This window comes from Pyrus communis, chromosome 13 (genome assembly GCF_963583255.1).
Source record: "Pyrus communis chromosome 13, drPyrComm1.1, whole genome shotgun sequence".
NCBI lineage: Eukaryota > Viridiplantae > Streptophyta > Magnoliopsida > Rosales > Rosaceae > Pyrus > Pyrus communis.
Genome location: NC_084815.1, coordinates 3019736 through 3091824, shown reverse-complemented (window position 1 = coordinate 3091824; position 72089 = coordinate 3019736). Strand labels below are relative to the sequence as shown.

General features: G+C 36.1%; 4 protein-coding genes and 1 pseudogene across 5 annotated transcripts in view; 2 read left to right on the top strand and 3 right to left on the bottom strand.

Annotated features, from left to right (window-relative positions):
- LOC137712992 (uncharacterized) overlaps positions 1-2659 on the bottom strand; it is a 5251-nt gene extending 2592 nt beyond the window's left edge. Inside the window, exons 1-3 of the mRNA XM_068452216.1 lie at positions 2523-2659; positions 574-903; positions 1-98 (exon numbers count right to left, since the gene is read on the bottom strand). The exon at positions 1-98 is cut by the window's left edge and continues 554 nt beyond it. Of these exons, the coding sequence (XP_068308317.1) occupies positions 1-98; positions 574-842 (367 nt within the window). The 5' untranslated portion in view covers positions 843-903; positions 2523-2659. The remainder of the gene's footprint in view (positions 99-573; positions 904-2522) is intronic.
- Positions 2660-3322: 663 nt separating this feature from the next.
- Positions 3323-16259, bottom strand: LOC137712978 (uncharacterized). 2 transcript variants are annotated; one of them, XM_068452196.1, is made up of 28 exons: positions 15899-16259; positions 15663-15757; positions 14929-15028; positions 14593-14697; positions 14249-14411; positions 12726-12843; positions 12542-12604; positions 12338-12418; positions 12098-12192; positions 11844-11994; positions 11596-11682; positions 10535-10654; positions 10221-10349; positions 10042-10139; positions 9812-9935; positions 9134-9241; positions 8218-8359; positions 7917-8027; positions 7765-7837; positions 6989-7064; positions 6204-6389; positions 5996-6106; positions 5475-5636; positions 5205-5363; positions 4853-5086; positions 4574-4747; positions 4239-4345; positions 3323-4128 (listed from the first exon to the last, which is right to left on the bottom strand). In XM_068452196.1, exons 1-28 carry the CDS (start codon positions 16059-16061, stop codon positions 3585-3587), a joined length of 3879 nt encoding a protein of 1292 aa, XP_068308297.1. In that variant the 5' UTR covers positions 16062-16259; the 3' UTR covers positions 3323-3584. The 2 variants fall into 2 exon arrangements, with proteins under 2 accessions (XP_068308297.1, XP_068308298.1); XM_068452197.1 differs by having other exon boundaries at positions 7765-7822.
- Positions 16260-35353: 19094 nt separating this feature from the next.
- LOC137712524 (protein virilizer homolog) lies at positions 35354-52389 on the top strand. Its single transcript, XM_068451600.1, has 28 exons — positions 35354-35604; positions 35848-35936; positions 37953-38076; positions 38561-39184; positions 39337-39705; positions 39803-39907; positions 40038-40220; positions 40946-41087; positions 41181-41362; positions 41444-41529; positions 41606-41654; positions 42163-42229; positions 42328-42806; positions 42883-42982; positions 43889-44016; positions 44771-44838; positions 44921-45137; positions 45723-45938; positions 46091-46246; positions 46343-46396; positions 46487-46701; positions 46805-46874; positions 47384-47652; positions 48400-48580; positions 48680-50053; positions 50148-50885; positions 51141-51212; positions 52122-52389. Exons 1-28 carry the CDS (start codon positions 35530-35532, stop codon positions 52140-52142), a joined length of 6453 nt encoding a protein of 2150 aa, XP_068307701.1. The 5' UTR covers positions 35354-35529; the 3' UTR covers positions 52143-52389.
- Positions 52390-55296: 2907 nt separating this feature from the next.
- LOC137711968 (dof zinc finger protein DOF3.5-like) lies at positions 55297-58064 on the top strand (annotated as a pseudogene).
- A 10390-nt stretch (positions 58065-68454) lies between these two features.
- On the bottom strand, positions 68455-69976 carry LOC137713755 (E3 ubiquitin-protein ligase PUB23-like). The gene has a single exon (XM_068453106.1). The coding sequence runs from the start codon at positions 69829-69831 to the stop codon at positions 68611-68613; it is 1221 nt and encodes a 406-aa protein (XP_068309207.1). The 5' UTR covers positions 69832-69976; the 3' UTR covers positions 68455-68610.
- Between the last annotated feature and the right edge of the window lie 2113 nt (positions 69977-72089).

Below are 72089 nucleotides of genomic sequence, written 5' to 3'. Positions count from 1 at the left end.
GTCTAGCTGCACGGTTGCGGGTGTTGAGTCGATATTTTCTGCTAGGCAAAATACCCCCTCCTTCCCCATAATTTTCAGGACCGAAAGAACACCAATACCTTCAACAAGAAAGAATGAACAATTAACAACTGTAGTGCCTAAAATAAGAAAATAGCGGTGAATATAAAATAGAGAGAGATTTTTTTTTTTTTTTTTTTGGGGGGTTGGTCCATCCAAAAATTTGCTGCTCATATGACCCACAACATTAAAATTGGTAATCTCAAAGTCACCTGAGCAGAAAACTCTCAATGTTGTCCTCATACACCTGATTTATGTTGGTTAAATCAAGACAGATCAAAATTAAAAGTAAAAGAACATGCACATGCAGATTAATTCTTTCAGAATGCATTAATAACGAATTAGAACCAGATATTAGATAAGCTGGAAACTCAAAGTGTTGAACTCACTAAAGCAGACTTTACCAGAACAACACTATCTTTTGAATGATTCGTGGAAAAGTAAGCTTTTTGGTCCTCCAGAAGAAGATAATAGAAGAACAATGAGGTGGTATGGTTTAAGAATTTCTTTACTCACAGCTTATATTCCAAATACTCATCATCCTTGTATTCCGTAAAGATGCCCATCTTTCTTCTTCTTCCCCTTTCAATATGAAATCTTGTTGGGCACTCTAAATTTGAGCCTTCTCCAATTATAAAGTCATCCACTCGGTCATAAGGAATGAGGGCTGCATCATCATGGTTCTCGGTAGTGCCAAATTTGGTCCAAGTCAAATCAGCAGAGGAGAAATCCTCCTCCGGTGGATCTTGAACTGGAAGATCGTTTATAGATTCAACAATAGCCATAGGGTTGTAGATCCGTAACGCAATATTTAGCACCAAACCAGCTCAACAATTAGCAGCACATCTGCAAATACAGTAAACACAATCCCTTTAATTAGCAACAAAATATCGTAAACACGTCAAATCAAGAAGTTGCATATATAGTTTCATGGTTGTTAAACTTGGAACTCTACTTCGGACATGTAGCTAGTTAAATCAGTGTCACAATAATAATATTCTTATAATCTACATAGAAGAAAGTACAAAATATAAGTATACAATAAATACTCTAAAGTATATGTATGGAGTCTAATGCATAATTTAATAGTCACACAATCCGAATATTTATAAACTAAAATAGAAAAACAGAACAACTAGGCTTTTGGACTAGTGGACCAAGAGAGCAAAAGTATTAGCATATGAAACAGAGAAAAACCCAAAAGAATATTTACAGTTAAAGAAAAGGCCAAAAGATAGAAGTCAGAGAGAGTTATCACATAGACAGAAAAGGCAGGACATGATTTCAGCATGTGTACAACTTTCTACAACCCTAGAGGTTTCACTTGTTTTGTGAAAACGAAATCAGTGCTCGGAATCCAGAAAAGTAAAATGATATCCATTATTGCTTCACCTACTAAAATTTTTAAAACCTCATTTACTCACTAATACAAAAGATGGTGTTTCCAAAGATGGAACTGCGAAAATCATTGATGCTAATGATCTCAGCTACACTAACTATATTCCTATCAAATAAGCATTTCCTACAAATTACAAATCCAAATTTCGGGCTGGCCTTAGCTGGAACTTCCCACTAAACCCTACTAACAAACCACCAACAAAATTCAATGCTTCTCTCAGTAAGTCAGATTATTACACACCCCAAGCAACCATTTTCTCCCATCTCTATTAGACTACACAGTCGGACCAATAAACCCCTATAACACCATGTTCAAGCAACAAAAATTTACAAAAAACACCATAGTAACCTTAAACCGAAAGAAAAACAAAAAGAAAACCGCGATGACCCAAAAAAATGAAAATAAAATAAATAAACTTAAATTGGAAGACAATTCAGTTGCGTTCCTTTGGTGCTTCACATGGAACAACAATGCCCGCTGGCCGAAAAGAGCAGATTTCATACAAAAATACTAATAAATTTGAAGGAACCCAGAAACAAAAAATTGCAGGAAGAACTTAACTATTTAGCTTTACTCCTTAGGTCAGTTCATAAAACCCTAAATGGTCGAAAGCCAATTTCTTTCCACTTGTAATCTCAGCCCAGAACAAAACTTCATTCAGTCAAGAACATTCCTTTACATGTATTCCTGGTGTTCAACTTCAATTTATATTTTGATGAAAACCCAGAAACCCTTTTACGTATATTACTACTGATTACCCTAACTATGTATCACAGCACCCAGAAACTCTGATTACACAGAAACCCATAAACCCTGATTACCCAGAAACCAATAAACCTTGATTACCCTATACTATTTATCACCCCAGCACCAATTCAAAGAAGCCTTTGAAGAATTGGTGCCCCATTTTCGCTAACCAATTAATAAAACTTAAACCCAAAAAGCTATTGAGACTACGAAGATCAAAGAAACCCAAATCTTCCAATTATCCAGTTCAATATTTCAATTTCCCAACTAAAAAAATGTTGAAATAAGCAGATAGAGGTTGACAGAGAAGGAAATTTACCTTCTTGTTGGTGAAGAGTGCTCGAACCAGATGAGAGGGAGAGTTCTCGAACGGACTGGACTGGAGGGGAGCGGCGACAGAGATATGGAGAGGGCGCTGTGGAAATGAACGGCTAAACAGACGGGGCAGGATTGTCAAGTTCCATTAATTGTTATTTTTCATCTTTTATTTATGAAATTAAAAAAAAATGTTTTTGGAGAAACATTTGCTTTCCGTTGTTTTTGACTTATAATTTTAAAAAAATTAAATTGTTAAATAATTTTCGTAATCACGAACCGCACTTAGTGGTTTGAGTTGCGACTGTTAAGAATAAAATATTTAAAGTTTGTTAAAAGCGAGAGTTGTTAGAGATAAAAAGTAAAACTGAATAGCTTGCTAATTTAACAAAAGATTTAGCGTTAGTCTTGGAAATGTTCTAATTGCGTTATTGGCTTATGAAATCGCAAATATCATACCCGGCATAAGCACTTCATCGGCTTTATACACCCATATGGCAACATTTCTCCTCACAAAGAAAAATACACGTTACACAAATATTTTTACAACTCCTAATGTTACAAAAAGGAAGAGTTTACGGAGATTACCAATGGAAAATAAATAATTTCCGCCCGCTACCTTTTTCTTTCTGCACATGTGTGTTTTTTCTTATCTTTTGATTCTCTTTTGATGGCCAGGACAATTATCGTGCAGAAGAGAAAATGAGCAGAATGCACAATTCACGGTGCTCGTCCATCGCTTAATATCTCGTTCGGGAAATCTCAAGTACATAATCGAAACATAAAGAGACGAATTGTTTCTACTCAAAAAATGAACAATCATTCATGTATATTAATTTCTGAATACACCCCTAAAAATTCACTGCTCTTATTATTCAGAGAGCAAAAAACAATTTGATATCATCTTTGTAAATCTCCTAACCCTTTCATAATTCCTACTGTGCTAACACAAAAACAAAAATGAAAATACAAGAGATACATCGCGATCGTATAATAATTTACGGGCCAAAGATACAAAACACAGTACACTCGTCGTTATGGAGGACGTAGAAACGAAAGGAAATAATTAATCAGACTGGAGTACAGTAAGGTAATACGGATATCCCTGGCACGTCCCAGAGGACGACCTATCCCGATTTTCTTGATCATTAGAAAGTAAAAGATTCCAATGCAAAACATAGCTCGACAGATCATATGTCCCGGGAGAGAATACACAAACTTGAAGAGGAATTTCAGTTCTTGACATGGGATCAAGATGGACTCTAGTAGAGCTTGACCCGGACCAAATAAATGGGGAGACGCTCTCCACGGGAATTGACTTACTGGCCCGGGATCCAAGGACATCGGAAGTCACTTTGATGTCAGTCACTGGTGAGAGGTCATGCCATCCATCTTGGTCGCCAGAAGACGTGGCAGGTTGAACTGGAGTTGCATCACTTAAATGATCACTAGTACTGGAGTCCGAGGTGTTTATGCGTACAGATGCAACTACATCCGATGTGTTGCATATAGTCATGCTAAGATTTATTTCACAAAAAGAAGCAGAGAAGTTATGGTATAAGGTTCGAGGTCCGTCCACTAGCCATGATAAAGGACTTGTGGTCGCAGTACTGTAAATTAAACGCCAAAATAGATGTCAGCGTAACATAATATTAAAACAAGAAACTACAAAGTTAAAGTAAAGAAAGCGAGAAAAGATTCATCTTGAAACAAAACTTACCTGCAGTGACATGCATGATGAGAAAAAAGACGCGGTGGCTCAGAAACCTCAGGATTAATGTCATTCTGCCGGGAAATCAATATGAAGTCAACCGGATTCGTGTCTCCCTAATCCATCCAAAAAGAAACGGGTCAATATGAAAATAATGCTGAGAAGCATCAACAGTGCACAAAAGCATAAGCTACTGGGCCATGACTTGTATATGTTCCGATGCATAAAATTTAGTTTCCCCTTCAAGACATGGTGATTTACAAGTCAAAACAACCAAATGAAAGCAATGCGATGAGTAATAGTGAACCAAAAAAGATGGTTATATAGAGCAAGAATATATCAACCTTATTTAAAACTTCCTGGTACAGTCTTTCAGAGAGGTGGAAATCTGCCAGAGGAGAGCTAGCTATATCAAAACGTGGTCCATTATTGCCCTGAGTACCCAATCTCAAATGAGTTCCCTGAAGTCGGGGATGGGAAGATTTCTCGTCTTCAGAAGTTGATGACTTGCCACGACTCTGAATCCAAAATTTCATTCATTAGAAGGAGAGAGGGGTGGGGTAGGGTAGGGGTGGAGAAATTCTGTAAAAAGATAGGACCACAGTTTTAGCTTCTTCACAAACCTTGAGCCTGAAGAAGCATGACAATGCTTGATGAGGTGTTAAAGATTGTGAAGGAAAGATGGCATCAACGGGTTGAAGTAGTGAGATTTCCCATTGGTTCCCAACAGATGACAACTGATGAATTTGGAAACTTTCAGAGCTTGTCTTGTTGACAACATCCATGCGCACAAGAAACTCTTGCAATCTTGATGGACAAGGACTGATAAGGAATGACACGTCCAATGACGGCAATACCTGTGAAAATGAATGTTAATATTGATCATTGATATATTCAAATCAATATATTTGAAGGTACTTCTTAGAAAAGTGAGTCAAATCAAGAAACTTTCACAATTGACAATGATCCACACACCTGCAAATTGTAATGCATGCGTAAAGTGCGAAATCTCATGGTGCTTGAAATATCACTCATCTCATAATATATTGTTATGTACAAGGAAATGTTCCCAGGAACAGCTGCCCGAAACCAAAGAGGCCACGATAATGGTGTTTCCCCTTGAATAATAGTGTCCTGAAGTACAGAAAAACATAAACATTAAACACTATAAGACCAGAAACTGGAAAATTACAGCTTCATAACAAACCATATAAAGATACAAATCGGGAGAATTTGGATGCTGACCTCAGGAAATAGAAACAGGGCATGAGAAACATCATTAAGGTTAGCATGTTCAGCAGACTGATCAGAACTTTTCTTTTCTAAGCAAGCAGGAAACTCCAAGTTCAAACTTTCTCGCTTTCCAAGATTCAAGAATCTAGGATGACTAATCTTCATTTTCAAATTCTGCAAGAATATCAGGCCATAACATATAAGCACATTAAACATATTGTATGCATCAATTTACATGGTTAGTCCCTGCCTGACATAAAGGAAAGCTTGGGCTATATCTACTGTTCAAGACCATGAATTAACAGTGCATAAGCATTAGCTCATGCAATGGCATTGAGTACATGACAATCCTGTATGGCAAAGTGATCAGGCAAAGTTCAAGCCAACTACCTATACTACATCCTTAACAATAAATAGCAAATAAACATTTCATAAAAGTTAATACAATGCAAGATACATTCACAAAAACATACACGAGTAAACCAACTACCTGATTATACAGTGAGACCATAAGTAAGTGCAAATGACCATACCTTCACAGCAAATTCAGATTTGTTCTTCAACTCCAACACAAGATGCCGTAAATCTCCTGTATATGCCCTTTTAGGTAGTGGATGAATGACACCCTCAAGCTTTGGTACACTCTGACACAGGAAAGAAGATAGTTAGAAGAAATGGATGCCCAAAGATGGTCATTGCAGAATTCTGAAAGTGGAAAGAATAGGAGATGGGAGCAAGCACCTTAACAACTACAAACTTTAAATTATCACAATGAGGATGCTTCGCCTTCTGTATTCGGTTTCTGCTTATCTTCTTCATGGGGTTAGTGTCAAATTTATGGAAGCCAACAACAGAGCCTGACAATTTCCACTTTACACCAACAATCTGTAAAATGCCTTCTACTCTAGGAGTAACCGTTAGTTGCACCTGAAAGGAACAGAAACTGACAATAAGCAGAATTCAAGAAGTATAATAATGAATTTGTGAACAAGATATGTTTATAAAATGTGGCATGGGAAATAAGTTTGACTATACTTTTCAAACAGAAAGGATAACCACAGACATGTAAAATAGATCTCAAATAAGAAATAATGTCTTTGAAAAAATAAACAACTGAAGTTGGCACAATGCACACAGGAAGTACACAGGAAAAAAAAAAAAAAAAAGAAAGGAAGAAAAGACATTTAACGACATATATTAACAATTCAGCTCTATTTTTCTATCAGTACAAAGTTTCATATCAAGTTAGGAATGAGAAGTATAAAAACATTTATTAAATTTTAGTAGCATAACCACCTAGTTTTGTCAGTTTCAATCACAAGCGACTTTCTATCATAAGCATGGATCAAGCAGATGCAAATTAATTCATACTCCAATGACTCCATAGACTAAGAAACATCAAAATATTTCTAGTACTCTGTGATTCTAAAATTTTGCAAAAGGAAAGTCATAATTACTTCAAATTTATGGATGATCTTATTACACTTCATTCTGCAATACTTTAACAACTCAAATGAAGTACTCACCACAATTGTTTCACCTCCTGCTAATGAAAAGTCCACATCAGACAAAGAAAATAAAGAACTCTCAAAGTTCACATCCCTGCAAAAATTAAGTATGCAAACATGATAAGAACCGAGATAGGGATATTGATATAGACAAGTACAGAATGTTTTCAAGGCCAAAGCGTAATTATCAAAGCATTTAAGAGTAAGCATTACGGACACAAAGTTCTACAACAAGAATTATACACTGGTTATGGTTAAGCCCCAAATAGGCTGGCTTATTAAGCCTAAAATCCAGTAAAATCATGCAATAGTGAAGCCCACAAGCACCACTATAAGGCCCAAACTTAGAAAAGCAAAAACTCATTTTACAAACACAACAAACTGGTCCATATTAAAAACTAATAAAAAATAAAAATCAACTAGTTGTGTAGTATAAAGGCATGCAGGCAGCCATATGAATGATAATATTACTACAGGTTGATACAAGTCTTGCCAAAAAGAGAAGAGGAATGGAAACATGAGATTTCTCTCCAAAGGAACTCCTCAAACTTTCAGTGATTGTCTTGATTGAGACCTTACAGAGTCATTAAAAGATAACTTTGGCTAGTAAGTATTCCAAGAAAAAAGAAAAACTATCAATCCATCAACAAAACAGCTCATGCCCAGTAATGCAAGAGAAGTCATTGATAAGATGCTAGTAGTGGCCCAAAGGCATTTTAGAGTCGCATTGCACTGAGTACCTCACCAATGCCTTTGACAATACTCAAAGCAATTCTAAACAGCCATGTACACACCTATGAATTAAACTAGCAGATTCTCCATCCTGAATCTCCACTAACGAGCTACTTGCATCTGCATCATCACAAACTGATCAGCCAATGATTGTGACATGTTCTTGCCAATAATCAACTTGAAGAGTTAAATTGTGTTTCTGTGGGGTAGTTACCGGATTTCATTTCATCAGAGACAGCAGAAAGCTCGCATAATAGGGAAACACTAGACAAAGGGAGGGGGATTTGCAACGGATTTTTTAATTCAATATCAACCCTGACAGCTTCTGCATATGGTAATGAAGAACAAAATTTCAAGAAATGTATATCAAGTTATCAACTGAGCGTATAATAACCCTACAACATACTCTGTCTTCAATATCAATGAAAAGAAGGATGTGCATTAATCCTTAGAAGGATGCAATTTAATATATAAAGTACTAATCATGCAACTTCATATATTGTTCGTGTTCATACCTCCTGCAACACAAACATTTGACTCTTTGTACTTCTTTGGGATAAGCTTTGATTGTAACTCCAACCAATTAGTTCTGGCGGTGGACAAATTTGGAATCATTTCCTCCTCTAAGGAGACCCATATTCTTTCCTTGACACTTGCCTGGAATGTTTAGAAACACAACAATGCCAATTACAAGCCAGTCTAAACCACCTTAAAGAAACATTCAAGAAAGTCCATGAGAAAGAAAAGCTTCTCATCAGCATCACACATAAGTTAAAAGGAATACAATAGGTATGATCGCATTATCGGCGGCTGTGATCAAAACACAAATTACGTGAGTTTTCATGAGTAATTCATGCTCATTAATACATCATACTATGTTTACCACATTGAATTTTCTACACAGCACTCTCAAAATTCTTTTCTTGAAGTTCCCAAAATATCAGTACACAATTTGGTAAGGCTACAAAACAGAATATGTCCATAAAGAATAAACAGTTAATTTGTAAATCATTAATTTACCCAATCATATTGTGCTGTACATAGTGGCAATCTCTACACTTAACAATTTGTAACCTCATTCAAAAACTTTATGCACCCTGGGAATGTATGCATTAACATGGAAAGCCCCTCGAGGTTTACAAGAGCAGGCATATTTCTAACTACTTCTGTTCCACTGAAATGTTGTAACAAAATTACTGAAACAGCAACATCCATATATTTTTTTCATAAGGGAGTGCAACCCTTATTTCCAATAAGAACACCATCCTCATATTCTACAACTAAACTTACCAGCCTACTAATAGCTCCATCAAATGAGAGAAAGAAATAATAAAATTAGGAGGAAGTCGTCATTGAAAAAACAAGGAAACAGAGAGAAAAGGAGGAGGATTGAATAGAACATTTATAACATAGAAAGGGAATACAACTTACAGCTGCAGATGATGCATAGGTCCGATGATCCTCAAAAATTACCCTAAGAGATGAAATATTGATCTCCGGCAATTGAAGCTTTGATACTTCAAATGTTTTCCCTGTTTTCTATATAATCCAAGAGAAACCTCAGTTAGTTTGCAGCAAAACCTAGCTGAAGTCATGTAGATTGCTTAAAAGCTTTTTAAGAAATTTTAATTGTTTAATCTAAAAAATATAATGTAAGCAAAAAGTGCAAAAAATAAAAGGGTGCCTTAACAGTCTACTAATTTTTGCTCCAGAAGTTGCTAAAACTTCCATAGCAATTTGAATATGTCAGTGGATGCCCAGAGGGCCTGAGAAGTTATTATGTTTCCTGTCAGGATCATATTTAACTTTACAGACTCTGTGGGTGGAGAGAATCACCTAACATTGTAGCCCACCCTAGGTGGGGATAAGAAAAAAAGTCGTACACATGCTTTCAAAGAACTAAAAATATGACATTAAAGTTAAACTCATTTTGAATGCAGGGTGATGAAAGTAAAATGTCAAAGCCAAACCAGATTATACCTTGAGATCTGAAATGAAAGTTAATATTTCCTTCTTTTTTTTTCGAGCAAATGCAAATTACTTTTAAGGACCTTGCACTTTTTCCTTCTCCTCAATCAAGCATAGAATACAAAGGGTACTAGTGCTGACCTGAACAATTTGAAGGAAGTCTCTCAGGAATAACTCCTGCGTTTTCTTGGACTGATGACCACAAGCCAGGACCTCCATCACATGATTTGCAGCCAAATCATATAGCCCAAGAAGAGCATACCACCTAAATCACAGAAATTGTATGAAAAAACGCTACAGATTGTAAGAAAAGAAGCTGGCATACAAAACTACATACAAATTAAAGCCGCATCTAAGTCCATATAACTTACTGTCCAATATGGAAATGAACATGGTCTTTGATATGGCTCCACGTAGTTCCTGTATACACAGACATGGCACCTCTATATGTGCGAATTGCATGTTTGACCTGGATGGCTCAAGGCAAGAAATCTTTTTCAAAAGATGCAGCATTTATTAAGTTAAGTTGAACAACCTAAAGAATAGCTACCTGATCAGATTTCTTGTAACGGTCACCAGAAAGAACAAGATGAAATCCATATTTGTGCAACATAGGTGGTCTAGACAGCAAGTAACAATAAGACGCTTGCTCAAGCATTACAGCGGAATACAGTGGCTCCTAACAAAGAATTAGTCAGGAATAAGAAAAAAAAGACCTCCTAACTGATTATATTGAAAAGGTAGCAGTAAGACCCTTGCTCAACCATTATAGCACAATGTAGCAGCTCCAAAAAAAGAATTGGTCAGGACTCAGGAGTAAGAAAAATGTTCTCGTGGCTTATTAAATTGAAAAATAGGCAGTACCTCCGTACAAACACGGAAGTAAACAGTTGCAGCCTCTTTATACTGATGTCGTGCCTTCAACATCTCCACCCACCAAAGACCACACCTAGTTGCGTTTTGCTGGCTAGATGGTGCAACTTTCTGCTTGGATACCAAAAAAATGTGTAAGAAATTTGGAAGAGATAAACCAGAGGGAAAGATATGGGGGAGCTGCAAGTGGATATTATAATACAAGTCAACAGCCTCAAACATTTGCCAATTTAGCCAGTTGCTTTCCAGAAAAAAATACAAAACAATCATGCAAATGCAAACCTGAGAATCTATTGAGATAAAAAATGGAATTGTAATTGAAGCATGCAGCTTCTTTGTTGAGAATCTATTGGTTGCAAGGCCTTTTAAGAAAGATGAAACTTGTAAAGTTCTGTTTAACTATGGAAGGATAAGTGCCTTTGGTTGGGTGGGTTTTCCATGACAGCTTCTCAAGATTGTTGGCCTGTGACTATAGACTAATCATCTAACAAAATATTTTAAGTATTTTAAGAGAGGGGTTGTGATATGAACGCTAATGCCATTAAAATATGCTTGATTCCTAAAACTCCATTTGTTGAAGTCATGGACTACAGACCTGCAATTTGGTTCACTAGTATCTACATGACCTTACCAAAAGCTTTTATCCCTGAGATTGAGAGAGGCATTGGGTAATGTCATGTTATACCTATTCCTCAAGGGCATTCGGCGTCGCAAACATGTTTCAGGGCTCGTTTGGTTTAAGGATTGGATTGGAAGGGCTAACTGTCTAAATTCAAGGCATATTGAAGGTAGATGAGAATGATTTTTCATTGTGAGGAGATTAGAAGAGGATTGGACGCGACGAAAACTTCTCCCATCTAATCCTGGGAGGATTAGAATGGATAACTTTTCTTCTTGGGTAATCCTTATCCTACCTCTATGTTGGTCACAATTTTTTTAATTTCTTCTTTCAACATACCTTTAAAATGGTGTCTTATCTATTCCAATCCAATCATGTGTACCAAACAAGGCCTTAATCTCAAACCAAACAGGAAAATAAAAAATATACATACTAAATAGGTAGTAAATGCGTTTTCCATGCAATACTCTGCATCCTTTCTTGACTGGTCTGACATGAAATATGCAAGCCCCATCATTTCCTGCAAGAACAAATGAAATAAGTGAGCTTTGTTACACCACAGGAACATTCACAAAACAAAATAAAGACCTTTTAGCCAAGAGAGAGAATCAAATGTAGGAATACATAAGCAGAGGGGTAAAATGAAAATCCAAAAAAGAATCCAGAAGCCATTAAACCCACCTGTACGCCAGCATAGCGTTTCCAGGCTTTGTCAAGCTTGTAATCTGTGGATATTAGGCGATAATTCGACAATGCAAGTTCATAATCACGTAGCATGAAGGCATAATCACCCAAAACTCTAATTTGGGATTCAATGGAGCTAAAGGTGTACCTAAAACATGGAATGTAAACTGCCTATTAGTAAAATAAAAGGATACAACAAAGAACACTAAGTAACAAAATAATAATGAAATAAAATTAATTGTACAGCATACGTAGGGCCACTGGGAGAATCCACCACATCATCTTTTCCTTTTCTCCACCATAGATTTTTTATTTGGTTCCTAAAACCTTTCCTTGTTGCAGCAACCTGAAAGCCACAGAATCAGACATAATATAGTTTTACACATATAAGTGTGCAAATACTGAAAGTAAAAATAAAGAAAGGATTGGACCAATTGTACACTAGAAAGTAAGTACTCAGAAACTGAAGGAAATATTGTCGAGATACATGCCTGCTGATTGAGCAAACGTATTTTTTGCTCCATGTAGGGAATAATGTGTTTAGTTGATAAATCTTGCATCAGGTCTTTTATCTGTCCCAGTTTGTACAAATTGGATATCATGGTAAAAATTCTTACGTCAGCAGAAAATTTTAATTATCAACCTAACATAGGATTATAAGAACATTTGATAATGAGCAACAAAAAGTACTTTACCTCATTAAAATCCTCAATATTAAGGAAGCAACGAAGCGGCTGACTAGGTAAATCTTCAAATTTCTGTCCATAAAATACACAAGCATAGAGCCTCAGCTATACCTCATCTAACAATTTTATATAACAATACCATCAGATAAACCTACAGAACAAGGTAAAAACAGAGGACTTCAGAATAGCTTACATAAAGCACCCAGGGATAATCTTGATGTTCAACCACACCATCTTGAGAAGAATTAATGCACAGTAACTGACAGTCAGAGCCAAAAGTGCTCCTCATTTCAGTTAAAATTTTAGTTGCCCTGCAAAAAGAATAAGACTCCAACAATATCAATTTTCTATTGTTGTCAACTTTGATTATCTAAAGTTACTATTTCTATTAGCCTTCATCCAAATACAAGATTTTTGAAAAAAATAAGAGAAGAAATAAGTACAAGGAAATAGAAACAAAATGTCCAAAAACAAAAAGGCCACAATAAAAGATCCTATTGTTTCTTCCACCCAAAGAGTTCACAAAATTGCCAAACATGACATCACCACAAAATTCAAACTTTCATTTGAAATAACTCCAATATGAGACTCCCCAAATAAGGAGTAGCAATCTCTAGGCAGCACACCCACAATCCCAAACACCTAAAGCAACCTCCCCTCCAATATGAGTGATAAAAGGACAATGCAGGAAGATATGACCAATACACTCGGCATCTCTAAAGCAAGGCACCAATGAGACGGTTTCTTTGGACTATGATGTACACCTCCAAGACAAACTTCTACCAAGATCTACTCATATTCCATTCCCCACCACTAACTTGAACCCCAACTATAAATTAGGAACTGAACAATCCTTTTTTTACTATAAAGAAACAAGTGTATTAATATCACAGGAAGGAAACAAACAAAGAGGTTAGTCAAGAAGGTCAAACCAGATCACAGAAAACAATCAGGACTTAAAAAGCTAAAACATAGAAACACCAGCACAAACAGCTGGAAAAAACACCTAAGACTTTCAACAATCCTTCACCAATTATATTGCAGAAAACACTTATAAATGACAGAACAAAACCATGAATCCTACTTATGAGAAGATCATCCATTTCCCTAAGAGAGGACCGCCTAAGCTGAAGGTTTCAAATCTCTATCCTTTAGAAAATCTCTCTAGGATTTTGTTAGCTTTTTGGGAGTCTGAACATAGACATGAAATTGGTAGGAATAGTATATAAGACTGACTGCATGAGCATGAGGCTACAACCTCTAGGCAAGCACTGACATTCCCAGAATTTTTACAATTGATAATCCCAGAATTTCAGAAAGCATGGATTACACTCCAAAGGGAGCCCAAGATAAATCAAAACAACCCACTAGCTTCGCACCTCAGACCCAAACCAGGGACACCCTTATCCTGAATATTGATATCCACCATAACACTCTTGAACATCTTGATTATGAGGATCAATAATTCTAATAAAGTTAATAAGAACTAAGAAGACTACTTGGATTATCAACGTTGTCTTACCTTGTTTCAACTCCATGTACCTTGACGGTATGAAAATACTCGTTAGTACCTTACCTCCTTATATTTACTAAATTCAGTCAAATATGTACACGAATTAATTTGCTAAGTTCTGACCAAAAGGTATAAAAAATTTATGGCCATGCAGATTCTTTATTTGCTTTCTAACATGATTAGAGGGCCAGAAAGGTAAATACTTCTCTAAAGGGCCATCTTGTTTATCATGCACTAGTAAATAATGCTTCAAAATCTTTGGGTCCATTGCCCCATTAGTAAGAAGGGAGGGCAACTTCTTGGTGTTAAAGAGGTCAACAAATCTGTTGATAGGCTGATCATCCTTTGAAGAAACTACAATGAGACCTGCAAGTAAAACCAAACAATATAGTTACAACTGAACCCAACCAATACCCCAAAAAGAAAACAGCATTTTGAGAACTATGATTCTATGACTACGGCATGGACCAGACTTTTTCAGCTTTGTCATTAAAATTGTAACTAGATAGGCAAAAGAATAGGTACTTTATAAGTTTCAACACCTTACATGCCACAGGATGATCAAAAGCTTCATGGTCTGAAAAAGAGACGCTATGTACAAGCTCTTTGTTGAAAAACTGAAACCATGATGGTAGAACTTCAGATTCCGATACTGCAAAGGAAAGCCATAATCATAGTTAAAGCTGTAGATCTGGGTAAAAAAGAATTCATTTCAATTTCAATTATACAAGTAACACAGGTGCATAGAATAGCCTAAGAAAGATAATTGCTCAATCCATTTCATAAATTTTAAAAATAAGAATAAAAGAAATTAGTTAGGTACAACACAACTCCCTTGAGAGCTGAATGTCAACCACGGATCTATATAAGGAATATTACTTACTGGATAATGCATTATCAATCTGAGGCAGGTCTGAGCACAATTCAGAAAGATCTTTATCCGCCGCCTGGTTTATGACTTGTTTCAACCTCTCTTTTGCTACCTAGGTGAAGTTAAACAATATATATCAGGCTCTAACAGTTCGGCATCCAATAGGAAATTAACCTTTAACTATAAAACTGCATGTGCAAAACAGATCTAATATTCAAATACCAAAACCCACCTAAACTCCAACAGGATACTTTTTTTTTCTCCTTTTGTTTCACTGAGAAACATGTCATTATGGACAGAGCAACACGGAGTACATAATAGATTGAACTGACCAACGAGGAACATTTGAACATTTAACAAGTCAAACTTGTAATTGTTTCAACTCGAGCTTATGTATCTTCCTAATGCTTACTCTGTATACTAAATATCTAACAATTATAGTCCTTTTTCCCTTTTCCCTTTCCCATCTCTCGGTAAATGTCCATCATTTCAAAATCAAGTCAGATGTTTATATGGGCCAGCCTAGTAGGCTACTAATATCCACTAGTCAAATTAGTAGCCCAGAAAAATTGAGCGAAACTAGCTCAAATTTTGAATCTTTCACATATCTATTATCCGGGATTTCAACTAATTCACACAATCCTACTCCAACTGAAGTGAAGGTTCGTACTTTCCCAAGTTTTAATGAAAATCTTAATCAGTTCCCACATTTTCACAGCAACCAAACAGCACAATCGAAAAATTACCTCCAAATTCGGTTGCCGAATATCCAACTCATAAAACAACCGCAATCCGAACTTCTGAAGCCTGTAGGGTTGATCACTCGCAGTCCGCACAGGCACTGCACCGAAACACAAAAATCTTAATTTCCACTCAAATTCCACCCTCAGTAACCCTAACACACACACACACACACACACACACACACATATATAAATGCACAAATTAGTAGGGAAGTGAGAAATAAGCGGGTGGGGTTCACCGTCGATGTTGTTGAAGACGCAGAAGGGCTTGAGCATTTGGACTAAGGTGAGGCCGTTCTTGAGGCAGGCTTCTTCGACGAGGGGCGTACGGAGCACCATGACAACGGGAGTGATCTCTTCCAATAGCATTCTGCCAAGTGGCGTATTCGCCGGATCCACCATTTCTCTGGAAATGCGCGGTGGAATTGGTGACGGTGACTCGGGGTGAATGACGGAACTGAGTCACTCACCGGGTCGACGCGGGTCGGGGTGAGTCAGGCGTGGGTTTGGCTCGCTAAGATCCCGAGCGTCAATGGAAGATCGCAGAAGAGCGCTTCTGGCAAATGAAATCTGCATACAGAACTCAGAAGAGCTAGTACGACTTCGTTTTGTTGTATGTACTGTTCTAATGAGCTTTTGCTCCCCGTTTTTGGTTTTGAGGAAAATAGATTGAAATTTTTAAATTTTAACGAGAATAAAATAAAAGATAAAATAAATGGTATTCGGATTAATTTTTTAGTATAAAAATATGTTTTTTTATTAAAATAAATAGTACCGTTAAACTTCTCCTGTTTTCGGTATTTGGGTTGTGCAATTCTAGGGCTTATTGGGTTTGTCGGTGGGGAAGCCCATATGTTTATTTTAATTTACTTGTTTTAGACCTTCCGAACTCTTTGAATAAAACTCAAAATTTAGATTCTAAATCTCCCATAATTGCTCTAACTGTGTCAAATATGAGTTTTAGGGAAAATTTAGTCTAGTAGGCCTGCCTACCATATATGTGTATTTTTTTAATTTTATATTATAAATTTATTGAATCCAACTGTTATGATTTAATAAGATCAAATCTAATGGTATTAAAAAAGATCTAAAAGTTCAAATTTAAATTTAATGTCTAAAATAATTAAAAAAAGATTCTTTCATAGTGTTCCACAAGTTTCAAGGTAGGTTTAGTGATTTTTCAATCAGAATCTAAATATTTTTAGTTTAAAATATTCATAAAATTAAATTATGTAGTCTACATAATATTTTTTATTAAAAAGTTACTTTAAGAAGAATAATATCCTAAATTCATTTTTTTTATAACCTTGGACTAAAAGTTTAACCCATAAAGGTTGGAGTAGAAAAAAACTGTTTCTAGATTAAAACTTCAAACCTAAATAATTTTGGTTAAAAATTTTAGGTTTTAACCCAAGATTGGAGATGGTCTTAGAATAAATTTTTTTTATTTAAACATCATAACATGATGAAATGAGGTGGAGTTTCTTCTCAATTTACTACATAGCCGATTTACAAAAATTTATATTTATGACCGAAACTGCTTGTATTATAAAATATTTTTTAAGGATCATCTCTACAAAAAATATGAGATTGTTTAGTCATCAAATTGTCTAAACACGAAGATTGACAACCCAAGATTGGATGTCTCTAGTGAAGGAAAGGCAGTTGTTTCTGTTGTGGTAAAGTTGTTGCATAGTCAAAATGTACGATATTGAAAACTTTGTTCCCTTTGGACTGTGACAATTTTATTAAAATTTTTACTAAAATTTTAGAGAAATGGTTTCAATTTAGAGAAATGGTTTTTAGGATGAGCATAATGAAATCTATTTGAGCACAAAGAACTCAAGTTTTGCAAAAATATATTTATTTTTTTACTTATTATGTATTTATATAAACCATCGATAATTTTTAGTATTTTGAAGCCACAAGATACTTAAGAATGAAATCGTTTGGGAACATGTGTGTAGCCATCATAGTTTTTAGCATATTACTTCTAAGTTTGATTTATGTTGTAACAAGAAAGTCAACATACTACCCTTTGATTTATTGATTGTTTTGCTTAGTGGACTTTTCCGGTTTCTACTACAGTCATTGAGCGAATGTTTTTATCAATGAATATTGTTAAAAGTAAACATCAAAATAAGATAGGAGATGACTTTTTTATTGACAGATGATTCTCCATATTTAAAATATATATATATATATATATATTGTTGATGATGATATTAATTCACCCAGCCTCCCAAATCCTGAATGACAAAAAAACCTCTACCATTTCCAATCGTGGTCATTGGATTTGGAATGTAGAAATGACAAAATGTAAATTCACTTGCAGGCTTTAACCCTTTTAATGGTCTGTCATCCTAATATGCCCCAAAATGTACAAACAAAATTATCTTCCTAACTTTTAATACTAACCCTCTCAACCCAGCCCAAATCTGACGGCTTTGTTGTAAATAAGCTGAAATTGAAGGGCAATTCCAGGACTGTAGCTAAAGTCAAATCCTTCCTCAACTTTAGAATTGATAGTGAAGTTTTGCATGTTCAACCTAGGGCATTGTGTGAAACGACCAACCCTCCTACAATCCATTGAGTTTGGACGATTTGTGTTATGCTCGTAAATTCGCTAGTATATATATAATAATTCTCCTTGTTTACACCTTTGTTTTACTCTTCTATATAGGTTTTACATTATATTTGTGTTTCGTAGGTTGTAACAAGCAAAGAGTGCAAAAAGAGTTTAAAAAGGCTTTTACAATCCTATGTCATCAGCACAGTCGGTGCAGATCAGCTGAGTTCGTGGGTTAAACTGTATTGACTCGGGAGAACCAGGAGATGTGCCATATATGTTTGGAAATCCACGGATGTCTATTTTCCATAGAATTTTACGGTTTGTGAATATTATTTTTCTAGAGGGGGTTATGGCAATTTTAGTACATGAAGGTCGGCTACACGAATACGAAATTTTCTACAAACGTATATCAACGTGGCAGATTAAATGAAGATTAAAATTCCTATTTATTAGGAGTTTTAACCAGTTGAAGAAAGACAAAAATTCTGAGAGAAAGTAAATTAAAAGTCTTTTTAATATAATGAGACTGTAAGGCTCATTAAGCTTGATAAGGAAAAGAAAGCTAATTACCTTGTCGATTACAACTAGAAGGGGAATGCAGGAGGATCCCTAATCAAACCAGCAGAGCGGGAAGAAGATAGGCAGCAACAGCCACCAAAACAGATAAATAACAACCCACAGCAAAAAGGAGAAAAAGGAAAGACCAGAGCACTGTTCTGCAATTCGTCATGAAAGAGTTTCTTCTTCTCCTTTTACTTTATGTTTTGTTTGTCTTTGCTGCCCATTTACATTATGAGTAACTAAATTTCATACTTGGGACTTGGTTAAAGTCCTAATCATGTTTCCTTGAGTATTTTCGATACACTTTTGTTACAAGACAATTTGTTGATACTTTAGTGATTAATTCCAGTTTTAATTTCAATCTTAGTGAGTTATTTTATGATTGATCACCATAGAATAGCTTTTTAATTGAGTTTGTTATATGGGTAAATTTGGATGATCGAATCTTGTACCTATGCCGAGTAAAAAGAGAACTAGTTACGATTCTTGGAATTAATTATCACGAGTAGCCGGAATAGATACCATGTTCTAGGATTCATGTGTTTGTTGATTTCCATTGTATTATGCTTTCCCAGAGTGCAACTTAGTAGATACCATGCTAAATACTTCGAGAATGAAAAAAGTTAGTGTAGATGCCCATGCCTAATTCGTTGTTTAGGGAAATCAATAGCTTAAATAGTAGATACCATGCCTTTAGATTGACAAATGTAAAGCATCAATAATCTGTTTTGTATCATAGTGTGTATCGGTTGCTTAGGCGAAAAAGGTTAGAGATGGAAGTCAAAGTCCTAATCGTTCAAACATCGTTTTCAAAACCCTTATTGCCAATTACTTTTATTTGCCTACGTTCTTTATATTGTGCTTTTATGCTTAAACTTAAGACATCTCAAACTATTTTGTTAACCCTTTACTTGCATATTTGCTAGTTTTGTGAATTAATTAATTTAAATTGTTAGGAATCATACTCTAGTTACATATTACTGCAATCCTCGTGGGAATGATCTCGTACTTGCTTTCAATACTATGTGTTTGATCTTGTGCACTTGCGAGTTTAAAATGTGCAATTAGTAGCTTTAATATTTAGGTTGCTAAACGCATAACAATTTGGTTGGTTGAAACCAAAAAGTGCATTGGCCTAATTCAGGACAATCATCGACATCATGCAATATAATAAAATTAGATGTTGTGATACATAAACTAAATGGAACCATCGAAATAGGGTACATTTCAAGTACAACCTTATTATCTATTCTAAAATTGAGGAAGGATTTGACTGTAACTTAGCTACAATCAAATCTTTGCCACTCGATTTCATCTTATTTGCAAGAAAGCCATTTGATATAGGTTGGGTTGGACGGTAATTAATAAAGGTTAGGAGGGTAATTTTGTCTCTTAATAAATTTCAAAATATTTACTATTTTACCAGGTTGCTACTTTTAATCTGGAATGGATTTCTTCCTTACTTGCATATTTGCTAGTTTTGTGAATTAATTAATTTAAATTGTTAGGAATCATACTCTAGTTACATATTACTGCAATCCTCGTGGGAATGATCTCGTACTTGCTTTCTATACTATGTGTTTGATCTTGTGCACTTGCAAGTTTAAAATGTGCAATTAGTAGCTTTAATATTTAGGTTGCTAAACGCATAACAATTTGGTTGGTTGAAACCAAAAAGTGCATTGGCCTAATTCAGGACAATCATCGACATCATGCAATATAATAAAATTAGATGTTGTGATACATAAACTAAATGGAACCATCGAAATAGGGTACATTTCAAGTACAACCTTATTATCTATTCTAAAATTGAGGAAGGATTTGACTGTAACTTAGCTACAATCAAATCTTTGCCACTCGATTTCATCTTATTTGCAAGAAAGCCATTTGATATAGGTTGGGTTGGACGGTAATTAATAAAGGTTAGGAGGGTAATTTTGTCTCTTAATAAATTTCAAAATATTTACTATTTTACCAGGCTGCTACTTTTGATCTGGAATGGATTTCTTCCTCTCTCATCAGCTTTCTCTTTCTTTTCATTTCATCTTCTCTCCCAAAAGAAAAAAAACCAAAAAAAAACAAAAAAACAAAAAAAAAACCCTAGCCATTCAAATTCCTCTCAACCCTAACCGTCCCTCATTTTTCTCTCTTCACTCACCATTTCGATGAACTCTACTTGTAGCACGCTCTTCCATTTGCTACACAAACCCAGCTCCAGTTCTCTTATGCCAGTTTTCCAGGAAGCACAAATCGAGTTCCCTCTTCTTTTTCTTTAAGAAATAAAAAACGCGAATCCTGTCCCGATTCGAAGAAAAATTCTCATGTGGATTTGATTTCAGGGTAAGTCCTCTTTCTCTTTATAATTTTGTTTGGGATTCTCTCTTCCTCTCTCTCTCTTCTGCTCAATCTCAAAAAAAAAAAAAAAAAAGAATTTTGTTTGGTACTCTCTAGTCTCTCCCCCTCTAAAATCTCTGTTGGATTTCTTCCAATATGTCAATTTGTATAATTTATTTTTTGATGTGACATTTGATGGGTTTGATTTGGGTTATAGTTTGAGATTTTATTTGGAATATTTCATTTTTTGAGTTGGATTCATGTTTTTTGCTTAAGATATCTTTTTTTTTATTAGGGAAATTTTATTTGAACCCGTATAACCTCTTTCTACACCCAACTTACTTTCTACACCCATATTTTTTTTAAACTAAACTATCAATATTTCTTTAAACGCAAATTTATTACATAAACTACCCCACAAATCCAATTCAATATGTAAATTTATCTTTACACCCATTTAGAAAATAAAAACCTAAGATCATGTCTTGCAATTCATTCAAGGCTTAGCAATCAAATCAATGAGGTTTACAACAATATGTGAGTGATCATTCAAAAGGGGTAATTGACTCATTGGCTTATTTGACTAATTCATCACTCACATATTGTAGTCTCTCTCCAATTACATTTCTTCCATGAATGTTCTGCAACTCAATCAATCTTAATACAAAATAGGTTTGTGTAACTCAATACTAAATTTTCCTGTCAATGATTGATTGGGCAACCCTTCCCTGTTGTTCAATCTATTCTCAACCTCTCCCTGTTGTCCAATCGATGCTGCTGCGAAGAAAGCTAGGATTGATCTTCACAAATTATGATTTTTGGTGTATTGTTTTTCTGTTGTAAGCATGCCTGATCACTAATCAAACTACTTTTTGTTTCTATTCTACCCAAATATTGCGTTCAATCTTGATTGAGCTTTAGTTTTAATTACTGCAGCCTACAAGTTCTTGGCTCTCTCTAATGAATGTGCGATGCATTTACTCTATTTCTGCAAGTGCAATATAGTTGTGTTGTTTTTTTTTTATACCTAAAATATAACATATCTATCAAACAAATTTTAATTATTTTCAAGAGCCACAATATTATTAGTGGGTTTATTAATAAATTTTAAATTTATTGCTATTTTCATCTTGTTAAAACTAGAACATAAAAATAAAAAAGTTAGACACCTACATATGAGACTTATACCTGATACCAATGGACTTGAAGACTTAAATTTTTTATCTATACAGAAAACATCGTTTTAGAAAATGTGTTATAGTTTCTTCCAAAACATAATCATGAAAAAAAAATGATGATAATTGTTTTCTTTTTCTAAATCCACATATACTTTTCAAACTTTAATTCCAAAATTTTTGTCATTTAGCTACAAGTTACTTAACAATGAATACATGATTTAATACACTCTTATCAACATAAACGTATAAGTTTTTTTGTTGTTTCCTTGAAATTCAACGGTACAGGGAATTTCATATTGCTTGCTCAAAGTCATCCAACATGCCCATTGACAGCTCACATTGCTCATCTTCCATGTCAAGTGCCTTGCAAACCTCATTTCTACACTTCGGTAGCATTTATTGAATTGCAAGACATAAAACCTAAACAATTTAATCGACACAAAAAAGGGGAATTAAAAGAAGTATCAAAAAGAAAAAAGTACATAAATAAAATTGATCAGCAATGAGACTTTCCATTAAATCCAAAACCAAAATTAACAGAAATGTCAAAATACCTAAAGAAAAACTATGATGCCTAGGTGATGGTGTACATTCCCTCTTTAGCATGCAATAAAAAATAAATAGATTATAGATAATCACTTGACATGGAGCTAGACCAGTGAGCTATAATGATTTCTTCAAAGGATTGCTTCTTCCAAGCCCACCTCCTGATTGTCATCGCTCAATCACTTCCATTTCCACTAAGTGATTACTTAGGGACGCGTATGATATGAGTTGTTTCCTTCTCAACTTTGGATCTTAACACCGCAAAAGTCTGTCTGTACAAACGATCCAGGCTTGTATTCGGAGTTTCCCTAGGGTTGGTAAGGCAAAATGGGACCACCCTAGCCCATTGAGTGCTCTACCTAAGGCCATCGACATCCTACACTCTACTAAAATAAATTTCGCAGAAAACTAGCTATATCCTATCTTGGTTGACCTTTCACTCCTAGCCACAAGTCATCCTCATATTTTTCCACATACGTGGATTCGGTCTCCCAGCCTGCCTCTTCCATGATTTTGCAGGCCAACCAACTTCTTGCGAGTCTCTCTGCTTTTTGGGAGTATTAAAATATAAATCATCAATTGAAATTAGAAGGTAAAACGTAACTATTAACCCTACAAATGTCCCCCAGTGTACAAATTGTTCATTGCAACAAGTTGTAAAATTTTCTCACACGCTCAACCGATTCATGCAATCAACGTGGAGCAAAATTTCGAAGGTTAATGTTGCAAACGATATCTGGTTAACAGAAGAAACTCTTCAAGGTAAAAATTCAAGAAAAATAAGCTATTTTAATTAAATAACTATGGGACAACATAAAATGAACCAAATTAATGTTATGACTTCAGTTTAGAGAAATGGGTTTTGGGATGAGCATGGAACAATGAATTCTATCTGAGGACAAAGAACTTATGTTTTGCAAAAATATATTTATTTTTTTACTTATTATGTAAATGTATGAACCACTGATATTTTTTAGTATTTTAAAGTCACAAGATACTTAAGAATGAAACCGTTTTTGAACATGTGTGTAGCCATCACAATTTTTAACATATTACTTCTAAGTTTGATTTATGTTGTAATAAGAAAGTCAACATACTACCCTTGATTTATATATTGTTTTGTTTAGTAGATTGTTCCGATTTCTACTACAGTCATTAAGCGAGTGTTTTTGTAACGACCCATTCCTAATTTTATGATTTTTTTATAATTTTAATAAGTGAATTTACAAAAATGCCCTTCGAGGCAAATACATTGACTTTTGTTGACTACTGTGTCGTGTCACGTAAGACTCGTTTTCTTGGCATATCCTAGTAGAACTTGTCGCTACGGACGTGTGAGCGTAAGCAGAATGTAATATGGAGTTATAACGAAGATTCTATGAACCTTTAAACGTCGAGGGCATTTTGGTAGTTTGCCATTTGAAACACAGGTGGTATTTTGTCTGACCATTGGATGAGTGTCACGTGGGGCCACCCCCACTTTTATGGAACTCTCTCTCTTTCTTTTCTTCTTCTTCTGTAGCTCCTTTCTAACTCTCTAACTCTCTCTTGGCTCTCCCTTTCTCCCGTGAAACAAACCACCATCTTCACCAAAAATTTCGGCTTGTTAAACATCAAAACCACCATTATTTGCATGTCTTCACCACCATAAACCCAGTTTTGAGTTTTATTTCATTGAAAACGAATCCTAACCTCGAGTTTGAAGAACAAGGGTTTGGGCTGAAACTTCTAGGCGTGATTCAGACCATTCCCAACCATCTTTTGAACTCAAAACAGTTTCCGGCGACCTCCGCCATTTTCGAGGCTTTTTTCGGCCAAATCACGGCAAGATAGCCATCGTGTAAGGTTGCCCAGAAATTCTGGCGAATTTCCTTGTATTTCCACGGACAGCCATCTTTCAGGCCATTTTCTGGTCATCTCCGGCAACCATTTGGACTCCAAGCATGTATAATTTTGTTCTACACTTCTCTAGCTTCGTTTTGGTATATTATGGGTCGAATTTGGTTGACAAACAAGTGAGCTTTACGTCCGGCGAAATTTACAGAATCTACAGAATCCGGCGAAATTTCATTAAGGTCCGCCACTTGAACATTATAGCAATCGACGATCCAACAGTTAGATCGTCACTAAACTTTAATACATTATAGTATGTAATATTTGAGGACCATAGAAACTTATGGATTGGGAATCCGACTTACGGATCGGGAATCCGACTTACGGATCTTCCTGAATTGGAATTGTAAGTTTATAAAATAAAACGTTAACCGCCACTTGAATTTGCAATTGGCGGAGATCCAGCCGTTGGATCGTAATGAAACTTTAATATGTTGTTCTAGAAGCATAATGTGTATCTTTGGAAGTTACGGATCCGAAATCTGAGATGCAGATCTTCCGGATTGAGTTACGTAGGGTTGTGGACCCTACCGTCTATATTTGACCGATGGTTGACTTTTGGCCAATGGGTCTCAAATCATTCTAGAACATCCTTGGAGATGTGTTTTATGTAAATTACGTGTTCTATCAGTAAGGATTCTGAGACGTGGTTTGATATTTGTTCTAGGCGGCGATCATTCGAGATATTTCGATATTCGTGCTAGGGAGTGGTGTGGACCTTAGGTGAGTGGGCTTTTGATTTTCTATATATATATATACATACGTTTCCCATAAATTGTTTTAAATGGAATTTCGTTTAAAATGGCATGTCATATTTGCTTTACGTTTTAGCATATGCATTAGTATAACTTTGCATAATATTACATGATGTTGCGGAGGCCCAAGTAAGTTCAGGTGAGTACATGTTGATGGTATGGTTGCATGGTAGTTGATTATGAGTTGATGCACGTAAAACTCATTGTCCTGCACCCCGGTGTTAATGCTCCACCCGAGGCCAGGGCCTAACCTTCATGAGATCATTCACCTCCCGCATCGCACGCTCACCTTGGATCCAAGGCAGGTGCTAGCCTGTCGTACAGACCACATTAGGAGGTTCTGACTCATAGGTGACCTACGATTCGTCGCACAGCCTTCACGTGATCGTAGCACTTGAGCGTACTTATTTATGCCTAGCCTGTCGTACATACCATTAAGTGGTTCTGACTCGTGTGCAGGAATTAGTAGATGGGCTATAGGCTCAGCCGTACAGGTCACATTAGGTGACTTCGGCTGATATTTCAGTTACATTGATTTATTTCACCTGATTTGCTTATTTTATTGTTGAGATACTTGACATGACATATAATTGGTTTTCACTACTCTCGAGCATGATTTCTACATAGGTATGTATTACTATTTTCTGGGAAATTATACGGGTTTTACGGTGAAGGGTTATTATGTTTAAAAAGAGAAATGTGTTTTAAAAAACTTTGTCTTTGCCCACTCACATTTTATATTTTGCGCTCCTCCAGGTTTTAGCTGCTGAAAGTTCATATCGACAAGGATTCTTGGCAAGTCTCAGTATAGGTGGCTACTTCCAAGGGTATAATCCTTACCTACTCTATTGTACTTTATTTATGCTCTGACATCACGTGTGAATGGGTTCATTCCCGCTCACCACCGCACTCTGGTATTTAGGCACTCTTATGTTTAAATTTATTCACATTTTCCACATCACTACACTTTATGGCTTCGTCACCTTCCAAGTGTCAGCCAACACAACTCGATTCGGAGTCCTAATGGACATTCTAGGTCGGGATGTGTCAATTTTTATCAATGAATATTGTTAAAACTAAACATCGAAATAAGATAGGAGATGACTTTCTTATTGATTGTATGATTCTTCGTAATAATAAAAAAATTGTTTATGATATTAATTTAGATTGGGTGATCGATAAAAGGAATGTATATGATAAAAAAAGATGAATAAAGAAATATGGTGGGAGGAAGAAATATGAAATAAACAATAATGTATAAAACAAAAGTTGATAATGGAAATGACTTATAATTTTCTTTTTCCAGCCTTTTGTTTTAATTTTAATGTTGTATACTATTTGATATATAACTTTATCTACATTTCTCCCATCATCCTTCCTCAATTCTTTTTCATTTATACTCTCCTGTGTATATTTTTCTTTATAGCACTTTTACCCCTCTCAAATTCCCTATGGGACCCCTCCCCCCCCCCCCACCCCAAAAAAAAACTCCTCCACCCCATTCCAATTCATTGGGTTGGGGGAGCCTAGTTGCTCACCTAGGCTAAAATTGACTAACTTAGCCTCTAGGCCATGCGGCAAAAGGTTGACGTTAGCTACAATTAAAAAATTAATTAAAAATACATAAATTAGAACAAAATCATAAAAATAATATATAATATAAAAAAACAATTTTTTTTTTCTCTAAATATCTAACTATATTCTTCCACCTTACACCACGTTTTAACATTTTCAAATACTTCCAACCCAACTTTTACCATCCGAAATAAAAAAATTAAAAAAATCACTATTTTATAAAATAAAAAAAATATTTTAATACGAATTATCTGGGCTATCCAGTTTAGGGGTAAAGAATGAGATGCACTTGAGCAGTTACTGTTCACTAAAGACATTTACTATTTACTTAGGGGATTGAATTGCCTATTTGCCTAAGGAGATGTTTAGGGATGAAAATGCTCTTATATCTATATACAAAATTTAAAACAAAATAACAAAATAACTATCAACTAGACTAACTAGTATTAGATTGTATTAGGGAAAGACATGTCTTATTCCATATAGATCTCACTTTATAGCTCTTAAGGATGATGAAATTTAAAGTATTAAATGTACAGTTTCGAAGCCATAAAGATTAGTCAAATGGTGAGAAGGGGTGAGATAATGGGTTATCATTATTTAAGATATATTTATGGTTTAATTTCCTCTAATGTAATTAACAACAAGAATATAGGTTTTTGTGAGGTGCAAGTGTTTTTATTTTTTATTTTTTGAGAAAAAGTATGATATTGTTATAAATAGGTAAAAGTTAGAGATATACCCTTTATTAGTAACAGTAGCGAAGCAGGGGTAAAATATCACACTGTAACTATAATTCAAGGGGATGACAAATAAAAGAGGAAAGAATAGATACTGATGTTAATGATCTTTCATTTTTGTTTTCTATGTGTTTTGATAGCAGTCGGAGTGCTCTATTTATAGAACAACTCCATGCGAGCATATTCTTACATTTTGAAATTTACAGCACATGACTTTGAAAATACGATCACCTTTATTTTCAAGGTCTACATCACTTTTGTGTGGGTATTGAAAAAACTATGTGGGTATTCATTGAGCTGCCAACGGTTTCAACATTACCAATGTTTTCAACACTCCCCCTTGGATGCCCACATATCAACATTAGTTACCTCGTCAAAACCTTGCTTGGAAAAACCTAGTGGGAAAAAACCATAGCGAAGGAAAAAAGTACAACTTTATTTGGATTGTTGATATAGAGTTAAGTATGCTAATGTTGCCTCGTTAAAACCTTGATAGGAAAAATCCAGTGAGAAAAATCATAATCGAAGAAAAAAGAGTACAACATGCATGTATCATGGATGCTCCTCCTGATATGTATCTCTTCCTGATTTCACATTTTCCAAGTTTAGCTGACTGGTAAGTTGACATAATCCGATACTTTGCACTAACTTTTGAAATGTGCACTTTGGTAGAGATTTGGTGAACAAGTCTGCCAGATTTTCATTGGAATGGATTTATCTGACTTCAATAACTTTAGCCTTCTGAAGCTCATGTGCACTGAAAAACTTTGGAGATATGTGTTTAGTCTTATCACCCTTGATGAATCCTTCTTTCATTTAGGCAACACATGCTGCATTGTCTTCATGGATGACAGTTCGAGTGTCTATCTTTAAAGGTAGATCACATAAATTTCGGATATGATGGATCATTGATCTTAACCAAGAACATTCATGACTTGCTTCATGTAAAGCTAGTATTTTCTGAGTGATTTGAAGATGTAGCAACTAATGTTTGCTTTGTTGAGTGCCAAGATATTGTTGTATCTCCATTCTTGAACAGATATCCAGTTTGTTAGTGGGCTTTATGCGGATCAGAGAGAAAACCAGCATCTGCATATCCAACAAGGACTTGGTCATTTGTGGATTTCTTTGAGTAAAAAAACCCATGTTTGTTGTCTCACGAAGGTATCGCAGTACATATTTGATTCCCTTCCAATGATGAATTGTTGGAGTAGAGCTATACCTTGCTAACAAGTTGATTGAAAAGATTATATCTAGTTTAGTACATTGTACTAAATATAGTAAAGCACCTATTACACTCAAATATGGTATTTCTGGACCAAGGACCAGTTCATCATTTTCTTTTGGATGAAATGGATCTTTCTTAATGTTTAAAGAACGAACGACCATTGGCGTGCTTAGTGGATAAGCATTGTCCATGCCAAATCACTTCAAGATTTTTTCAATGTAAGCTGATTGGTGGACCAAAATTCCACTAGCACAATGCTCGATCTGCAGGCCAAGACAGAATTTTGTTTTTCCAAGGTCTTTCATTTCAAATTCACTTTTCAGATATTTAACAGTTTTATTGAGCTATTCAGGGGTTCCAACTAGATTCATATCATCGACATATACTGCCACTATAGCAAATTCAGAGTTGAATTTCTTAATGAACACACAAGGGCAAATGACATTGTTGATATACCTTTCTTTGATCATATACTCACTGAGACGATTATACCACATTTGTCCAGATTGTTTCAGCCCATACAATGATCGCCTTAATTTGATTAAGAGCATACCTTGTGGTTTGTTAGTTGTTTCAGGCAACTTAAGTCCTTTTGGGATTTTCATATATATGTTAGTATCTAATTCTCCATATAGATATGCGGTGATGACATCACGGAACATAATTGCGTCTATTACAGGAGAGTATGTCTCCTCATAATCAATTCCCGGTCTTTACGAAAAACCTTTTGCAACGAGTCGTGCTTTATATCTTACAATCTCGTTTTTCTCATTACGTTTCCTTGTGAATACCCATTTATAACCCATGAGGTTTACACTAAGCCGGGTTTGGACTATTGGTCCAAAAACATTTCGCCTTTCCAAATAATTTAATTCTGCCTGGATTGCATCTTTCCACTTAGGCCAATCTTGTCTCTGTTTGCATTCATCAACAGAGCGGGGTTCAAGATTGTCACTTAATATGATTTCATTGGCTACTGTGAATATGAACATGTTGTCGATGATTATGTCATTCTGATCCCACAATTCATTAGTACAAGCATAATTTATGGAGATTTCTTTGCTTTCATGTACCTTTATTTCTTCGAGTATATGTGTCTTATCAAGGATATTTACTTTTTCAGAAAGTATAGAATCATGAATTGTGGATTTGTCATTTATTTTCTCTTCTTGATGATTTCATTTGGATTCAGTTGTACACTTGTCTTTCTTTTTCAAGAGGGCTAAATCTTTTGAACCTGGAGGTCTACCACGCTTCAGGCGTGCACCAGATGAATCATTCGTTGCCATTTTATTTTGTCCAACATATCAATTCTTGCAGGTGTATTTGCAGCTGGTATATGTGATTTTATCACTTTCATAGCATCATTAAATGCATATGACATTTGATTAACAATACTTTGAAGATGAACGATCATTTTTACTTCATTTTCACATTGAATGCTTCGAGGATCAAAATAAGACAAGGTGGGAACTACCTATGTCAGATCTTGTCGTTCTTCTGGAACGGTTTTTTCTCCCCCTAACAACGAGAAGACTGTCTCATCAAAGTGACAATCAGCAAAATAAGCTATAAACATATCACCTGTCAAGAGCTCTAAATATCTAATGATAGATGATGAATTAAAACCCACATAAATTCTCAGTCGACGCTGAGGTTCCATTTTAGTGCGTTGTGGTGGTGCAATAGGTACAAAAACAGCATAACCAAAAACTCGTAAACGTGAAATGTTTGGCTGATGTCCAAACATGAGTTGTATTGAGGAGTATTGATGGTTGGCTATATGTCTTAATCGAACCAATGATGTAGAATGTAAGATGGCATGTCCCCATGCAGAAACTGGTAATTTTGTTTTCATGAGCAGTGTGAGGGCTATTAACTGAAGCCGCTTGATCAATGCTTTTGCTAAAACATTTTGAGTGTGGACATGAGGAATAGAGTGTTCAACATCAATGCCCAATGTCATGCAATAATCATCAAAGGTTTGAGACATAAATTCACCAGTGTTATCAAGTTGGATTGACTTAATAGGGTAATCTGGGAACTGTGCTCGCAACTTAATTATCTGAGCAAGAAGTCTCGCAAAAGCTACATTCCAAGTAGACAAGAGACAAACATGTGACCATCAGGTAGATGCATTAACCAAAACCATAAAATATCGGAATGGTTCACATGATGGTTGAATAGACCCATATATATCCCCTTGAATTCTTTACAGAAATGATGGGGATTCAGCATCAACCTTTAATTGTGATGGTCTAATTACCAACTTCCCTTGAGAACAAGCCTTGTAAGGGTTATCATTTGAGATAACAATATGTCTGCTAAACAATGGATATCCATTACAGTTGGTAATGATCCTATGCATCATGATAGATCCTAGGTGACCTAGACGGTCATGTCAAAGCATGTAAACTTTTGAATCAATGAACTTATGGTTCATGACAGTATGTAATTCAACTATCTTTATGTATGTATAATACAATCCACTTGTCAAACCATGCAACTTCTCCAATATACGCTTCTAGGTATCATTGGAGGTAATGCATATATACTACACATTTTCTACACTATTCGTTTCAATGTGGTATCCATTTAACCGTATGTCTTTGAAACTCAACAAATTTCAAGTAGATCGAGTAGCGTACAATGTATTCTGTATGGACAATATTGTTCCATTTGGTAACATAATCTGGGCTTTCCCTGAGCCTTCAATTACATCTGAAGGGCCTGATATTGTTGTTACCTTTACTTTTGTAAGCATCAATCTTGAGAAATACTTTTGATCTCGAAGTATTGTATGTGTGGTTGCGCAGTCTGCAAGACAAATATCTCTGCCATTTCTCATGTTTTGAGAATGACTATAATTTTTATCCATACTCTCTGAGTAAGAGAATTACAGTTAAAAGCAAGTTATAACAGGAAATTTAAACACCACTTTTATTGAATTTGAAATGCTAGTTTTGAACTACAAGTTCAGTACATCAAGTATAAACGATTTAGTCGGACCGATATACTTCATTCCTCATTTCCACAATAAAATCTAAGACATCTAGGTGGGTTGTGTTCAACTGCCATGATAAGTCACACACTAGATCAGGTATATCCATCGGTTTAGCCTGGTCGAGAAAATTGGTCTCGACACCCTTCTCCTTGATGGAGGCTTGATATAGATTCACCAGATGTTTTGAGGTATGACAAGTATGCGCTAGTGCCCATTGCCACCACATATATGACAGGCTCCTTCAAAGTTTTTGGGAGCATTATTCATATGAGTTTTGCCTTTGTGGCGATTCATATTTTTAAAGCTCGGGCCTGAATTATGCCCTGGAACCTGGTTATGAAATTGTACACTATGATTCTTGCATTTTCCGTTCCACCATCCTTGCATGTGGCTACGTCCTCGTTTATGATTATTGCCATCAGAGGATGTGGTGTTCACTTCGAGGGAAGCAACAGTCACTTCTAGGAATGATGCAGATCCAGTAGGTTGAGACTGATGATTTTCATCAGGACCTCATTGTTTTGTTCAGCTACCAGGAGCACATATATCAGCTGGCTGTATTCAGTGAAACCTCGCTCTCTATACTGCTGCTGCAAGAGCACGTTTGATGCATGAAAGGTGCATAAAGTCTTTTTTAGCATATCTTCCTCAGTGATGGTTTCCCCACAGAGTTTCACCTGGGAGCTAATTCTGAACATTGCAGAATTGTACTCAGCCACTGACTTGAAATCCTGGATCCTTAGGTGAGTCCACTCATAACGAGCTCTTGGAAGAATCGCTGTTTTCTGGTGATTGTATCTTTTTCCCAATGCTTCCAGAGAGCTAACAGATCTTCAACCATTAAGTACTTGCTTTTTAGTGCTTAATCAAGGTGGCGACGAATAAAGATCACGGCATTCGCCCGATCTTGAGAAGATGCACTGTTCTCCTCCTTAATTGTTTCTCCAAGATTCCCTACCTCCAAATGGATCTGGGTGTCCACTACCCAAAATCAAGCTTTGCCAAGTTTGCCATTTTTCTGAAAGAAAAATGAGATGTGTAAGAACTTGGAATAATATGTATTCTGGAGGTATGTAATGTTAGAACTTCTAGTTTTTGCAAAGTTTTTATTTTGATCTTTAGGCCAAAATGATAAGTATTCGAAACTTCAGGCTCGAGATTTACATCATGAATGAGGAGGACGATTGTACAACACCATTCTCATTAAAATAACATAACATAGGATGAGCGATTATTCCGCATCACTCAAGTATCAGGAAAATTTAAATACGTAAAGTAGGGTGAGCGATTATACTGCACCACCTAAAATGGCAATAAAATTAAATAGTAGGCAAATTAAATATGCAGGGTAGGGTAGGCGATTATACTGCTCCACCTAAAATTTGCAATAAAATTAGATCTGCAGTCCAAGATAGACGATGATACCACACCATCTTGGATTGCAGTAAGATTAAATTTGCAGTTCAAGATGAGCGATTGTACCGCATCATCTTGGATTGCAGTAAAATTAACATAAATAAACACTGAGTTAGTAATCAAGATCTACACCAAACAAGAAATCAAAGATATATGTAACTGTTAGGTTGAGAACTAAAAACAAGTATGGTGCAAATAGTTTTTCACGAGGATATATCCAGCAGTTGAGGCAGAGGAAGAAGATGAACTGTAAAATCCTTAGAGGAAACTTTTTTTTTCTTTCGTTCTGCGAAGAGAAATGAGAAATGGTTAGATTTTAGAAAGTCGTGCTAATAACGTGTTATAAATAGGTAAAAGTTAGAGAGATAACTTTTACTAGTAACAGAAGCGAAGTAAGGGTAAAATATCACACTGTAACTATAATTCAAGGGGAAGACAAATAAAAGAGGAAGGAATAAATACTGATGTTAATGATTTGTCCTTTCTGTTTTTTGTGTGTTTTGATAGCAATCGAAGTGCTCTATTTATAGAGCAACTGTATACGAACATATTCTTACATTTTGAAATTTACAGCACATGACTTTGAACATACAATCACCTTTATTTCCAAAGTCTACATCAATTTGTGTGGGTATTGAAAAAACTTACATTTTGAAATTTACAGCACATGACTTTGAACATACGATCACCTTTATTTCCAAAGTCTACATCAATTTGTGTGGGTATTGAAAAAACTATGTGGGCATTCATTAAGCTGCCAACGATTTCAACATTACCAATGTTTTCAGCAAATATTCATTAATTTGGAAGAAATCGTACAAAACAGAGGGTAACCGCCCCATTCTCCAGCCCTAGCTAAAATTGACTATTAATTTCTTTCTAAAATTGACTATTTAAGAGCCTTGGGCAAGACCGATACAAATAGTATTGTGAGGACAAGCTGATAGAATAGTATTGGAAGGATGAGGTATATGTGCTTTGTGCCCTTGCAGATTTGAGTGGTTTCTGAGGAGCTTTTAATTGGGTTCTTTTGATTTAGTCGTCTTGCTTTACTATTCTTCTTAAGTTGTTTGCATTGGGTTGAGTTATATGCTTAATGTCATGTGTTTATGAGCAAATTATAATCTCGTAATGTTATGTGATAGATCCCACGCGCATTGGGTAGTTTATATAATGTCTCAATAAAGTATGGAAGCGGAAGGTGGGGAAGAAATGGAAGTGGACGAAGTAGATGAAGAAATGGAAGTGGAGCAAATGGTGGAAGAACAAATTGAAGAAGAAGAAGAAGAAATGGAAGTGGAGCAAATGTGGAGAGATGCTCATAATGATAACAATGCGGATGGAGGATAATGAGTCACAAATAATTCTAGTGAGGTAGTGATGAATTTCTGATGATGTTCTTGCAATGTTAGGTTTTGTGGTTGCGTTCGAGAAAGGAAAAAAGAAAGAAGAAAATATTAATTGTAATGATGAATTTCTGACTAATATAAGGTTTTATGGTTGTGTTTGAAACTTGGAATTTGAAATTTCATTTGATTGCTTAGTTACAACGATTCCATTATTATTCTGTGTATTTGAGTTCATGATTGTGCTTGCTAACACTTCAAAATTATTGTTAATGGATCTCCTTTGATTCAAAATGTTTATGTTTCTTTTGCATTATTTCATTTTATGTTATAAGATTCAACTAATAAATCCTAAGAAATCTACGAAAGAAATCCATACAAATACATAGAAATCTATAATAAAAATCTATATAAATCTGTCAAAATCCATAAAGAATTAAAAATCTTTTAAAATCTGTCATAAAAAAAGTCTATTAAAATCATGTGAAATTCAAATAGACTCCACCCAAACTTTTCTTTCTTTTATATTTATTGGGCAAGGCGTATTTTCTCTCTCATTCAGGTCGGCGACGCTGCGACAAACCTGAAAAAAAAACCTCTTGCCTTCTTACTGTCCAAACCCCCACCTTTTCCTACGGAGAAGAACCTCCAAAAACCTAGAAATTCAAATTCAACGGCTCAAATTCCATGTTTTCTTGACAGGCACTCGAAAATCACAGAGAATGGGTCGCCCCGAGCCTTGTGTGTTGTTCGCCCAGACCTTCGTCCACCCCCATCTCGATGAATACGTCGACGAGGTTCCTCTCTCTCTTCCGCAATTTCTGAATTTTCAATTGTCTGCCATTCGGTTAATTTAGTCCCTGTTCTGCAATTAGCTTACGAATTTTGATTTGTTAGTTACTCTTACTTTCTATGAAATCTGTATTGCCAATGCATTACTGCACCGTGTGTATAAAGTACTAATTTTTTTTTGAATTTATGCTTGCTTTTTCTTTCCATTATTTAAATGTTACTCATTCAAAGCGAATTGTGGGTTTTAGGTATTGTTTGCTGAGCCCATTGTCATCACTGCCTGCGAGTTCCTTGAACAGAACGTGTCTTTTGCATCTCAGTCAGTAACACTTCTCGGGTAAGCGGCTTTACTGATTTTGGAGTTGTTTCAGCCTTTACCTTTGTTTGTGTATTTCAGAATATTGTGATTCGATCTTTTAGATTAAGCCTGAACATGAACATACTGGTCATGATATTCAGCATTCACTTAAGCTTGTTACAAATACCGTAGCTTAGATCCGGCCTGAAATGCTTTCACATCTGACAAAGAATTTTTTTTTCTTTTCCTATCTTACAAATACCATATCTTCAGCTGCAGAGGTTTGGGAGCTATCATTCTCTGGGAATTCTTTTTATTTTGTCAGATGTGAAAACATATAGGTTTTCTATGTCTTTGGGAATTCTGTTTATCTTGATGTATCTCCCCTCGGTATGAGTTGTTGCTGCAGGTTACATGTTTAGTGTTCTTCTAAAGTGGACTCCTTGTTCACTAATTTTGTACCGCTCCACATGTTCTTTTAATGAATATTTCTATTTCTTATTAGAAAAGAAAAGAAAAACATTAGTCCAGTTGCTATTGCAAAGTTTAGTAACTTAGTTAAATCTTTTTCTCTCCCTTAAAAAATTCAGTGTCAGAAATTTAGTGAGACTTTTATCTGGTAACCAAGGATAAGGGATTAAACGTCAATTCTTTAGTGAAGGGTAATCCGTTTCAAGATCTAAGGAAAAAGAGGTTTAGGCGTTGAAGTTTTGATTAAGAGGGATGCACATTTATTGTGGAGAAGCAATTAGCATGTTGGCATCTGAAGTAGGTATTGCCATGGTGCTAGCAGGTGGGGTTCCCTTTGTGTTTATCATTTCACTGTGGTGTTCAGAGGCTCTTGTAGAACCTTTGAAGAAACATTTCACAGGGAATTAATTCTTTTACTCAAAATCTTTGCCTTGGGATAGGATTAAATTTCTGAAGATAAATAGGGTGGGGATAGGTGGCTTATACTCACAATTTTTCACTCATCCTCTTACCTATTGGGTTGGAACTTTAACCTCTGAAGGAGCCTAAATGTGATTGAAATTAATGAAGGCTTTCTTCCCCATTATCAATTTATCAAAGTTCATTGATTGAAAATGTTTACTTTTATTAGGCCAGGTTGATGGGAGGGCTTTCAATTAGAATTTTCTAAGACGTACAAATCTTGTTTTAATTGGTTGATTAATAAATTGTGTTTACCTATTCTCAAAACCCAACCCGACCCAACCCAAATGATTTGGAATGCTAGGATATGTAGTGAGGTACAAGTGCTTGTTTGGAGAATTACTCATGGGACAGTCAACATGTGCAACGATGTTGACTGTAGGGGGTCTGATATATCTGTTTCACTTTCAAGGTCTATTATGTGCAAACTTGAAGCAGAGGATACTGGTCATTATTGTGGAGAAGCATTGTTACTTTGGAAAACTTTTGGGGGAAGTGTTGTGTATTGGCATTTTTTTTCATTTGTTTGGCTTGGAATGACAAGAAGTTCTAGGATTTCATACAGCCGACCCCACTTAGTGGGAAAGGGCTTTGTTGTTGTTTTGCTTGGAATGACAGGAAGTTTTGAAAAAAAGATGGAGGAGGTGTCAGAATTTGGGGATAGATCATAGAGTCAGGTTTTGGGCTTCCTTGTAGGTTTTATGCAGAGTTTTTAGAGATATCCCTTTCTTTGTTCTTCTGCATGCCTTATGAGGAGCTACAGTTACTTGATTAAGGAATGTGAGAGGGATTTGCAAATAACTACTCGGAGTCACTAGCAAATCCCTCTTACATGCCTTTGTCATGATTATGTAGTGCATCTCTAGTCCCCTTTGTAGTCTATTTCTTCCTCACTTAGCCTCAAGCCGTTGGAACTTGGAAGCCGCTCACCCATACTTAGCCTTTATATGTTCTCTTTAAAATATTGTTCTCTTTCTGAATTTTAAAAATAAGGGTTTCCATTCTTATACCAAAAATCAATGAAATTCTGGGCTTTTTTCCCCTGAAATTTGGTTTTCTTGTTATGCCAGATTATGCTTGATAGATATTGCATATGTTCTGAAGTGGTATTGTTGTTTACAGGGCTACTTCACCTCCTTCATTTGCTTTGGAGGTCTTTGTTCAGTGTGAGGGGGAGACAAGGTTCAGGCGCCTCTGTCTGCCTTTCCTATATTCTCCTTCTTCTTCAAATGTGCTAGAAGTAGAGGTAATTATCATATTGACACATGATAATGTTACATCCTGTATTCTGCAAAATTCTACTCTTTTATTTATTTATTATCTTTTGATGGTTGACTGTCAATGTTGAGCTGATGAGTATGTTCCTGTTTATAGATATATTTTTTTAGCTTTTTAAAATGTGCCAATTCCCTCCGTAAGTAATGATTTTAGGTCATCTTAAACTTCTTATGTAATTACTTCTTTATGGAGGAAATAAATTTCTAGCCTAACATTATACTAAAAAATCATAATTTAATAGGTCGACAAATGCACTTAAGAGAAAAAAGAGTTGGGAACATTTTGGTTTCAGTTTGTTTTGTTTCTGTTCCCTTCTCCTTGTCTTAGCTATAGGTGAACCTAGTTGTTATTATTGATGAACTGTCTCCTCTCTCTCACACACGCAACATTCATGGGTACATCATTGTTTTTCTTTATTGACTATTCTCACAGGAGTCATTGCTTATCTGCAGGCTGTTGTAACTAATCATCTCGTTGTAAGGGGCAGCTACCGCAGTCTTAGTTTAGTCATATATGGAAACACGGCAGAAGATCTAGGGCAATTCAACATTGAATTTGATGATAGCTCCATAACTAATCTTGTTAGCTCTACTGAGGGAAAGCTTGAAGACCTCCCTCTTGCTTTACATTCAACTAATCTGAAAATTGAGGAATCCATATCAACTCTTAATACTCTATCTCTACCTGTTGCGGCATCAGATGTATCTGTTGAAGCTAAGCATTTGTTACAACTGATGTTGAAGGTCTGTGAGTTGCCCAATCTAGGTGATGCATTGCATAAAATTGTCGGCATTGTAGTATCAGCTGCCACTTCATATGTCACCTCTTCTTGGGGACGATCCAGTGAGTGTGAAGAGTTGCGCAATGTTCTTAGTGTGGCCAGAACAGAGCTTATGGAGCTCTATAAGGTCTTTAAAGGCGAATCAGGGAATGATTTAGCTGAATCACTAGAAGACAATGGGCTTTTTGAGTTTGAGGTTGAATTAGCAAATTCTAAACAGTTGGTGGATGTGTTAAGTCAGTACTTTCGGTTTAGTAGGGACTTCTTGAGTGTTGTACATCACCAACTTCCACAGGTGATTAAATTACAACTTCTTTCATTTCTGTACTCCATATTTTCAATATACAACAGATGAAAAGGCATGTGCTCTCTCTTTCTCTCTCTCTCTACACCTGTGTGCCCACATTGAATGTGATCGATTTTTTAAAGTTGTATATTTGTTTTCAGAATACAAATGTCATGCTGGGGTTGAGTGTGGCTTTTCTTTTGTGCTCTGGAAGAGAAAGCTGCTTTCATTTTGTTACTGGTGGGGGAATGGAGCAGCTTGTACATGCTTTTTGTTGTAGCAATCAGAAATCTCCTGCTACTACATTACTGCTACTAGGAGTTGTTGAGAAGGCTACTCAGCATTCTTTTGGCTGTGAAGGATTTTTAGGTTGGTGGCCACGTGAAGATGAAAAAATCCTATCTGGTGCCAGTGATGGTTATAGTAGATTGTTAAATCTCTTATTGCAAAAACAGCGTCATGATATTGCTTCTTGTGCAACTTATGTCCTTCATCGGTTAAGATTTTATGAGGTTGCTTCAACATTTGAGGTTTACTTCCCACTTTGGTGACCCTGTTTGTGGTTTTACTTGTGTTTGTGCGAACTATAATTTAAGTGGTTTCTTATGGTAATTCCATTCTTTTCAGTGTGCAGCTTTGTCGGTATTGGGTGGTCTATCTACTTTTGGTAGGGTCACAAGTGGTACTTTGGACATGCTTATCTGTGCAAAGTCACAACTTAAAAAGCTGTTGGTCAGTTGTCATTTTGTTGCTTTTGGTTTTAGCTATGTAAAACCTTTGAGTATATTTTTTCAACTTTTGATGTCCCAGAAACCTGCATTGCAGTTTTTTTGTTCATACTTATTGACAAGTATTTATGCAGAAATTGATAAATTCACGTGGTCCAATTGAAGATCCTTCTCCAGTTCCCCGAGCCACCAAATCCTTGATTCTTGGTCAGACAGAAGGTTTGTCGTCATATAAAGCATCCAACAACTTAATTGCTTCTTCAAATTGTTGTTTCGCAAATTGGGATATCGACATGCATTTGCTGGCTCTTCTCAAGGTAAATTTCCCTATTTGCTCTTTCAACTACTTCCTCAAAAACTGAGATATGGTTAATTATATGGTTTATTTGTATAGTCTCTATGTTGTACGGCCTGTTACCTTTTGTCATTGATTTTAAAGGAGTGAAAGTCTAGGCTTGGGACCAACCTTGCTAGATTTGAAAACTATACGCCTCAGAGCATTGGCAGACCAAATAGAGAGTAGAAGTAGCATTTGCAAGGAAACTAAGTATGTGGTAGGAGGGATGTGGTGGAGAAATATAGTTTTTGGATAGACCTGACTAACACAGGGGTAGAGTTTCAGTATTTTATTAGCTCAACTCTATATCCAAATTGTTGATGACAGTCTATCTAATCACTTCAAACTAAAATTGCTTATTCAACTGCATGATCAAATTAACTATAATACTGTTAACTTCATTATCCAGAATCAAGTTAAATTGAAATTTCTCTGATCTGCTCACTCCCTTAATCAGATGAAGTTTGGAAATCAAGTCCATAAATTGTTTTCCAACTTTCGTATCATTTTCCAGTGCGTTCTCACTTTCTCTTTATTCCACAACACAGTTTAAATTTTGATATTTGTTCTTGTTTAGATTATGTATTGGAATTTATGTTGCAATTTGTGACTGATATTTTAACTTTTTTCTTTTTTGCTCAATGTTTATACAATACAACCATATTAATTTTTTACTAAGCAATGTTTAAAATACATTGGTAGCAGGACAAGGGATTTCTACCTCTATCAGTTGCAATATTGACGTCATCCATATTGCGTTTAGAAGTCGGACATGTGATGGACATATTTGTGGATGTTGTGTCATCAGTTGAGGCCATAATTCTTTCCTTTCTTTTTTGCCGCTCAGGTCTCTCTAATGCTGTCCTATTTTCAAGCCTCCTATCCGTCAAATCCAGATCATGTTAATGATAATTATGACATTGCATGTTTTCTTACTCAGGCTTAATTTTTCTTCTGCACCACCCTGAACTTTCTGCAACAATAATACATGCCCTAAGGGGTGCTGATGACGTGAATAAGGATGCGTGTCTTCCTCTTCGATATGCATCTGTTTCATTATCCAAAGGATTCTTTTGTGCTCCACAGGATGTTGGAATTATTGTTGGGGTCCATTTGAGGGTGGTTAGTCCTTTGGCTCCTTTTGGTTTCAAAATATTACAGACTTTCAGCTAAGATTAGCAACTTTCTAATGCTTTGGTGCAGGTTACTGCTGTAGACCGTTTGCTTACTGCAGCACCAAACTCTGAAGAATTTTTATGGGTGTTGTGGGAACTGTGTGCTCTTGCAAGGTGGAATGGAATTCATCTTGTTGATTGTGGGTTGTTTATACATGGTCTTTAACCACTTTTCTGTTATGATTTGCAGGTCTGACTGTGGACGCCAAGCATTATTGGCTCTGGGATATTTTCCGGAGGTACTGATGAATATGCGATCTGAAACCATATAGTAATAACTAACGCAAAAGTCTTCTTCCAACCAATTTAAACTAGCAACCCTATCATCTATGTGGAACTTATCTTGGCTTTTGGAAATATTTCTTATATATTAATGATCTACTATTGGTAACTCATTTTCTTATATTGAATTCTAAAGTTTTCATCTATATCACATATTAAAACTTTGAAGTTCTGTTTTATTTTATTTGACTGGTACAAAGTGTTTGAACTTAGGTATAAGATACAAGCCAAAGAGGGTTTACGAACTAACTTAAGCAGTATTATTCAACTTTATTCTGGTATACAATTCTGATCACAAATGTGGATGTGTATGGTGCCTTTACAAATATCAAAATCTAACATGGTAGTATCTGTGGTGTCTGAACAATAGTTCTGTTTGTTGTTCTTGGTAATCCTATTGTTAGATTATTCTTTATAGATACATATTTCAGTTTATTGACAAATGAATGCATATCCATTTTGTAGGCTGTTAAAATTTTGATTGAAGCTTTACATTCTGCCAAGGAACCAGAGCCAGTTGCTAAAAATAGTGGTTCTGCACTTGACCTTCATCTAAAGACTAAATCCGAAAGTTTGACAATATTGTACTTTTAGTTATTCATTTACACAGTTCATGTTCTGGATATTCAGGAGCCCCGCCGTTAAATATTGCCATATTTCACTCAGCTGCTGAGATTTTTGAAGTTATTGTTTCTGATTCCACTGCATCTTCTCTTGGATCATGGATTGGACATGTTATGGAGCTCCATAGGGCGTTACATTCCTCTTCTCCTGGGTCAAATAGAAAAGATGCCCCTACACGGCTGTTGGAATGGATAGATGCTGGTGTTGTATATCATAAAAACGGGACAACAGGTCTTATACAGTACGCTGCTGTGTTGGCTTCTGGAGCAGATGCCCACTTGACTTCAAACATCCCACTGGTGTCAGATTTGGCTGATGTAGAAAATGCTGTTGGAGATACCTCTGGTGGTTCTGATGTTAATGTTATGGAAAATCTTGGAAAGTTTATATCTGACAAGACTTTTGATGGTGTTAATCTTCGTGACTCTTCTGTAGCACAGTTGACAACAGCATTTCGCATTTTAGCGTTCATTTCAGAGAACTCAGTATGTGATTTTCTACTTTTGTATTTACCATTATGGTGAATTTTTTGTGTTGCTCATGTTGCTCATGTTGATGTAGACTGTTGCTGCTACTCTGTACGATGAAGGTGTTGTACCAATAATATATGCAGTTGTGGTCAATTGTAGGGGTATGCTTGAGAGGTCCTCAAACAGTTATGGTATGTTGATCGGAATAGTTGATTTGTATGTATAACCTGTTGAAAAAACCCCTTTCACTGGACCTTGTTCTTTGATGTACCCAACGACAATAGACTAAACTAGCAAATATAGAAAACTTAGAAACACACAAGAATTATACTGGTTCGGCAGAACTTATGCCTACGTCCAGTTGTGATTTCCCTAGGTAGAGAAATCACCGCTTCTTTGATTAATAATAGAGATTACAGAACTTATGCAAACCCTAGAACTAATCTCAAACCTCTCTGCTGTTTGGCTGTTTTCTCTCTGCTGAAAATCAGCCTTGCCGCACCCTATTTATAGATATAGGGTTGGCTTACATGTCCTTTACAGATTATAATTCCTATTCTAAGTGGAATAGGAATTTAGACTTCCTTTCCAATTCCAAATAGACTTCTAGGATTTCTAATCTACATTGAATAAGGAAACTAAGATTCTTTCCTAGCCCTATTAGGAGAAGAATTGGTGCACCCTTTCCCTAAAACAATCCTAAACAGAAAAGGACACAAATTGACGAGCCAAAAACTAACATAACCACTAAAATTGTTCCCCTAAAAAGTTTGCAACCAAACTTGTCCCATCAAAATCACTATAGACTTGGGGGGGAAGAGGTGATTTCATGTCCACTTCAACTTTTCAGTGTTAAGAGTTATCTGTATATTTCTATGTCCTTGCTCTGTTTATTATGTTCTGTGCTGTCTTCAATTTGGTTGCCCAACTTTTCCTGCTCTTGCTTATAACTTTGTTGCAGTTACAGATTCCTTTCATTTCTTTTAGAACCTTCTTCTCAAATCCGACACTTCCTATTATACAATATTCTGATATTTTAATGGGTCCATTTTGTTGGACTTTTGAAAAATTTGCTCTTATTTTGCCGCCTTGAACAGATTACCTTGTTGATGAGGAGTGCAATACTACATCAGATTTATTGTCAGAACGTAATCGTGAGCAGAGTTTAGTTGATCTTCTGATTCCTACAATTGTGTTGTTGATCAATTTGTTGCAGAAATTGCAGGTTTGCTACATTTTGTTTCTAGCTTCTTTATGATTGATTTCTATATGGGAACTTTTGTTTGATTGAGAGAAGCAGCAGTTCATATTGAAGCAAAGTTGTGTCTGTAAAATGGTTATTATCTAATCTGGATGCTTACATGATTCATGTTAGAGAATTTGAAATGTTGGTAATCTCATTGGGTAGAACAACCTTTTATCTAGGGTGTAGTGTAGATGTGTTGACGTTAGCAGCTACGGTTTTGGTCATGTTATATCATATTTTTGATTGGCTAGAATCTAACTAAATTTTGAGAAAGGATACTCGGACTAGGGTTCTTAGATGTGTATTGTGTAGACATTTGAAGCTGTAGTTTTGGTCATGTTATATCATAGGATTGATTGGCTATGAATCTAACTAAATGGAATTTTCATTTCATTTTACCCCATGACTTGTAGACAAGAGGGAGAACTTTTCCTTCTATGTAGGGCAGAGAATAGCTGTGTTTGGATAGAGTAATTTGTCCATGAATATATCTCATTTTTGAGAAAGGAAGCTTTCACTACCTCACACTATTAACAAACTGTTAAATGGAAATTTCATTACATGCTACTGATCTGTAAAGAGAAAATGTTTGATGTTCCATCCTTCTGTTTTAAGATTTGGGGATTGCATGAACTTGCTGCCACCTTTTAATTTTGAGTTTGTTTGGGACTTAACTACTGTGTGCTCTCACCAGTTGTCTGTTAAAATGTGGTCTTTGGACTGCTATCTGTAGGAAGTACAAGAGCAGCACAGAAATACCAAGTTATTGAATGCCCTTCTACGATTGCACCGAGAAGTAAGGTAACTGAGTCATCCTCGTTTTCCTCTTCCCTAGGTATTTTAGTTTTATTCATATAATTTGACTGAACTTATTCAATTGCAGTCCAAAATTAGCCGCATGTGCAGCGGACTTATCCTCTCCTTATCCTGATTCTGAGCTTGGTTTTGGAGCTATCTGTCACCTTCTTGCGTCGGCACTTGCTTGTTGGCCAGTCTATGGCTGGACTCCTGGTCTTTTCCACTCCCTCCTTGCAAATGTTCAAGTTCCTTCCTTGCTGGCCTTGGGTCCAAAGGAAACATGTAGTTTGCTTTGTCTTCTGGTATGCATTTCTTCTCTTGTTCCCTTTCTTTTGTATTGTGGGAATATCATGTTCTTTGTAATCGATTTACTGAAAAATTTAAGATATGTTTCATATGGAGCTTGACTTAGAGCTGTCTAAGCCTTTCCTAGTCTCATGATCATTTAAAACAGCAGTGGTTTAGCCTGCCTAGTCCATTGTAGTGTTCAATGTGCTCTTTAATAACCCTCATGTATCTGTAATTAGTGGTGCTTCCTCCATTCTTGGTTTCTGTTTATTGTGCACTTGATGCACCAAAGAACATCATGTTATGCTGATTATTCACTTTGTAAATTTCGCAGTCATTCTTTTCTTAGCCGGTAACTTGAACTGTACTCAATTCGTTGGGTTTAAGTCTAAATTGTTATTTGGATATAATCAACGATTATTGACACATCTAGTTTTCTTTTCTGATAAATTTTTGTTTATTGAGTTGGTAAACCTGGCATACATTGCCTAAACCATCAGATATGTTATAATTTCTACCTTAATGGACTGCCAAATGATGTGTGACACGTGTTTTTAACATGTTTCCTCTTGTGTTTTCTTCCTTTCTGGGAATGCAAGAATGATTTATTGCCTGATGAAGGGGTCTGGCTCTGGAAAAATGGGATGCCCTTGTTGAGTGCCCTTAGAAATTTGTCTGTTGGGACTGTTTTGGGTCCTCAGAAGGAGAGACAGGTCAATTGGTATTTGCATCATGAGCATCTGGAGAAGCTGCTCAGCCAATTGACGCCACATCTTGACAAAGTTGCCCAGATTATCCAACATTATGCTATTTCCGTATGTGATTTCTTTCAGTGAAGTTGCCTGTTATTTTACTTTTTGTTTTCTTTTTCATACCTCTGAGAGAAAAGAGTAGGCAGTGGACCCATTCTTAATGGATACTTGCCGCTTTTGTCATCTTGCACGACTAATGAGATCACTTTAAACAGGCACTGGTGGTCATTCAAGACATGCTTCGAGTCTTTATTATTCGTATTGCTTGCCAAAGAGCAGAAAGTTTTTCCGTACTTTTACGACCCATATTCTCATGCATTCGTGATCATGCTTATGACTCGCCTTCGCCATCAGATACGGATGCTTATAAGGCAAGTTTCTTGCCACTGATAAAAGTTTAATAGTTTGTGTATTGTTGTATGTTTAAGTGTCCCCTCTTCTCTCTCTCTCTCTCTCTCTCTCACCAGGTTTACAGATATCTTGATTTCATTGCTAGCTTATTGGAGCATCCACGTGCCGAGGTTTGCATTTTAATTTTTGATTTATTTTGTTACCTTCCTTTTATCTATAAAAAAATCATTGGATTTTTACCTCTGCTTTTCCTTTCGCAGGGACTATTATTAAAGGAGGGTGCATTTCAGTTGCTACCTAGAGTGTTGAATAGGTGTTTAATTGCCATTGAGACAGGTGGAATACAGAATCTCGATGTTAGAAGTTCAGCTGCATTTGGATTCGGTTTGCTCAGTTGGTGCCTCCCTGTATTCAAGTCCTTCTCATTGATTTTTAATTCCCAGGCATCCCTGCACCATGCGGGGAAAAATGATTCGTAAGTAGATAAGATACATATTTATATTACCATTATTTCTTTTCTTTTTAATTGGATGATACAATTTGACCTTGTGTATGCTAAACTACTTCTGGTTTAATAGGAATGAATTTGAAAAGTTGACTACTGATGATTGCAAAATATTTTTAAAGTATCTCCTCAGGTTTTGTCAGGTAACTCCCTTCTTCCTCTGTACCTGAAGTTGGATTAGTGTATGTTGGTCAATGTGATGTTCCTACAGGAGCTAGTTTTTGTTTTCTACTGGGTCTGAAAGAGTAAATAAGAATTGCGCTGGAACACAAAATAAGCAAATGCTCGGCATTCTGAAGATATTTGGGAAAATTGAGTATTGGAGATAATAATTTTCTGGGGCTTATGATGATTTTGAGCTGTTATGGAATTATTAATATGACAAGTGACTAAATCAACTTCACATAGTAAAATGTTCACTCAGATAAGATAACTAATATCTAGACGAGGAAAGAGTTCTTAGTTTTATCTTTCTCTTATAAGAAAGTAACTGGGGAGAGATAGAGAAGCATAAAGCATGATGGACAAGGGGTCCATCAGAATCAGACAACTAAAGATGTAGCCGTAATATCCAAAACCTGTGCCAAATGGAAGAAACCAGTAAAAGATTTGGAACTTCTTATTTGATCCGTTGATGCTCCTTGCTTTCCAGGTTCTACCAGTTGGAAAAGAATTACTTGCCTGTCTTATTGCTTTTAAAGAACTGGGTGCTTGTAGTGAAGGTAAAAAAGCTTTAGCAGCCACTTTGTATCCTGCTCTCTCTGTTGAGGATCATGAATGGAGAAAGAGTCCCCCATTGTTATGTTGCTGTAAAAACTTGTTAAGATCAGTTGACTCGAAAGAAGGGTTGTCAAGTTATGGAATTGAGACTGTCAATGCATTGTCTCTGGGATCTTTCCGCTTCTGCCTTGATGGGGAAAGGTGATTACTCTTGCCTTATTGGCTATTTTACGAAATCACATTTTTAGTGTAGGCTTGTTAATTGTTGTATGTTTTGAGTTGTTTAACACTGTCAATTTGTTTGCCTAAAAACCATCAAGGTTTCACAGTATTGTGTTGTTGAACCATATTCTTTCTCCTTCTACTTGTTTTGTTTCACATACTTGGCAAACTTCAGAGCTATAAAAGATGACACTCCCTTAAAGTTAGTGTTTTTTTCATTTGTAGGGATTTTGTTGCTCACTGAGGCCAAGATGGTGCCATATATTTTATTTTGCCAATGGGCCTTTTGTTGTACAACGAGGCACATTGGCTAGAATTAGGAAGTACTGGGACTATCCTCAAACAGATTTTGAAATGCTTGCAAGTCAATTTTGAGGATAGTGATTTTGGCATTGGTTGCCAAATTTGCATTTATTTTAGGTTTCACTAAAATATTATTTCTTAAGTAAACTTAGCTTTTTATTTAGAACCATTATATTAGAATTCTATTTGATCACCTGAAGTAACTTTGCTTTACAATTGTATGACCTTACTTGAACAAGGTTTGTGCTACCGGCTGTACCTTTCTGTCCTTGAGTTCTGATGTATTTTGGGGTGTCTCTATGCACATGTGCTATATTTATTGGTTTTGATTTATTCTGTTCGGTATCTGCATTCTTTAAGCTTTTGAATGGTTTTTTTAATATCCACGTCACTGGTTGGACTTATGGCTTACTTCTTTGTTAGATTGAATCCAGACATGGTTGTTGCGGTAAAATTCCTGTTCGGAGTTTCTGATGATGATATAGCTGAAGCAGATGGTGTGCCTGATGGAAACTTGAGCTATATTTATGAATTGACCTCTCTATTGAAGACCATGGAGGCTGACCATATTGCTGACTCTGATGCTCAAACCCCTTTGTATGAGGTATAACTGGTTTTGATTTATTCTTTCATAGAATTCTTTGTAATCTCCAATTGTTTTTGCATAGTATTAATATCTGACATCGTCTTCATCCATACACAGGTTCTAGAATCTGCGAAATCATTAACATTGCTGTTGCAGAAACCTAGTTCGTTGTTAAAGGTGGATGATGTCTTTTCTGCTGATTCCATTCCTCTGCCGCCAAATATTCTAGTTTCTTCAAATATCCATATAATGCCAGATGGTGGTGCTGAAATGGCTGACGATTATCTTTACCAAGGATCACTTGGAGACAAGTTTCAGTGGGATTGTCCCGATAAATCATCAGAATCTAATCTTAAGAGGAAACAGCCGCCATCACTTGATGGCCCAAATAGGCGTGCGAGAGGAGAAAGCTCCACGGCTGAGACCACAAATCAAAATGTGTTTTCACGAGGACTGGGTTCAACTATTGCGTCATCGGGTCCTACTCGTAGGGATACCTTTCGGCAGCGCAAACCAAATACCAGCCGGCCTCCTTCCATGCATGTTGATGACTATGTTGCAAGAGAAAGGAATGATGGCGTTTCTAATTCTAATGTAATAGCAGTCCAGCGGGTGGGATCTACTAGTGGGAGACCTCCGTCAATTCATGTCGATGAATTTATGGCCAGGCAAAGGGAACGTCAGAATCTAGTGTCAACGGTAGTTGCAGATGCGGCTGTACCAATGAAGAGTTCAACTCCTGTGAATGACACAGCTACGGAGAAGTTCAACAAACCTAAACAATTGAAAGCGGATCTCGATGATGATCTTCAGGGCATTGACATAGTATTTGATGGTGAGGAGTCTGAACCTGATGACCAATTGCTCTTTCCTCAGCCGGATGATAACCTGCAACAGCCTGCTCCTGTCATTCTTGAGCAAAATTCTCCCCACTCTATTGTTGAAGAGACAGAGAGTGATTTGGTGACTCCAGTAGCATCTAATATGGATGAGAACACACAAAGTGAATTTTCTTCTAGGATGTCAGTTTCGCGTCCTAAAATTCCATTGACCCGTGAACCAAGTATTTCTTCAGATAAAAAGTACTTTGAGCATTCTGATGACTCGATGAATGCTACATTACACAAGGCCTCTAGTAGTTTTGACTCTGCAACAGCAGCAAACAATCTTAGATTCCCTGTCTTTGCTTATAATAACTCTTCAGCATCTTCCATACAGATACCAGTGGGTTCTAGGATGACTCCACAGAATTTCTTTCCGAAGAATAGTCCACAGCGTGCTGGCAATGCTAGCAATGTGCCTCCAGGATTTTATGACCAGAGATTTGTTCCAAATCAACCTCCTCTACCTCCCATGCCACCTCCCTCAACTCCCATGCCACTTCCCTCAACAGCTGTGATATCGCAGACTTCTGATTCTGTTCCAAGTCAATCATCCCCTTTTATGAACTCTATGACTGATGTACAGCAGCCACTTCCAACACCCTTTCAGGTAAGTTCTAGACATTTTTCTTCACCTGTCTCATGTAGCTGTCTCTTGCTGGTTTATCTGCATTTATGTAACCCTTTGCTGTGCTTCATTGCAGATTCGTTCAGATTATCTTTCTGCATTCAATAATGGTTCCACATCTTCAAGAAATTCCATCTCTTCTCCTAGTGGAGCTGTCAGACCACCTCCACCACTTCCTCCTACACCACCTCCTTTTTCATCTAGTCTGTATAATTTAACACCCAATAGAACTATTACCCAGTCTTCAATGTATAATCAGACTAGTGCGGGAACAACTGAACTTCCTCAGAGTTCTACCACACCTTCAGGGGCCAGAGTGAATACCTACTCGCAATTGCCACACATGGGTTTCCGGCCTGGTTCTAATTCTATGGGTCTTTATGGAAGCATCCCAACTCAGCTGCAAGGCGACAATGCAACTGTATTGCAGAATCTCTCTATCGCTCAGTCTTCCGTTCAAGTAATTCATTCCCTTGGTCAGTTGCAGCCGTTGCAGCCACCACAGATTCCACGCCCTCCACAACCACCCCAACATCTTAGGCCACCTATGCAAGCTTCACAACAGTTGGAGCAAGGTGTATCTATGCAGAACCAAGTTCAAATGCATTCACTACAGATTCTGCAACAGCCACATGTTTCACCTATGCATGCCTACTATCAACCCCAACAGCAGGAGTTTGCTCATGCACAGCAGCAACAGCAAGTTGACCATTCGCAACAGCAAGCAATGCATCAATCAGGGGATGCTACGTTGCAACAAGAAGATCCAGCAATGTCATTACATGAATACTTCAAGTCTCCAGAAGCTATTCAGGTATTTGCTACTTCGGATCCTTGCAGAGAGAAAAGACCTTTTCATGAGTTTTGAATTTTCCTTCAGACCCTTTTGTGGCATCTTTCTGCAAAGAACTTCAGTTTTGGAGCTTCTTCAAATAGATCTTTTTAAATTGTTTGGGTGCTTGGGTGGGTGGGGGGAGGGGATACTTTCTGCCTAAAACTTTTAGATTTGTTTGACGGTGTGGCCTTTAGCTTTGGTCTCTTCTAATTATTCGTTTTCCTTCTATGGCAGTCTTTATTGAGTGACCGAGATAAACTTTGCCAGCTTTTGGAGCAGCATCCAAAGTTAATGCAGATGCTTCAGGTATTTTTTCTTATTGTCTTAGGCCTCCTCTATTAGCCTGCGAGTTCATGTTTCCACTTATCAATATTGGTTTTCTTAATCTGGAATAATGGGGAATCTGTATTGAGTCACCAAATGTGTAGGGTTTATACAATTGAGGCTAAAATGGCTATTAAAAAAAAAAAAAAAAAAAAAAAAAAAAAGAAAAAAAAAAGCTATGCAACATTAGATACTTTGAAATAACTACTGTACGAATGTGTTTGAATGAACTGTATAGGAATTCTTGTAATCACGTGTTTTGAAAATTGTCTTCTAATTCAGTCTTTTGGTATGCACGGATAATTTGATTAAGGGCTTGTTTGGAAGTGCTTTCAAAATGGATGAAAATGCTTTTGGTGAAAATGTTTATGGTACCAATCCTTGGAAAAATGCTAGTGAATCTTTGGAAAAGCACTTAAAAGTGCTTTTGGAGCCCAAAAACATTTTTGCTAAAAGCGCTTTTAGTCATTTTAAAAGCATTTCCAAACGAACCTCGAGTAATCTAAAATACGTAGCAAAATGTCCATGCTTGAATTCTCTCCTCCCATATAGGTCCTTAGTTAACATGCTCATGTTTTCCCCCTCATTTTTATCTTGTGTATTTTTGGTTTTTGTGATCCCAGTTATGGAGCTTCTTTCCTCTAGATTTGTTTGGAAATTTCTTTTTATGGCTTAAAAACGATGTCTTGTCCTTGTTTGCCCCGAACATATCTTTCTAAATTTTAATAACCGAGTCGAGACTCTTCCCTGTATGCGTTTTCGGTTTACTTTATTTGCTCTCTCCTTGTATGTTTCTACCTGGAGAATGTCATAGTTCTTGTTTGTTCTCTCTTCTCGGATACTATGCCGTTCTAACGCTCTAGATTTGTTTTATTTCATGTGAATTAACAGGAGAAGTTGGGCCAGATATAACGGAATGACCAAGAGTCAGGATAGTCTCTTCAAAGTATCTAGGAGTTATCAAGTGACAATCCAAGGCTTGCAACCCCAAAGCATCTAGGAGTTAACCTTTGATCAATCATTTAATTTTGGTCCCCTGAAATTTTGTATTGATAATGTACTATAAAACTGTACATTATTATTTTCCCACCTTGATAATGTCATTCAACATTATAAGAAGAGGTGTAACATTAATGTAATTCCTTCATGAAAATGTCGATATATCAACGAATGTTTTCACCCGTTGCCTAAGTCTCTGTTTCTTGGTTTTGAGAGATTCGCTTTAGGAGGGCCTGTTTGGTAGTCTATTAAAAAAAAATTCATCATTTTTCCATACATTTCTTTAAGAACATTTATTGAAAACAATTTTCTTGAAGACTTCCAACACTGGTTTAGTATGAGATATAAAATTGTTTTAAATCTTAAAACTGAAACTGGACAAAGTGATCCAAAGTGAGGTGGTTGTAGGCTATTTTGTTAAGTTAGTCTTGAGTTCATTTTTTAAAAATAGTTTTACCATACAAGTTTTTAAGGCATAAAATATAAAAAGTATTTTTGAGTTTAAAAAGTTAAATTCAAGTAGAGTACTAAACAAACTCTAAAATTGTTGACAAGCTTGGCATGAGCTTTGCTCACCTGCGCATGAAGGGGCAAAAGAGAACGGTTGAGATTTATGAAAGAAAAAAAAAAACCAAATGCGGAGTAAATTTCCAAACTTGGTACTGGTTTCCTTCCCAAAAGACTTATTGAAAACTCACAAGCTTATGGATCCAAGAAGCCCATGATCCGAGAGATCCTCCCCAAAGCATATTTGTATATGTGTAACTCAGCACCGACCCAAGGGACATTCCCACTTTAAGAAATTATAGGTTCAAGAGATTCTCTCAACGGTTGATTTATTTTGATCTATTTGTATGACTAAATGAAAACGATTTAAATGATTTTTGTAGGCATGATTTTCAAATGGAGATTAAGAGATTAAACGGTTTCGATTATAAAAGTTTGCGATAAAGATATTTTCTTTGTAAGTGAGAAAATAAGTTCATCCCCCAAGAGAGGAATGCAAGCATTATCCTTCCCGTAATTAATCATACTGGCAGAAAACTTGAGCGAGATGACAACAAACCTAAAAAATTTGTTTGAATGGGAAAATCATAAATGAAATAAAATGAAGACAAAACTACTTCAAAATATACCAATAAAGATGTGTATATTAAACTGATGAAAGAGTCACCGTTTAACGAGAAGGGGTTTTAGTTTCACTTGCATGGTTGCATGGATATGGATTGTGGAGAATACAAGCGATAATAAAGAAAGGAAAATCGAACTCAAAATTTCAAATGAAGATAAAAAATAGAAGAAACGAACTCAAAACTCAGTGCAAAAATAGATATTTTTAACTAATTAAGTTGCAGATTAATTGAGAATTCTCAATTAGTAGTAAAATTGGAGTTATTAGTTAAAATTAAACATATAATATAGAAGGCTGTCTGGTCCTCAAGGGAACCATTACCCGTTTCGAGGGTTTTGCTTCCTTCATCTCTGTCACGACTCGTGAGTCACGAGTATGCATGATCATGGCACCAATAACCTCGTGCTATGGGTGGCAAAGACCAACACCCGCTATCAGCCTACGGTGATGTGACATGTGACACAGTTACAATCACTCATATCCCTAACTCCCTTTACGTCCCTAAGAGCAACTCCAGCAGGAGCTGGAGTCCGATGAACCAGCGATAGAAATGACCTAATAACCCTAGCAATCTGCTCTAGTCCATGTAGGCAATGAGGTTCGGGGGAGGCCCGAGTGAGAGGCCAGACTCGAATTGGTGGCTTGAGAGCCTAAGGCTATATGATGCAAGGCTGACGTCAGCCACATTATAAAATTAATGAAAAATGTAAAAAAATAATTAAAAAATTAAACAAAATGTAAACAATTAATAAAAAATCCGAATTTTTTAAAAAAAATAATAAAAAAAAGATTTAATTTTTCTATAAATATCTTATCATTATCTTCCACCTTACACCATAATTTTATATTTTCTCAAATACTTTGGGTTTTAATTCCTTATTTAATGAAACGTGGTACAACGAGACCGATTAAAAATTATATCCGAAATTTGAAATAAAATTATTTTTTTTATTATTTTATAAAATAAAAAATACTAATATTTTATTGCCTATTGCCATAGCTATTCAGTTTAGGGGTGGAGATGTAAAAGACAGTTACTGTTCACTGGGGGGATTCAATAGTGAGTTGCCCTCGGGGCCTTTTCAACGCTAGAGTTGCTCTAACGCCAACGAAACCTCATGTGCACGGGCGCATACCACAGTCAACATTTCTATATAACAAACTTCCCTTTTACTTTATACCGAGAGTAGTGTTAGATAAACTAAATTTGTAAAATTTACAAACTAAATAGTGTTTCAGTAATAAGAAATAAACACGTTAATCAACTCTTAAGTAAAAATCCAATCATCAACTTTCATGTCATTTAATTTATAAAATTTTATCTACAAATTTAGTCTCTCTAGCATTACCCTTATACTAATTGCCTAAGAGTATTTAACTCAAAATTAATTGGAATTTGCTATTGACTATATATTTGGTTTATTGACGATGGTCGATCTTAATTTTATTAGAAGGGGATTCTATTCAAATCTCATAAATGATGTTACTGAAAAAAAAAAATCATTTGACAATTAATACACACCCTCATACATGGCGTGGCTTAAACCACATGACATAATTGCACAATACAAATTAGGCCTATTTTGATACTTTGATAGAACTAGAACATACTTCTGATCCAAAGTCAATCAGCAATCGTTTAAGACCATAATTATATGTTGAAATATCAGAATTTACATTATCAATGTGAGAAAATCTCTCAACACACTAGTGTGCAATATGCACGGGGTTGTGTACTCTACACAGCTGCTTTCTTAATTATATTATTACTATATCCCATATAAGCGTATAGACTGTACTATTTCATTTACATGCAACCCATCTGAGCCTTCTCTCTCTCTTTCTCTCTCTCTCCCTCTCTCTCTCCCCAACTCTGCAAGGAAGAGGGTGTGTCGGAAATTTTGATGAAGCCTATGAAGAATTGGGGTATTGGTGATGGAAAAAGCAAGATGGAAACTAAACGATGATCATCATCACATATCTCCCAATTGTCCCAGGTGTGGTTGTTCCAACACCAAATTTTGTTACTACAACAACTATAGTTTAACTTAGCCAAGGTACTTTTGCAAGGGATGTAGGAGGTACTAGACCAAAGGTGGATCCCTTAGGAACGTCCCTGTCGAAGGTGGCTGCCGCAAGAATAGAAGAGGGTCCAAGTCTTTAAGGCTATCCACCATCACTACCACCACCACACAAGGTCACGCACAACACAACACTAATAAGAGTAGTGCCAATACTTATGAGGGTGCTCATAATTCCTATGGCACCAACGTGTTGGGTGATTCCACAAGTTCCTCGATGACTCAAGATGGGTCACATATTGATCTTGCACTTGTTTATGCAAATTTCTTGAACCAGAAGCCAGATAATTCAGATAGTACTACTAGATCTGATCGTCAACTACCAGAATTGCCAAGCGAATTCAACCCATCGGCTGTAGATTTTTCAAGCATGGTGTTGAACATGAACAATGCAAGCTTAGATAACACTAGTACTCAGTTAATGGGTGATCATCATCATCAAAATGGTCTTGTTGGGTCACTTGGATGTCACACTACTCTATCTCAATATCACTTTTCTACTGAAAATTGTAGCATCAATGACCGCATGTACTTTGGTGGATTAGACCCATTAATTCATCATCCAGAGAAGCATCATCATCATCAAGATACAAGTGAAGTAGTACAATATGCAAGCGATTTCGGGTTGCCGCCATTGCCAGGCCAAGAGGCATTATGGTCTACTACTTCTCAAATGACGGATATGTTGGAAATGTGCCCTAAAACCAATCATATGATGATACTTTATGGACATTTCACATGTTAAACTAATCTAGTTTAATATTAAGGGCAAACATTATTGTTTGAGCCGTCTCATATAAATGTTATATGCTTAAACGATAAGTCCAAGGAATATGTGATTGGGAGAATGCGATCTAAAGAAGTTAGATTGATGAGACCATTCTTTCGTAGACACATCCTAAACGTTCCTGATCATAGGATTGCCAATTGGGCATTGACAGTCCGTTAAGATCAGTACGTGCTGTGTCTTCTCTCAGGGAGAGTGACTAGTCTCGAGTCATTGGTATGAGTGACACCAAGACAAGCATGTAGGTGCTCAATAGAGAATGAGTTCATTGAACACGATCAACGAGGAGTTCTCATATTCATGTCACATGAGAACTCATGGTTGGGATAATGCAAAGTAGTCCTTTGACCTGAAGCATCACAGCTGTCTTTTGGTTAGGTACTTGATCTTTGATTATGTCAAAAGTCACTCTATCAGGGTGTCCACGGCATCGTCGGGGTTAAGCCACTTAGCCATGGAGGCAAGTGAATGCGCAACAAGGGATCTCTAACCTTCAAACTGTTTGAGGGAGAATACTCTATGATATGATTTAGAATCTCTGGCCAGAGTATGAATGAGATGTTGGAATGCGTTCCAGATCACATTCAAGGTAATCATATAAGTACAAGATTCACATTGGATAGTAGACATGAATAAACTATCAAACCAAACAATGTGGTCAAGAGTATTGTATTAGAGAAAGACCGTATTGCATTTGTAATCCTAAACTGAATAGGTTCTCCACCTCTTCTGATTAGCTTGGGTAACCATGATATGCTGCTAGGTGTCACTCATGGTTTGTGGAAGCCCTAAACGTGTATAAACACTAAAGGGAGAATTGAAAGTAAGTTTCAATTCACAATCGATTTGAAAGAGTTTGAATCGCCCACTGCCTCGCTAAAAGGAACCTAATGGATCGTACACCGTGTAAGGTAGAGATTGAAGATTCAACGGAGATGAGTAAGAATAATTAAATGGTTTAATTATTTATGGCAAGGATTAATTAATATGATTATTAATCAAACGAATAAGTTCGTTAAAAGACCTCGGGATAGTTTTGGACCTTAAGGCCCAATGGGCTTCGAACGTCAAGTCCATTGACTTAAGTTGTGTGACAACTTAATGAATAATGATTCACAAAGGCCCAAATAGCCCAATAAATCCCATATGGCCGGCCATGTTAGAGAAGGAGTGGTTTTGGACTTATTTACAAGTTTGCCACTCAAATGAATTAAGGAATAAGTATGACTTTATAGCCAAAATTCATTAAGGGTTTCTTTTGGGGAAAAGATGAGAACACAAATCTCTCTTTGCTCTCAAAGAGGCCGGCCACCCTAGAGGAAAATAGCTAGCAATCTTACTTCCTCTAGGTCACTCATTTCTTCTACAATATGCCTTGGTGTGGAGACTTAGAGGTTCTCAATTTTGGGAACTTGGAGAAACCTTTTCATCCATCCAAATCCATGGATCTAAGATGCAAGGAGTGAAGGCCCTCTCTTTGGGTGATTAGCCTTTGCTTATGCAAAGAGGAATCTACAAAGGTATTGATTTCTCAACTCACTTTGTTTTGAGTTGAGTCTTGGTTCACCTATCTACTAGGCTTTGAAGTTCATGGGTTAAGTTTTGTTTTTGAGTGCATATAAACATGATTCCGCCTTTTAATTGTTAATTGCATGTTGTTGATGTTGCTCAAATGAACTTGTTTTTCACAAATCTTCCTTCAGGATAGTGGTAGTCATACAATGCAGGCTCCTACATCGCTATTAGGACCAGAACCTCATGATCCAAACTTGTTAATGGGTGGTTGGCGCCCGTTTGACTTACCATGTAATGAAACTTTCTCCAGGACTACATGACGAGAGAAGAAATGTTGTTCATTGTGTTCATTTTGTTTTAAGGGTTATTATACAAAAATGTTCTTGAGATTTGCATGATCAATAGAAATGGTCACTGAGATTGTCCACACCATCCATGATTTTGGTCATTCCGTTAAAAACTCTTTGGGCAATTTTTAAAGCTTCGTAACTCAATCGTTTCTTAACCAAATTCAACTCATAATATATCAAAATGAAGATAAGAAAGTGTAGAACACGATTATAGCTATTTAAAAGCCCAATGATTGCTATAGATGGCCAGAAAGTGCCTAAAAGGTGATTGGTCTGTGGGAAAACTGGACAACTTGTCAGAAACTAGGTAAACTTTAAACGTTCATAACTTCTTCAATACTCAACGAAATTGAGTGATTCAAAAACTAAAATCATACTTCTCAATAAGAAAAAGAGAATGGTATCTTTTTATTTATTTACTGCTAACTCGCCGTGGTTTGGCTGGAAAACTGCTCGAAAATGTCTAACTCGAAAATGGTTAGCCACTTTCGAGCCTTTGTCCGACCAAACCATGGTGAGTTAACCTTCGACAAAGGTACCATTCGTTTCGTCTCGTCAATAAGTATTATTTTTGTTTTTGAATCACTCGATTTGGTTGAGTATTGAAGAAGTTATGAACGTTTAAAATTTACTTAGTTTCCGGCGAGTTTTCCAGTTTTCCCAAGGATATTGGGCTTCCAAATGGTATAATATTATTCTACACTTTCCTATCTTCATTTTGATATATTATGGGTCGAATTTGGCTAAGATACGATTGAGTTACAAAGCTTTGAAAATTGCCCAAAATTGTTTTTAACGGAAGGACCAAAATTATGGATAGTGGACAATCTCAGGGACCAATTCTATTGATTTTCAATCATAGGGACCATTTCTATTGATCATGCAAATCTCAGGGACCATTATGTATAATAACCCTTGTTTTAATATACTATGGATATGAGGATTTTAATATAAATATGATCCTTTTACTTAATTTTTTGAATTATAAACTCTATTCACAATAATGTGGTAGTACTAATTATGTACGCGTTTCATTCAAGAAAAATAGATGATAAGAGGATTTTAATATTTCAAATGCCGAAATCAAATAACGACTATATATATATTGTTCAAATGACGTACAACAGATTACCGAAATCTAAAAGAGCGATCATTCCACCGATTGAAATTTGTGTTTTCACCATTTCAGCCAATATCCCTTCATTTAAAACCCAAGTAACAATTTCCATTTCAATTTTAGTGAGTGAAGCACATATGTAATGCAGATTATTCAATTAAACTAACGAAAGGTATTTCTCGATCGATGTATCTTTATCAGTTCAAGAGTGGATTGTTTATAGCTATCTAGGTTCTTAGTTACTCTAGGATATCTTTTCCAAAATCATGCATTGCCCAAATGAAGCTCCTATATAGAAGTTTCTTCAATTTGTAAGTAAATACACGTTTCTATTATTAATTAAAAGCTCCCACAGAAGCTTCTGTGTTAGTTAAGCTTAGGGCTCATGTAAAAAATCTAGAAATTCATTCATGATCTATTCCATATATTAATTAGTCAGGCTACTGTTGATTAATTGTTCTCCTACTCACTAAAGTTCTACTCATTGAATTTTCAACGAGGAAAATTATTTAGTGTCAAAGCCCTACAATAATAGAAATTACTTGGTCAAGATGCATGCAGGACTGTAGGTTGATATATTCCAAATGGTGTCTGTGCTTCTTTTGATAGGAAAACAGTCAGTCTAGTGCCGTTTATAATTGTCCTTCGAATTAAAAAGATATGAAACTTTCAAATTTATTGAAAGCATGTTGTGGGTAGACATGAAACCCATGCAGCATACGCAAGTTTCAAAATAGAGGATTTCATGAAATTTAGTACGACACATGATCCCAGAAAATTCCCATGATCCAAGAAATTAACGATTCCACAACCATCTAACAGCCGCCAAACATCTAGTATAAAGTGCCTGCAAAGTTTGATCAAATCATGATTAAAAGTACACGTTCAAATATGATTTTACTTCATTGACAATCTCAACAATATATAATAAAAAATGCTTATAATCCGATGGATGAGTCCCCTAGCCCCACCTTGATCTAAACTTGCCAACTCTCCGAACATTACTATTGTAAATGAGTCCACTAGCTCCACCTTGAGCAATTTTTCCAAATTGAGCACAAGAAACTCCAAATCCCAAACACCATGCTTCTTGTGGGTTTGTGGTTAAAAAATTCCACGCTGAATCCTGGATCAATCTTCCAAAATGATCACAATAAACCCTAAATTCCAAATACCACCTTTTGTGGCCAAACATGACGTTCATTTGGTTATGTATAATTTGAGTAGATTAGTAACATGACCACGCTTGGTTAAATTGTAAAGAACTTCTAAACGAGTTCAAATTGTAATACTTGTAGCTCAAAAACTTATGATGTTACAACCATATAAATGAAATCATCCAATTAAATACATCCTCGTAGTCCATGATCCACAAGTAACTAATCAGTGATTCTAGGGCAAGTAGAAGCTCCTCAATTGAACTTTGACCGAGCTCTTGTGTCCGCTATCCACTCTGAGAGTAAACGTCGCTCATTCAATTGAAGGTGTGTTATACCAAGTCATTGGTTTCGGCGCGGAGCTCTGCCCGGCTTCCTTCTTTGTTTATGAATTTATGTCTTACTTCGGCAGCATTGGAACTGTGTTTTAGTCTCTGGGCGGTGGATATAGATGTGAGGTTTGGCTGTTCCTTTCGGTTTGTAGGTTAATTAGTGATAAAATTCAACTTTGTTTTGGGTATTTTGATGTTGTTTGTTTGTGGTTTAGTTTTGTTGATTATCAAGGACTTTTCGAAGGTCTGTATATGGTACGATGTTAAGGTGAACAACTATTATTTTGTGGTGTGGAATTCGCAGTGTGGGTTGTTGGCTAATTCTAGCTTTCGGGCAGGTGCAATGGGTTATCTCTCTCCTAGGCTTCTAGGATTTTATCTACTACCCACGTTTAGGTCTCTATTATTTGGGCCTCTATGAAGGGTTTTTCTTTTTGTGTTAAAACCCTTTTATGTTTTTTCTTTAATGTACTATTTTGTAATTGCAACAGTGAACTATTACTCATGTTTTATTTGCATAAGTGACGTCTTCTTTCTATACGTTGGTTCTAGGGCTTCGTATTTTGATATCCGCCCGTTTAGACTTCATATAATGGATGTTCGCCACCATGAACAAAAAAAAAAAAAAACGCTCCTCAACAAATAGTCGAATAACAAATAATACAGATATATTTGACAAATTATTTCATGGAGAAAATTAAAACATCACCTAGTCAAATGCATGGTAACCAGTACCAATGTTTTCATTTAATATTTTATGCCTCTTATGTTGCCATGTTGGAATGTACTAGGTTATTTTATAGATTGCTCATCCACCGCGCAATCGATTAATCAATCATACAATCTTTGATGAACGACGTGAAAATTAATTTGTTTAATTTCTAACTTTTCCATGGATGCATTTGTACGTTGCAAATGCTGACCTGATCATAATTAAGTAGTGGATTGCAATTTGAAAAATTATGTAGACAGCATGGTTCTACTTGTCTAATCATATTCATGGCACATAAAATGTCGGTCGATCGAACTTACTTGGATGACATCCTCGCATCATGATATCTGCAAAAGTCCATGTGCAAGCTGTTTTAGGCCCCAGAGAGCGAGAGGCTCAAGATTTGCATGAGATTATTATCACATATTATTAGTTGACTAGGAGTTGGTGTTAATTTTTTTTAGAATTGAACTTGCAACATAGTAAGTAACGAATTTGACTTTCCTATTTAATTTGCATCACATAATATGCTGGGTTCATTATTCTACGCACAATGTTCAAACAGCATTCATGGTAGGTGTAAACTGGTCATATAATTCATGCACTTTTTCTTTTGTGTCTGTGGAAAGGTAAGGAAATGATCGTCTTAATTAGGTGTAAACTGGTCATACAATTCATGCACTTTTTTCTTTTGTGTCTGTGAAGGTAAGGAAATCATCCTAATAATTATATACATATAATTTTTCAGCAATGGGAATAAGTTACCACTCATGTATCCATATGTTATTATGGGCCTAGAAAATTAAAAAAAAAAAAAAAAAAATTAAAAGACGATGTATGGTCATATTTAAACTGAATATTCAAGTGCTAACTAATGAGTAATTTATACAAAATTAAACATCTATGTGTAGTGGTGAAGCCATTAGGGGACCAGAGTAATCCTAAGTCCCTTATGCAATCTCTTTTTGAAAAAAAAAAATTAAGTAAATGTCTACATGTTTGGTTATTTTACAATGATTCTCATAAAAAATCTTTGTTTTGTTGGTTTGAACTTCTACTCCACCATTCCTCATCTATTTTCTTAATTTCTACTCTCAACTCTTAGTCGAATTAAGTGAGTAGTGACTGCGGTTTGTAATATCATCTTCTAACCATCTTTATTTTACTTATAGCTTATAATTTCTCTTTATCTTACTCTTAGTATTACAGTCTAATAATTATAATATTTATCTTCACTTAAAAGTTGAAGGTCTTAGATTTGACTCATGTGGTTGATGAGTTCGATGACAATTTATTATTATTAGCTCATTATGTAAATTAGCACATAAATCCCCATCCCTCGGTGTAAATATATCACTTTATAAAAAATAGAAAAATATGATCAATCTACATGATGCATATTAGAAATTAAGAAAATAAAGCTTCATATTTCTGAAATGTCCCCTTGATATGAAATGGCAGATTCACCTCTACCTGTGGGATCACTCCATAACTTTTTTTTTAATGAATTTTTTTTTTATAAAAACGATAAGATAATTTACACTAAGTTTATTTAAATAACTGTCACAGACTGGAGAGAGGATTGCTATTGGCTTGCTTCCTTGATTGACAAAATGGCTACCAACTGTGCTACAAAACTTCCACTTGATTGACTAAATATCATATGATAATGCACTTTCTCTTCTGGATAGAATTGGATCGACAGATCCTGAACAGTGCAGGTTGGCGGACAAGATACACCTAGAAGTTTATTGAGAAAGCGTGAAGCGGGTAAGCAATTCGTACACGGGACCTCAAGTGCACAACTGAGATACATGCCCCTTGCATATTCACCACTGCAACAATTCACTCAAATTGAAAAGAATTGGATTGACAAACCACAATGTTGTCTATAAAACAGTTAAAAGACCTTTTCCCTCTTTTTTCCAAACTCTTACAATTTTTTTCTCCTTTTTTACGTGTCAAAGGACTTAACTAACCCTAACTACATTGGAAAACTTTGTCTAGTTCCTATTTTTCAGACCCTCTCAAGAGCAACTCGAGCTCATCTGGACGCCTAGCACCAAGTAAATATATATTAGGGATAAGAGATGATTTGACTAGCACTCAAAATGTTCTCAAAGGGTCTCGAGAAATGAAAAATAGGCAAATGACTTGAATATAATGCAATTAAAATTATAAGGATATTTAAGTCTTTTAAACAATTTTATTTTTCAAAATTTTGAAAAGAAAATTTATTTTTGAGCCTCGAAAAATAGCACTTTATCAAATTTCCTAGGCATAATCACTATTTTGAGCTTAAATTTCAAAATTTGTAAATATTGGATTTTAGGATACTTCAAACCTAAAACTATAACTCTAAAGGGTCATCAATTATATGCCCTAAACAATTAACTATGACAATATATAAATAAAAATAAAAATTTAACCTGAGCTGAATGCACTATCATGAAACATTGGAGAAATCACAAGAAGTACACATAACAACACTCGTAAACATGTTTGCTTTACAACTCAGCATAACCTACAAAAAGACGAATTTGGATCTCACCAGATTCTCTTTGTGAGGATTCCAAAAATTCGTAAATCGTGTTCATTCATTGTACATCGTATGATCATAAATCATTTTAAATATTTTTATTTAAAATTAAACATAAACAGTACCTAATAAAAACTGACTGTATGATGTATGATGAATGGACACGATTCACGGATCCCTAAAATTTTCACCAAAAGGATCCAAAAAGGATCCCCGTTGGCAATAAGACCAATACCAACACGGAAAAGGATCCTCGCCGGATTCTTTTCTTAGGGATCATGTGATCGTGACCGTTCATCGTATATTAAAATAATTTCTGATCGCATGATATACGATGAACGGTCACAATCACGGGATCCCAAAAAAAGGAATTCCATACCAACATAAGTACATCTCATGATATTAGTCAAAGACATCCCACCTATCATGGAACTGAATATATGGCCGCCATTCATTCTAATGAAAGAATAAAATAATTTACGCGCAGAATTACACTTTTGTTTTTAAAGAAAGTTGAAGTTTAATCATAAAACTGATTAACTATATAAGAAGTAGCCTAATATGTATAAGCACATGCAAAATTTCTTTTCTTTATTCGTATATAGTGTATACTCTTAATTATAACAGTTTTCTATAATACTTGAGGTTTTGTAAAAAGGAAATGTCTTGGTACATACATACAATCCAATTTAATTAATCTGCAGGTGTTAAGCTTCAACCATGTCTGTCGTGAGGTCAATATTGGTAGTGGATGAATTAGCTACCCTTGGTCTTGTGAAGCGTAATGTTTTTATTTGCTTTTTCTCATCTCCCTTTTGTTGTGGCTTGCAAAGTTAAGTTTGATATGAGGCTCTTAGGTGTCTTTAGGTGAAATAAGTTGAGATTTCACCATTAAACTAATTGATAATATAGAAAATAACTTAACTTACTTATAAGCTTATGTAAAGTTCTTACTTTCATCAATGTGTGATTCATTTTCAACACGCTTCCTCACGCGTGACAAATTTTCAAGCCTATAACACATGGACAATACAATAGATGATGTGGAGCAAGTGTAGCCTTTGAGAAATGTGTGATTTATTCTCAACACGCTTCCTCACATGTGACAAAATTTCAAGCCTAATATATGGGCAATACAAACAAGTGACGAGGAGCATAGCCGTTGAGATTTACACGTCGGACAACCTGCTCTGATAACATGAAGAAAGTTGAGGTTTCATCATAAAATCCATTGGCAATATGAGGAGTAGATCAACTTACTTATAAGCCCATATAAGGTCATTCATATCATCAATTTGAAATTCATTCTCAACACAAAGGGATCCTCATTGTATCTAAGTTTTCAGTATATTTTTTGTTTTAAAATATTCCTATCTAATTCAAGCCGTTGGTTTCATACTTTTTTTATGGATCGTTTCATAATTCTTTTGATCTTATATGCATTTAAAATTATAGAAATTATAATCTTTGATACAATCGGCAAATTGTATAATCAAAACACTTTTTTCTGGGCAGTCAAATATCCTCATATTATTAAGGGGCATTGGATTCGATTACAAACTAAAATTTAATGGCCAACAAAATTAATTGGATTAGATATTCGATTGATCTCCAATGACCATTAACAACTGGATACCTATATATATATATATATATATATGTATGTATGTATGTATATGCATGATGCAGGGGACTTACTTAATTTGAAAGCTTGTTGCAGAAAAGAATCATGCATGGAAAGTGAATTTTTTTTTTTTTTTTTAAGAAATACAATGCCGAAAGTAAGAAATTAAGACAAAGATAAGTAGCGAAGAAAAATTATAAAAAGGAAGTTCGTGTGTATTGCACCACCCCTGACGTGTGTAGACTGCAGGTCTCAACCGCTTTATGGATGGAAGGTAAAGTTTCCTCTTTCTTATGTTTCTCTTTTATATATACTTTGGAAGCTGATGGAAAAATCATAGGGTTTGTACATATCTATCAGATAAAGGAAATGCATCTAATATTGGGTAGGGGAGCCACCTGACCTTATATTGGATATGTTGATTGAAGAAAGCACTTTGCCAGATGGAAGAATTGCTTGAGTTAAGTTATAGAAAAATTTGTGAACCAATTGGTTATTGAGGATAGATAGCCTTTCAAGCTGTTTGTGTGGGACGCTTTTTGTCCCTTCGACCAGGTTAAAATTCTCGGCAAGGTTCTTATCGAGGCCCATGTATGCGCATGATCCTCTTATTTGTACGTATTCCCTTTCAATCAATAAATATCGTACTTCTTCTTCAAAAAGAAAAAAGAAAATGCATCTAATGTCTTAGCAATATCTATTCCACACTGTATATGATTAATTACACGCAAAACGTACAATGTTACGTTGATGTATACTATTAATGTTTGACTTGTGATTTGGCGTTCTACAATTTGGTTTCAAGAAACGTTACGTGTTTAAAGGGTAGATTTAACTTATATGTTGGATTTTTTTTTTTCAAAAGTACAAATTAAATTATCTGTTGGTTTAACTTATACGTTTACAAGTATTCACGTTATAAATTATATATAATATATATGTATATATACACGTAACGTTTTGCTAAGAAGGAAAGTCAAATACAAGATGGGTTGTACTTTGTTTTGCTAAGAAGGAAGCTGTACCGATGGTGTCTGTGCATGTTAGCCGTTCAGGGATTACCACTTATACGTTCGTTTGTGTTCTGACAAAAAAATGTTTATATTTGTTTATGCAAATTACCTCTGGATCGAAGAATTAATCACTAAAGAATGTGTATCCATAAAACTCTAACGTGTCCTTTAAAAAACAAAATAGAATATAGCTATCGCTTATTGCAAAAGAATGAAAGAAATGAAAACAACAAAATAGAAAAAAGGGTAAAGTATAAAAAACTACCTCAACTATTGGTGTCACAACACTTTCATAACTCATCTTTAGAATTTGTGCCAATATTATACATTCCGTTAGCTTGGCCGTTTATTTCTCAATTAAATGCTGACGTGGCTTGATTCGGGGCTCATTTTCTACTAAAAAAATTAAAAAAATATTATTAAAAACTAAAAAAAAAATTAATATTTTTTAAATATTAAAACAAAAGTTAAAAAAAAAAAAAAAAAGCTCTCACTTCGTCCCTTCCCCCCCTCTCTCTCTTCTCCCCTATCTTCATCTTCCTGCTTAATCTTCAACAAAAAAAAAAAAAAAGAAGAGAAATTTGAAAACCCATCAACCCCGCCCCACCCGAAAAAAAAAAAAACAAAAACGCAACCCAGAAAGAAGAAGAAGATGAAGAAGAAAAAAAAAAAAATAACCAAACCAAACGTAGTTCGTCTCCCCTCCCCCTGCCTGCAACCCAGAAAGAAGGAGGAAGAGAAAAAAAAAAAAAAAAATCCCAAACCAAACCTAGTTCCTCCCCCCCCCCCCCCTCCCCCAAAACTCAACCCCAAATCCACCACTCCCACCCGAAGGTTTCCCGATTCCACCTCAACGGGATCTGGCTTTTTTCCTGTGTGCGGGGGTTAGGGAAGACAGGAGGGGGAAGAAAGGAAGGGGGGTCGGGGAAAATCGCGAGGGGGGGGGGGGAAGATAAATTGGTTTTTTTTGTTTTCTTCTTCTTCTTTTTTCTGGGTTGCAGGAAGGGCGTTAGAAGGGGAAGAAGATGAAGATGGGGGAGAAGAAAGAGAAGGGGGTGGGGGGGGGGGGGTGGGGAAAGGGGACGTGAGGGTTTTTTTTTTTTTTTTTTTTTTTAATTTTCTTTATTATTTTAATATTTAATAATAATTAAATGATTTTTTTTAGTTTTTAATAATATTTTTTAAAATTTTTAATAGAAAATAGGTCTCGGATCAAGCCACGTCAGTATTTAACTGAGAAATAAATGGCTGAGCTAACGGAAGGTATAACATTGACACAAATTCTAAAGATGAGGTATATCATTATTAATTTTAAAAGATGAGGTATAAAAGTGTCGTGACACCAATAGTTGTGGTAGTTTTTTGTACTTTACCCTAGAAATAATCTCACGTGAACGCAGAAAGAGGAGCACGCTACTCTAACTAATTTAGCTAAGTCTAGATTTAGAATTCATTAGGATAAAGGTATCAATGAAAGAATAAAGAATTAAAGTATATGAGTATATCAGTCCACAAAGATGGGCAAATAATTAATTGTGTAATGTACTTGCAAGAAGATATGATTATTTTTTCTGTCCGGGTGGCTTTTTTGAGCGAGTCTAGAACCTCCTTATTTTACTTAGTCCCTTCATTTTCTGTTGGTTCCGGCGCTGGAACAGCCCTCAATCAATTTCAAGTTGCATGAACAAGATGACCCAGAACAGCTAAAAGTATGGGGGATTAATTATTATCTTTGGATTTCTCTTTACCAAAACGACTTAAATAAAATTTCGAAAACAAGAAATTGATCTAGATATAGTCATCCTTAAAGTTGCAAAGGTATTGAGAAAATTAATGATATTCCGATTTCCCAAAAAGGCAGAACCAGAAAAGAAATTCATATGAACTCAATCAAACATTTATATATGGAACTGTAATCCAGTCCATTAGTCTGTATCTCTTTGTTGTAAAACCAACCACAAATCAATTATGTACACAAAAATGGAAAATTACTAAAAATAGAGAAAGTCACAACTCTCTCTTTCAAGATGGATAAGAAGAAACCAAATTGCTTGGTATACAAGTAGAATTCTTCCATGTCCTTCCATGCAATTTTAAGACCTCTCTAGCCTTATCCTTTGTCTTGCTGCCACTATCCACTTGAAGAACTAAGCACAGCTTCGCCACAACACCCAATTGCATCATCTCCTGCAAAACACTCGACGTCGCTGAAAACTTGCAAATGGAGAACAAAATCCTTACTGCCCTCTCGCTGGCCACCTTTGAGACCCTCATTATCTTCTTAGACACCACAGCGAGCCCTGCGCCATGAGTCAGCAGTTCTGCGCGGCCTTCTGCGCAGCCACATATCATGTCAAGCACCATGAGTGTCATTTCCAAGGTTCTCCTATCGGAAGAAGTATCCAAAAGAAGTTCAATCAGGACCATAACCGCCCCTGCTTCAACGGCTTTGATTCTGTTACGTCCCCACGGACAGAGCTGGATCAACAGTTGCAATGTGGCTTTTGAGGCCTGTTGTGAGATCTGATCATTTAAGACCTCAACAACTTCGGCGAAAAATTCGGGTTTTACGTTTGCCATCCTCGTTGAATCAGCAACCTCAAAAATTGATCTCAACAACATCACAGCGTACGCTCGAGACTCGTAGCTCCCACGTTGCATGAGTTTGATCAAGGCCTCGACAAACTCACCCTCTTTGCCTATTAGGGTTTTGAGAACATCTTCGCTGAGATTTAGGTTATGGAGGATGCTCAAAGCGTCTTCGTTTTCAACATTTTCTCTGTCGTTCTTGATGTTGTTGATTATCGTTGAAGCAAGGAACTCGACTGCACCGGCGGCTTCGATGCTTTTCTTGTTGGCTTCGCTGTCGGACGAAATGGATCGAAGCTCGCGGAGGCATTTTGCCAGACCGTTTGGAGACTTTTTGGCGTCTCGGAGGAGCCTAGCGATCTGGGATTTGTTGACTGGCGGCTTTGGAGTTGGGATCCTTTCGATGCCATGAGAAGCGTTCATTGTGCACCAAGCTTGGAGCAACCGGCGAAGAGTGTGGTTTGGAGTTATGTCGGAATCCTCCGAAACCACTTGTTTGGTAACGGGACAAGTCTTGTTCTTGCTCGAGAACAACCATTTCTCTATGCTCTCCCGATCGTATGTGATCCCGGTAGAGATCGTGACGGGATCCTTCATGATTTCTAGAGAAATGGGGCAGAGAAAAAACGAGGGAACGTCGATTTCTTGGTCCATCTAATCGAAAAATTCAAAACCCAAATGAGAAAACCTGGGGAAGATTGAGAAGTAACAAAGGATACTTTTGGTTGATCAACAAAGTTTTGATTAAAGTGAGAGCTGATGATTGATACGAAGGTTTTTGATGTAGTTGTGAATTGGTTTGAACTTTGAAACGCTATGAGGATATATGAGAAAGGAGTTGAGTTTATATATATATATATACACACACACAGAGTTGGGGAGGAAAGTGAGATTTTCAAATAAAAAAAAGTCAAAACACGGGAAATATGAGCGTTGAGAGAGAGTAGAGAGAGAAAGGAAGGAGAGAGAGAGAGAGAGAGGAAGAACCGAAGAAGGTGAAGACTTTTCCAAGTTATTGAAAGGCTCAAGATTGACGAACTTTACCAGGTCATTAAAGTTGCACAAGGTGAAATGAACATGCAAATACATACAAAATTTGGGGAAAATTGCATATCCCTTTTGACTTTGGAATAATCATTTTCTCCATCTGGAGGTTTATATCTCGTGCGTGTTTAAAGTCTGCATTGTCTTCTTGCCGACAGAAGGTAATGGTTGTGGGGACGTATGGCGTTGGAGCCCATTCTTGGTTGCTGCAGCCAATGCCCGAACTCCATTTGGTTACTTTGACAAATTTTGGGTTGTTGTGACTTGCCACACATTTTTTTTTTTTTTAAATTTTTTTTCTCTAAATCTTTTCAGTTTTGACTAACAAAATAGTATTTTTCCCTTTGTTTAAATTTTGGCACATGGAAGAAAATTGGGCCGCTTGATAAGTATGTGAAGTACGTGAGTTGTCAAAGTCAATCTATCGTTACATTTCATGATAAAAGTAAATAAGGGAGGGTTTCATTCATGCATTCACAATGATTTTGCCCACATCCCTACAAATGGTAAAAGCTAAAGTTAGCTAAGCAACTTTTTTTTTGGTCGGAACTAAGTAACTAATAACGGCTAGATTCTGTTTTAAAATTTAAAACTAAAAACAACAGGAAGAAAAAAAAAATTCATCAGAAAAGAGGGAAGTTCTATAAAAATCTATTGATTATGATAAATTGTGGAATACAACTCCATAAACTAGTTTAAATATAAAACATATTGAAAACTACATAATGGGGATAATTAAGTTGATTAGAGTAGTATGCTCTATTTTCTGCGCACCTAAGTTCAAATTCCCTACTTCTAGTTTAGAGTAGAAAAGTATATCAATACTTTCGCCGTCAAGCCAACAATGTCCCACATTGGATTGCATGATAACATTTTGTAGGTTCGAGTCTCTCGATTTGGGAGGTCTTATGACCTTGTCATAGATGATTGCCATTTTTGTGATAACCCGTCCCTAATTTTATGATTTTATAAATTTTAAATGAGTGAATTGACGAAAATGCCCTTAGAGGCGAGATCGTTGACTTTCATTATCCGTCATTTCGTGAAGCGTATGGGCTATTATTTTATCGTATTCTTGAAGTACTTGACGATATGGACGTGTAGGCGTAAGCAGAAGCGAATTTGGAGTACGGTTAAAATTTTATGGAACTACAAATCCGAAAAGTACTTTTGTAAATATTACTATTTATTATTTTATATATTTCTCATAATTATTATATTATTATTTTAGGATTATTTTGTTATTATATTATTATTTTAATTTTAGTTGAGGGAAAGGATAAGAAGGGATGGAGGAAAGAAGGGAGAAAAGAGGGAAAGAAGGGGCTGTTGCCCAATCAGGAAAGGAGAACAGGGAGGGGGATGGACCAACTAGAAGAAGGAGGTGAGGAGATGACCAATGGGAGAGGAGAGAAAGGAGGGGAAAGGGGAGAGAGAGAGAGGGAGTACCTAAACACCTTGACCCGAATCCTTCTCGTGCGACCCGACCCTTATCGTGACTTCCCGCTGCATTTTCCGTCAGTTTTCCTGGCAATTTGATCGTCGCCACCACCTAGAAACCATCCCACGACCTCCCTTCTTCCATTTTCATCCATTAATTGTTGGATTTTAGGCATAGGGTTCATGAGTTTGCACCCACGGCGGTGATTCGCCATTCCTGAAGCAAACTCTGTTGACCACCACCATGGGTTGACTTTTCTTGAACCCAGGAACAAGTCCCAAGCTTTGGTTGGCACGGTGGAGCATCGGAGAGGGTGAATCGAAGCCCACCCATTTCTAGGGTTCAGGCGGTATTGAGGCATTTTCAGGCCACTTCCCGTCCGAATTGGACTTCAACCCATGTATTAAAGTTGTTCCTCTCATTGAGA

Coding starts and splice junctions, on each gene's coding strand:
- LOC137712978 (XM_068452196.1), bottom strand. CDS start 16,061: ATGGTGGATCCGGCGAATACGCCACTTGGCAGAATGCTATTGGAAGAG. Junction 14,698..14,928: donor GATTGATAATGCATTATCCA/GTAAGTAATATT, acceptor TTTCCTTTGCAG/TATCGGAATCTGAAGTTCTA. Junction 8,028..8,217: donor AAATGTTTGTGTTGCAGGAG/GTATGAACACGA, acceptor TACCATATGCAG/AAGCTGTCAGGGTTGATATT.
- LOC137712524 (XM_068451600.1), top strand. CDS start 35,530: ATGGGTCGCCCCGAGCCTTGTGTGTTGTTCGCCCAGACCTTCGTCCAC. Junction 47,653..48,399: donor TTCTGCCTTGATGGGGAAAG/GTGATTACTCTT, acceptor CTTCTTTGTTAG/ATTGAATCCAGACATGGTTG. Junction 50,054..50,147: donor CACTTCCAACACCCTTTCAG/GTAAGTTCTAGA, acceptor GCTTCATTGCAG/ATTCGTTCAGATTATCTTTC.
- LOC137713755 (XM_068453106.1), bottom strand. CDS start 69,831: ATGGACCAAGAAATCGACGTTCCCTCGTTTTTTCTCTGCCCCATTTCT.